The following is a 54,257-nucleotide window of genomic DNA, read 5'->3' as shown; positions in this document are numbered from 1 at the left end:
CAGCCTAGCCAAGGCGGGACGGGTAAGGAAGGATCACCGTGCGGCTTGAGGTCAGCGCTGGGCAGAGTTAGTTGGGCTGCTGTGACATTTAGCTATATATAATTTCAAAATCGTGCATAGCTGTGGCGTTCAGCTCTGTTAAATGAAATGCTTTACTCTAAATCCAGCCCGGAATCAAGGAGGAACTGAGGGATGTCTCCAACGGGCATTGTCCAGGCATCAGGCTTTATGCTTTTTGTTGGACCATAGCTTGCTTTTGTAAAGGAACGTATTTGCACCTGAATCAAGGAGGAACTGAGGGATGTCCTCCAACGGGCATTGTCCAGGCATCAGACTTTATGCTTTTTGTTGGACCATAGCTTGCTTTTGTAAAGGACAGTTTACACACACAGTTGCACAACAGTTTAATTAGCTCCGCATAGGTGACAGTTAATAGTGGAGGCTGTGTAACTGCCTGATCCATGTAATTACACTGAAAAGCAAGTACCCCAAAAAGGGAAAAGGATGGAGGAAAGAGAGAGAGAGAGAAGGTAATTCTGAGGAAGTGACCTGGTATGCCAGGCCACTTCTTTTAAGTGCTTGCAAGGAGTTGTAAACTTATTATTTTTGTTATGTTAAAAGTAACAACCCCACCCACTCTAACCCAACCACCACCAACAAAACCCTCCCCAAAGCCTTGTTAATTAACTTATAATATGTAATTTTAGTAGTCCGGAAAGATCATTTTGTGCTGTAAATTAAAAACAAATGTAAAAAAAGTCATCTGTTAGGCAGATAGTAAGTGCTGTTGTATTGCAATTCTGTCCTAATTAGAGATCTTCTTTTCTTTTAGCTCTTTTTTTAATGGTTTAAACTGTGTAAGTAGTAAAATATTCTGCAGTGCTTGTCAGCTGACAATAGTTAGGAAGCCAACAGGAAAGCTATTGTTAGTTTTAATCTGTTTAATAGTAGACCATTGTTTTTTCTGTTGCTAAACAGGAGACATTTAGTCTCTCCCCTGACATCTCCCTGGAGCAGTAAGTTCATTTAATATAATATTAAACCTAACAAAGCTTAAGTTTTTTTTAGAGACACTGCTGCCCTTCTGCTGACTTGGGTAGTATGTGTTGTTTTAAGTCTTCTCTTTCCCCCACCTCCCCCACTGGCATTAGAGTAGTTCCTGGAGCCTGTGACAGAAACTGGACTTGAATGTACGCATGCAATTTGTTTGGTTAGTAGCAATGCCTCTCCAGAACTGTAGGTGTCCTCACATAACTCATCAGACTATAAATAAATAGGAATTTTAAACTCATCAGTGTTTTCATCTAGTACTGGGTGATCAGCGTATTCTTTACTCATTTAATGTACCCTCTACCTTTGCTAAGGATCCTAGTAAACAACCATTTTCTGCAGCAGGCCTAGGAAGTCACCAGGTCTTATCTGTTTTTGAGAGGGCATGGGTGGAAAGACTGGAAACACAGCAGGGACTATCCCCCTGACCACTCTGGTATAATAAGTTTGATCTATTTCTAAAGCAGCAATGAAAATACAGCACAGAGAAAAGAGGTGGTCTTTTAGGATATACAGGCCTTTAAATGTTCATTGCTGGACCTGATTATTGTTCTGCATCTCTTGTTACTTACAGAGACATGGGAGAGTGTACCATCCTTTATCTTGCTGTGATGTTACAGAAAGGAAAATGAGACGGCAAATTTAGTCTTCTCGTGCACCAGCCAACGCTAAAGTGTTTGGTCCATAACACACCTGCCCACCACCCAGTTTATTTCAGAGCAGTTCCCCATTCAAGGCCCTGAACTTCCATATCTTAAATGCGTACATACCTACTAATGCTATTATCTCTGCTTTTCAAGTGAGAAATGCAGAATTTAGGGCTGGCTGGATAGAACAAGAAATTGAACATCAGGTTTGAAGTGTTGCCCAAGCCATTAGGACTACCTCTAATGTAGAAAAGGTAGGAGGAAATGTGCGATGTGTTTGGAGGGGTGCTGGACCAGCCAGCTGATAGGCAAGCTGGAAACCGAAATCATATTAGATATGAGGCGCTGTGCCATGTCTGCCTTACGCATTGCGGTTTTTAGTAATAGTGGTGGTTAAGGGTGCCTGCTCAATAAAATCTGATTAAAGGAGCTCAGCTGTGATGATCTGTGATCTATTATGTCATCAAAGGAATTTTAGAAAGAATTGTTGGTGTGCTAGTGCTTGAGTAATAGTCTCTATTGAGGTCCTTCCTCAGTCCTCCAAATACCTTTACCTTTACGTTTTCTTTCAGAGAACCCTATTATAATAAACGGGTTGTACTGTGACATAAAGCTGTTTGCAGAACCAGGACTTTGGGTAAAATTACCCCTCCAGCAGAAGAAAGTGTTGGAAGTTCTTAATAAGTTGTGTGGGATGCTAACCTTTATTTAATTTAAAGTATTTTTGCAGATAAAGCAAAAGCAGCCCACTCATTTGAAATAATTTTGATAGAGACATTATTGATACTATGATAGCTTCCTGTGAAGGTAGGGATGGTGTTATGGTGTCAGCTCAAGAAGATGTAATACAGTATACTTCTGTGTGCACAAAAAAGGCAGGCCAGCTTCAGATAATCTTGATGGCCAGAATAGAAGTGTTTAATACTTCAGAGGCTAGGAGTGATGAAATGCATTTGAATAAGGTCTCCGGGGAGACCTTATAGTCCCTTCCAGTATTTAAAGGAGGCCTACAGATAAGGTGGAGAGGGACTCTATCAGGGAGTGGAGTGATAGGATGAGGGGTAATGGTTTTAAACTGAAAGAGGGGAGATTTAGATTAGATATTAGGAAGAAATTCTTTACTCTGAAGGTGGTGAGCCCCTGGCGCAGGTTGCCCCGAGAAGCTGTGGCTGCCCCATCCCTGGAGGTGTTCAAGGCCGGGTTGGATGGGGCTTTTTGCAACCTGGGCTGGGGGGAGGTGTCCCTGCCCAGGGCAGGGGGGTTGGAACTAGATGATCTTTAAGGTCCCTTCCAACTCTAACCATTCTATGATTAGAAAGTGTTCACAGTTGTTGAAGGAGATGGCTTCCTATTACCTAACTTGTTATAGGCAGCGAGACTCACTGGCTTTCTTTTGTTTCTGTTAGTTCCTTTTAAGGTGTAAGCCTTAATAGTGTATACTATTAACAGCAAACCAAAGGGTCTTAGCATTTTGGTGGGAAAATAACTCTGAGGGCCGGGAAGATTTCAGAAGCAGCAAAGAGAATGATGTCTGAGTTGCACAATAGATATGAGCATGTTTACAAGTCTGGGTTCCTGCTTCCCTGCTGAAGTCAGTGCAGTTGTTGTTTGTTTTTGTTTGGGAAAAACTCTGGACTAGGCTGCACCAGAGGTTACTCCATGTTGTCTTTCCAGCTGGACTAATGCTGTTTACTACAAGGATTTCCTAAGAGGTGGTATTTAGAAGTGCAGTGCCCTTCGTAGAACTGGCAAAGAGCAAAAACTGGGAACAAACTTTTTATCTTGATTTCACGTAGGTCCTGTGTGATAAGTATTCTTTAGTAGTTTGGTTCAAACTGGAGGGACCGTTTGAACAAAACCATGTTTGTGACACGTTTCTGTCTTGGTATTGAGGCCTAAGTCCATAAATCCCTTGCTCCTATGGCTCTGAAAAGCAACCTTAGATACCAAAGCTTGCTTAAGCCACCTGTAAAAGAGTTGGAAGCATACTTTAGGAAGGTTGGTGACATCAAGCTGCTTTGAATTGAAGGCATAGTGACATCTGTCTCCATAGGCATAGGTTGATTGTCTCAAGTGCAGCTGAGAGGTGTTTGATGCCTCTCACCTGAAGTATATGTGTCTGCTATACTGTCCGTGGTCCAGGGCAGCTAGAGTTGATGATGAGATTAACTGTCTTCCAGCCCTCTACCTAGCTTAGGTTCTCATGTGCATCATGTGATTCACTAACATTATATCAGCTCAAGGAACACTGTGTAAGGGCCTATAGGAATATCTATACCTGATGATAACATTATTAGCTAGAAATTTATTGAATGCTTAAATCAAAATTAAGACATTAGAAACAGTCTGTATTGGTTTGGTACTCAGTTTCCTATGGCATCTGAGAATGCAGCAGCTTGTTCCGCTTACAGTCTTGATGATGCAGTAACAAAATATCAAAGAGATAACCTGCTTTGCTGTTAATGCCATGCATGTTGTGCTAGAGCATGGGATGCATTTTAGAAAAACAGAATTAAATTCCTATTGCAAATGTAATCTCTTAAAACTTGTTGCACCTGCTGTGAATATACTGCTCACTTTGGGATTTCCTTATCTGCCTTCATGGGCGTGATGCTATGTCAGCAACCAGGAAAGCAGATAATACTGTGCACTGTTAGCGCCGTGGTTCCCTGGCTGTCCCACTGAATTCGGAGTCTTGCAGCTATGTTCGGGGAGCTCTACAGGCTTCTAAATCCATCAGAGAGGCTCAGTGAGTAGTACCAAATGATTTCCTAAGGTGCATTTTGACGTTTAAAGCCGTATGTGGTGCTATCCATGAAGTGTGAATGCTTGTCAACCTGGTTCATAAAGTGGCCCTTTAAGTATACTTGCTAGGCTATTTGCACTAATACTTCTCTTGAAGTGTTTCACTTGACTCCTGTCTGTCAAAAAAATCACTGTTAAATGATGAGAGTAGTTGCTGTCCTTTGAGGAGGAAGAGGTAATTTCAAATGCTCACACAGCAAAATGTGTCGGGCTGTGTTAGAAGTTACGGTTCCTCTAACCAAGCAGCTCATCATCTTTGTTCGTGATCCTGGTAAAGTCAGTGGTACTCTACTGAAAGATCATTAAAGGTCTGGATGCTTTTTGTTTGTTTGTTTTTGTTTTGCAGAGCTTCCTTTAACATTCAGCATTGTGGTGTTATTAAGAATATTGCCCATTGATTAAATTTAGGATGGATGAAGTAAGCCCTACTCTTTAATTAAGATTCGTGGCATCTATATCAATTGTGCTAGTGGGTGCTGAGAGTTTATTTCAAATGCAAGTCATTGGTATGTTGGGGGTGGACTTTGTAATGATAGAAAGCTGGTTGAAAAAGAAAAATTGGAACTGGATTTTGAGATTTACATCCTTGGCATGTTTTTTAAACAGTGTTTTCTTTTTACGGAAGTAAATAATTTTTCTGCAGCTCGTAATGTATACTACAGTATGTATCTCCATAATCACAAAGTATGTTTCATGTTCTTAGACCAAGAGTTCCCTTAGCTCCTTTGTTTGGACATCACAAAGCAGAGAACTGTATTTCACTGCTCCAATGCCGATACATGCCTGGCCCATCATGTAACTAGACGAGGCATTCAAGGCCTGAAGAACAAATACTGGTTTTCTGGCAGTAAGTGAGAGGCCAAAGCTGATGAATTGTTGGGTGTCTCGCTTTGAAGAGATTTTTGTATCTGTGATACATGCAGAGCCCAGCTGGGAACCTCTTGTTATGTGCTTGCCGTGGGACCTGTTGAGGATACTCTTCCATAGTGTTTTGTTTCTGGGGAGGTTTCTATCTGTTGACTAAGGACAGATTAGACATTGTTTTGGGATTTTTGCAAGAGGCTAGTGCAGTAAACACTGCTTTACATCTCTGGAACTGTAGTTCTACACTGATGTATAACACACACACACACCCCTGACTCAAACCAGTGTGAGAGCTGTTTTGCCTTGATTGCAGCATAAGATTTTCCCAAATGAAATTTATCTGGCTCTATATCCATAGTCTGAATCTTTCAGGGTTTATAGCTGTTTATGTAGCTGAGGAAGGCTGGTTGTTTTTCCTTTCTTCCCAGTTGTAGGCATTTGGAACACCCTAGGAATACAAAGTGTTTCTTTTATGCACAGTGTGTTATTTTTCAGCCATCTTTCCAGGGAATAGAGCAACACCAGGGTGTGATGGATAGAATTCCCACGTGGAGAAAAATCAGCCCATCTGAAAAAGCTGCCCAATACATCAAAGTCCTTACTTGAACTATCTGCTTTGTATTTATATTTGGGATATAATGTATGCACCCTGTTGACATTCTGAGAATTGCTCTGTTAGATAATGTTAGATAATGGGTTTTTTTTGCTAAATGTCACACTGGCAACATAAACTCTGAGCTGTTAAAACTGATGATGCAGATATTAACTCATTGTGTTGAATATCAGAGGATTACATATGCACTACCAGAAGTACTTAAATATTAAAGGCTGAATAAATTAACTGGGTTATCAAACTAAAAGGATGAAAGGCAAGGAGTGGGCTAGGAAGGCAAGAAGGGAATATGCCAGAGAGGCTAAAAAATTGTATGGCAAGATGTCACTCTAGACTGAGCAGCTGGTAGTTCAGAAACAGCAAATGGAGTTTCAGTGTTCTGAATTTATGAATTGTTACTGTGAAATATTGTTTTAATATTCATAAATGTGAAATAAATGAGGGCTGAAGATGGAGTTCGCAGAAGTGAAGCGTTGGTAGATAAATGAATTGGGAATTAAGGCAATCAAATTCTCTTCATCGAGTTCCCACAGACTTACAATTTCTCTTGAGTATGTTGATTAGTCAGATGTTAATGATACATACTTTTGCTTGTATTGAATATAAATAGTAGGAAAGATGGCAGTGGGGATCTGCAAGAGGGATCCTCAAAACCCTTCCTGCTCCGAGTTGTGCAAGCTGTGGGAACAGGAAAGGTTTTGCTGAAGAAGCTATTTCTGACCTCTCTTTTTTACTCAAGATCTAATTTCAGAGAAATGTGAGCAATGTGAGATGCATCTGACAAAACAGAGAAGGATAAACTGAAGCGATGTTCTCCAGAGTAGTATTGACACAACAGGAGGCTTGTGTCCAAGCCCTGGTTCAGTACACAAAATAATCAGGGGCCTGATAAGGTCTCTGTGAACACTGTCATTTTTGAGCCAAATGACACAACTTCAGCAGCTGTGTACCTAGTTCCATGAACACCTCTGTGACTTTTTTCAACAGTCAAAGAATAAGTGCTTTAAAAGGGATGAAGGCAAAGCTTTTTCTTTCACATTGGATGTGTGGATTGTCCCTAGTTTAGGTTTTTCCCCTTTCAGCAGGGAAGAGGAAGAAGCAAGAACTTAAAGGAGAAACTCATTGAAGCATGCTGCTAAATCATATTGCCAGTTGCAACACAATTTCTCCTGTTGGATGCGTTTGTATCTGAAAAGCACTGTTTTGGGGATCATGTACTTGGACAGAATCTTCTAGAACATGAAAGCTAGTGAGGAAGTTTTATTCCCCGGCCATGTGGTCTGAGGTGTCCTTTTGAACCTTATCAAGAACCTTAATTTTTGTGGTTGCAGGGTGGCCAGGCTGTTAGTGCAAGTGCAGGGGCTTCAGGGTTTTGGCAAAGAATAGCTACTGTTTGATGCAAGACATACTGTTTCAGCAAGCAAAATAAGCTGTACTAAATAAAACATTTATAAACTACTACGTATCTACAGCTTGGATTTTTCTGCCATTCTTTGATTACCGTTTTCCTTGTGTTTTAAAAAAGATTCTTCTAGTAAAATAATTCATATATAGATGGGGCTTTAGAAAATATGCACTAATACGTTATTAATGTCCTTTTATTTTGTGGATCTCTGTTTCCAAATTAGCGCATGTTAACATCTTATGAATCTAGCAAGCAATGCTTTTTTTTAATGTGCAAGACAAAGGATAGGATTATTTTTTTATTATTATTATTCAACTCCCTTTCATGGAAAACTACTTAAACTACAGTTTCACACTAACATCAAAGAGAGTTAAGTTGTTGACTCAAGGTGTTTTCTAAAGAAAGTTGCAAACACAGGTTTTTGAAGGAGTTACGTGCTTTGACACTTATGTAAACAAAGAAAATATTTCCTAGTCAATAGGTTCAGTTGTAGTAAATCCTAAATCCTGATGTGTTTGATTCATAAAATATCGATATAGGTGCCTTTTAGCCAACATCAACATTATGTTTAATTGTGAAGTTTGACAGAAGGGACATGCAATTACCAAAGAGGAACAGCAGCAGAGAGAGAAATGGTTTGACCAGTTACTTTCCAGATTACTGATTAAAATGAAAATTAAGATTCTTACACCATATATTCTTGGCCCAGTGTGCTTTTTCTGAGGCTCATTCTGACTACATTAAGATTGCTATATGCCTCTTGAAGGACCATTGATTTCTTCCTTCTATATATATAGTTATGTGTGCATATATACATACACATATAGACACACATATATGTGTGGGTGTATAGTATTTTATTTTTGTCATTCTGTTATCAAAGTGTGGGAATTCTGTTCTTTAGTAGCCTTTCTGTCCAGTTATTCTATTTTCCCACCCTCCCTCTCATCCTTGCAGCTTCCTTCCCCCCCACCTCCAAAAAAGTAGTTGATATCCGTTGTTTTTAAGAGGTCCTAACGTAGTGTAGTTTTGATATTTGCTACTTCTGTAGACAGCTGTTTTAATCGTAATTACTGAAGTGGTGAAGAATTATATTGCTGTGTTTTCAGGCTATAGTGTCCTAATCCCCAGTGGCTTGTTCTCATCTGCCAGCTTCCTGCTTCCCATAAGAAAAATCCATCCAAGGGTATGTCTGTTTTAGGACAACAACCTCTGAAATGTGGATGCCTCTGAAGTTTTTACAGGCAGAATTCCAAGTCCTGGCAGAACATGGGACAAGCAGATGGTCAGTCAGGGATTTTTGTTGTTAGTGCTGGGTATCATCATTGCGTTCACCAATCTCATCACTACACATGATTATTATCACTGTTTCTCAACCTTCTCTCCCCTCCCCCAGGGCCTGGGAACTCCCCTTCTTTTGCCTAATGCCAAAACTGCCCTGCTTCCTAGTAATTTGTACGCAATGTGGAGCAACTGGAGACAAGTCTTCAGATTTTATCTATATGCCATGCTGTGATTTGACACATCTGTGCAGCTATGTTTTCTTGACTCTGTCTTCTATTTAAATTGTATTTTACAGATGCGGAGGAACAGTTGGTGCCATCTTTACATGTCCCTTAGAGGTAATAAAGACTAGGCTCCAATCTTCAAAGCTAGCCTTCCGGGCTGTCTACTACCCACAAGTCCAGCTGGGGACCATCAGTGGCGAAGGAATGGTCAGGCCAACATCTGTATCACCTGGGCTCTTTAGTGTTCTCAAGTGAGTACTGCTCCTCCTGTCATTCAGTGTCACTTGACACTAGTGGTCTGAGTTTCAGTTCCTCTGTGTAAACATGGAATTCAGATTTTGGTCCAGACTTGCATTGGAAGCATTCGTGTCAGTTGTGCTTCTGCCTCCAGCAGTAGAAAGATAAATTATTCTTTTAAAAACACATACATATTCAAGACTCCTGAGCATTCCTTTGAACTTCCACAGAAATTTGTTTCCACCACTTAGAAACTTTCCAAAGTGAATTGATTTGAATAAGTGTCTGGAGTTGTTATTGTTAAATTGTCTCCTCACATTTAGGCTTATTGTTAGTTATAACTTCCTAGGGATCAATACACAGGACATACTGTAAACTCTTGATGTGCCTTAGCTTGTGGGAACTATCACAGAAAATATTCTGGAGGAAAGGGACTTTTCTCTTTTTTAACACTGAGAAATGTTATCTTTGTCTTTTATTGGGAATAATCATGTTTACTGTCTCCTTTGAGCATTGGAACAGGTAATCCTTACTAGCTGGGGCAAATTCTTGGCAAATGATTGAAGGACTGAATAAGCCATATATGCTGTCTTTTTCTTTTTCCTTGAGCCATTCCCAGTTTGCTTTGGGTAGCTAGTAGAGATACTTGTTGATGTTGCTGCCCATGCTACTTACATGTTTAATGGAGGGAAGTTTTAATTCCTCTCTTGAAGCGCTCTCTCTTTGGAGCATCATATAAAAATGGGAGCCTGTAGCCTTTCCTTCACCTTAATGGACCGGCATTGTGACAGGGTTTCTGATTCTCTGCAGTTAGTGATGTGTGTCAGCCCCTGATCTGTCTTTGAAGCTGGCCCTGCTTTGAGCACAAATTTGAACGAGATGACCTCCAGAATTCTGTGTTCCCCTATATTTTAAGCTATGCTTGTCTGCACTCTTGTGTGGATGATCTGTAACTGAAATTTGCGGGAGTGGGGGAAGGACACTTCTTGCAAAAGCACTCTCACTAAAATATAATGTCTAAATGGGGTCTTGGAAGCTTTTATCTTTTCCTCAGCTGTAGCTGACTTAATGAGCTCTCCTCTGTTTGCTATTAGATGTTGTCTTTGCCCATTATTATTGTGCATCAATCCTATTTACACCTGTATGACTTATGATCTCTGTTAAAAGCCTTCTGTGTGGTTCAGAATGCAGCAGTTGATGCTCCAGCTGTTCCCTTTTCAGACGTGTATTCATAAAGAAGAGGAATTGTGAAATCATCTAGCTTACAACTGCTCAATAGTTTTACCAGCAAGTCTGAAGTCCAAATCTCTACTACTGCATTTCATATCAAAGCACCATAAACTTATGGTTCAGACCTCATGCAAATGGCTTGAGTTTATTTGGATCATTGGGCACCCCAGGGTGATGTAGAGAGGTCCTGTTTAGATCAGGTGGCAGAAATGCCAAAGACAAGACTGGCTAGGAAAGCAGGTTGAATGGTTTCATGTGAGGCCGGCAGGCTTGGCAGGGGAGAAGCTGCGGTTGTGTAACAGCACAGTGCTAATTCAGATTCTCTGCAGAACCGTCTGGCTAGAGTCATTCCAGGACAGGAGTTTCTCTGTTGTAAACAGTGCTTCTTTCCCCTGCCAAACACTTCTTTGTCTATTCAGAAGTGAGTCTAGAGCAATTCGTGACTGAAAAATGTAAGTTAGTGCCAGTTGCCTTTGATTTTTCATCTCTTTTTCCCTTGCTATCTCTTCACCTTGCAGCATGGGACTTCAGGCAGCTCTAACTAAAGGAAGTGAAAACTTCAAGGCACGAAGCATTTAATTCATCCTCTTGGCCATCTTTTTCTGGGGTTGTCTTTTTTTTTTTTTTTTTTTAGGGAGAGAGGAAATGCTTTAAAATTGGTTCAGCCTTTTAATGTCTTTATTAAGCTCATTAAATTTGGTAACTATGATCTTGATTTCATTTCACTTCAGGAATTGCTCAGCTGCATGTATCACCGAGTTTTCGACCTGCTTGCTTCAGAGGATTGAGAAATGAGAGCAGAATATTGATGCTGTCATTCTCCTGCAGGCAGCATCTATGAAGAACAGATAATGCTATTGATTATGATCTTTCTGATAAAATACAAATGTCTGAAGAAAGAAGTGAAGTTAGGTCTCTTGCTTTTACTTTTCCTTCCCTTTCTCAATCTTGGTCATGCATGCATTGCTAAACTGGATGACTTGGGCTTTCTGGTTTGGGAAAGTTGTATGGCTAAAGAAGTGGCCATTAGAGCCCTACATATAAAATTGATCTGTAAGATTTAAAGGTGTTGGGTATGAAAGCACCTTAACTGCTGTAAATAGAAAGTAAGTAGGTACTCAGGAGGGCAGGTTAAGCCTGCTGCTGAATAGAAAGCACTCCAGAAGGACATGCTGTTTTTGTCTAATCCATTTAAGATTCTGATGAGTCACCCCAGCTGGAATCTGCAGTCGTGACTGTTAAGTGACAAAGAACAAGTAGTTGGTGGATCTGTCTCCTTGGAGACACTCAGCCCTGGAGTTTACACAGAAAGTTTAACTCTGCGGCAGAAAAAGTGTTTCAGAAGCTCCTGTATCATCTTCTGTGTAATGAACTTCGGTTTGACATCCATGGGGAACATTCTCAACAGTGCTAATGACCTAGAAAGCAAGTTCTGAAAACTGGCAGTTCCAACGGGTGCACGTGAACTACCCATGGAGCCTGGTGTTATCTGGTTTTTCTTGCATGGTTTTCACATGGTGAGTTCAGTTAAAAGGGCTGCTATCTAGCAGATTGTGCACTGAAATCCCAGTGATTACTGGACCATACCTGGCTTTCACTGGTAAAGACTTGGCTGTTTACTAAGTGTTTGGCTGTTGTTTAGTCCTTGTAAATATGTCTGCTGTTAGTAGTCTTTTTTCAAAGAGGCACTTCAGCAAGGTATCGTACAGAACTTGGCAGCTGCTGGGGAAGCTGTCCAAACAGTTGATCTTCAGAGAGGTCCTAGCCCTGCGTGCCTTCTAAGGCGTGAGGGAAGATGGGTGGAAATGGCTTTGGAAGCTGGTGTCGTGGTTTGTAGCAATTGCAGAACTGCAGGAAAGCATCATTTAGTGATCTTCCTGCTTTAGACCTGATCATGAAGTCCAGTCCTGACAGTGATTCACAGCAGTACCTCTGTAGCTGGGGTTTACTTGGGAAAGATGGTGTGAACTCTTTTGAATGCCCTCAAAACCAGATATCCCTGAACTACCTGGGGAGGCACAGCTTGTGGTATGGTTGCCACATTCAACTTTCACTCTGGGGAACAAATGCATGACTAGGTAATTGTGAAAGGGAAAAGGATTTCTTTTCTTTTTGTCTCTGTACAGGAAGCAAGCTCCTGAATTGCTTAGATACAGAGAATGCCAAAAATATTCTTTGTTCATCAGTCAACTATCATTGGATTCTCCATGAAACTTTAATTCAATTCTTGACGGCTCTCAAAGAATGGAAATTATAACCTTGTGCCATATGACACACATTTGCTTGTAGTGTACTGAAGTTTTATGGCACAGTGGGTTTTATTCAGTAATGTATAATTCTGCTGATTTTCAAGTATATTATGTAGCTTAAAAGCTAATAGCTTCATAATTAATACTTACTGCTTTTGTACAGTTCTTCTGACTGACTGCCTGACAGAACAAGAAGCATAACTTTTAACCCAAATACTATCTTTTTTTTTTTTTTTTTCCCTGTTTGTTTTTATTTTAAGGTCAATTCTGGAAAAAGAAGGACCAAGGTCACTCTTCCGAGGGCTGGGTCCAAACTTGGTTGGAGTTGCACCATCAAGGTAAATAGTTAAACTGTTGCTAAAAGGCACGTTTAAGGTAACAACCCAAATGTTGCAGTGCATTCATGATTCAAAAGAACAGGACATGAAGTTATCCCATCTGTAAACTGAGACTTCTGCATGTATACTGCATAGTATGCATACCAAGGAATAATTCTGAATATCAGTTTTACACTTGTATAACACTGGAAGGTGCAGATTAAACAAGGCACTTAAATTCCAGGTCATTGCAAGAGCTACTTATCATGTGCTTGAGAAAACAAGTGAAAGTAGTACAGAAAATCTATAGGATTAATATTTGCATTTTTCTAATATGATCTGCTACTTCCCTGCAAATACATAAAAGTGCTTGCCAAACACTGAGTTAGGAGCTAGATGCCAGGGGAGAGGAGTACCTATCTATCTGGTCCTTGATTGCCTAAATTATTCTCAAATGAAAAACTGCACCTGAGGGAGAAAGACTTGCATTGCTGCCATGTCACCCCGAAGGCGGATGTCCCTTTTTTTTTTTTTTTTTAAACAGCAACAACAAAAGTAGCTACAAAGTTTGTTTGTATTTGGAAGTCTTACAGGCACCTAAATGGTTTCCATGTGTACCTATGACTGTCCCAGTTTTGGCAGGGCTGAAGATCATTGTGCCTAGCAAATGTTAAAACTTGTTAGCAATCGGGAAATTGGCAGATGTTCTGTGCCTGAAATTGAACCAGTTAAAAAGGAACTTGTAGAGTGGCGTACTCCCTTTCTGGCCTCTTGCCTAGTAGGTAGGATGTTCCCCCTGGAAGTGGGGAATCCTATTTCTGTCGAGGTAATCTTTGCAGCACGGATCTGAATCCAGGTCCGCCTGCTTTTTCATGCAACTCGCTCATGCTGTCTTTTGTGTTCCTTCATATCGTGTGAGATTGGAATAAGGTATTTTATGGAAATTCTCAAATTATAGCCACCAAAATCCACCCTTTTCTAGCAGTTCACTTCAGGGAGCTGTGATCTGTCTGAACCAAGTACATTCAGCTTTTTACTCATCATATTGACTGTTGCAGATCATGTGAGCTTCCTGTGTTCCTGTCCATTATGTAGGGATTTGAGGTGTGTAAAACTTCTTCATTTCAGTGCAGAGTTAAGTGTCTAAAGCATGAAGTGCTGCTAACACAGTTATGGTGCTGAAAAAAATTATGGAAAACATAGGCTCTGGGTGGGAAAGTGACATTCCCAAGTTTACAAAGCGTGTCTAATGCCAGAGCTGGTATAGGTATTCAATCTAAATTGCTTTGTCTGCAAGACTGTGTTGCCTCCCATCTCAGACTTGGTGTGTAAGTAAAACATTTCTACCCTTGGGGGTGTCAATTCAGATAGTGACACTGTAGTGTAAGGATGAAAAAAAACCCCACCCAATCCTGTGTCCTTGTAGATGGAAGCAGTCATGTGGAGGCCTCTTTGGAGAGAAAGTCTTGTTTTTTGGGGTGTGTGGGAATAGTAATGTATCTAATTTGAAGTTGTGTGTATTACATTGCTTTTCTTCTCTCTTCTCTCTTCTCCCCGCTCCCCTCCTCCCCCTACAGAGCTGTCTATTTTGCATGCTACTCCAAAGCCAAAGAACAATTTAATGGCATTTTTGTGCCCAACAGCAACATTGTGCACGTCTGTTCTGCAGGTTCTGCAGGTACATATTTGTAATTCATCTTTCGTGTGGTCTGCAGCAATACCCCCTTGTCCAGCCCCTTGCCAATAGAGGCAATACATGCATTGGTATCTGTGTGGTTCTGAGGTGCACCTTCATTCTTTAAAGTATTTATTCCAAGCTGTTGTTGCTACAAGACTTCTATCCTTCTCAATAGTTAGGAAACAAATAGAATGAATCATAAGGTGGGGACTGGACTTTCAGTCTGTCTGTACAGGACCTAGGCTGACAGCTCTGGATAATTGTGCTATATGAATGAGTGCAGAGGCCAGTATGTGGTGCATTCTGAAAACGTACACTTAGTTTGAGGTTGTGTATGGCAGAAAGCATTAGAACCTATTGCAAGGTATAGGAAGATACTCTTTCTAAGAAATATATCTAGCTGTGATCTCCATAAAAGGGTGAGATCAGGAGAAGTGACTTCAGTTCATGAAACAATACTGTTGTTAAAAGGCACTCCTAATGAGCCAAAGTTCAGAGACTATTTAAAAATAAAATCTGTGAGGCTGGAAACATCCTGTTCTCTCAGAAACAAACAGACAAGAGTTCTTAGCAAGCTTGCTTTGGAGACTGTTAAGGAACACTCTCTCTGAAGAGCTAAAGTTGATATTTCATAGTGTTACTAAAAAAGTGAATCTGCTCTTCTGTAGCATCTGGCTTAAACAGCCAAGTATCGGTGCAATCCAAAGAGTTTATAATAAAGATATTGCATATGTTTATGTAACTTAGTTATAGCAAACCTTGAGTACCTTTTTGAAAAGTCATTCTCAAGGGAAGTAGAGAAGAGGAATGTAGGACTTTGCAGAAAAGCCTGATAGAGAGACACATCTATGTATGGTTTGTATGTATTGGTCAGCTGGCAGTTGCCTGCTTTGTAACTCGTGCAAGCCTGTGGCTCCTGATTTCTGAGCCTTGCTGGATGTGAACACTGCCTGAAGTAATAAGGCAGCTTGACTAAAGGCATGCTGGTGGAGCTGGAAGTCCCCTTGCTTTGCCCTTAGCACAGATTTGTGCTAACATATCCAATAGATGATGCAGTGATGCTCTTTTGCCTCAGCACTTCTATAGGTCTAATAGTGCCTTTGTGAAGGAGTTAGAGCAGTGTTATTTCTCTTGTGTGTGAACAGACTTGACACTTCTGTGATTTGTCCACATTCATTATTGAGGGAGATCTTAATAAATTGCTGAAGCAGATGAAACTGGTATAGACACATTTGGGTTTCTTTTTAATTAAGATTTTTCAATACGAACATTTGAAACTATGTACCAAGTATTGCAGCTACAGAACACTGAAGAGTGCCGTGAGCTGATGCCTTTGTCTCTAAAGGGCAGTGACCCTTTCAGTGTTACTGGTAGTATTTTAAAATTGCCTTTTGGGGGAAGCCAAAGGCAGACTTCACACAGTTTGATCCCAGGAGTGTGCTAGCCCCTAACTTACCTTGTCTACAGAGGAACTGTTTTCCTGTTTAACATTTTGAAATATTTCTAGATTGTTGTTTACTAACTTGGGATGAACTGTTTTCCAACTGTAATGCTATGGTAATGTCTCTGAATTTAAGAAAAGAAAAAAAAAAACAAACAAAAAAAAAAAAACATTAGTAGACACCAGCAAACTTTTGATATTGTTTTAGCCAAGTGTTTTAAGATGTTGTACTTTTCCTACCGGGATGGGTAAAATAGTTTGTTCCTGTAGGAAAAATACTGCAGAAGAGCTCCATTAGTTCAAGCATCGGTAACCAGAGTGATCATTAAAAATAATCTTTCCCAAACTAACCCCTTAATTACGGGTGGATTCTGTTAATGAGATGGCTCAATGGCACCACCTAGAGCCTTGGGGAAAACAAGACTAATACATGTGTGTTTTCCCCACAGGTTTCCTTTTATCTGTCATTCTAGAACACAGTCAGTAAGTAAGATATCTTGTCTTCAGCAGTCTTTAGGAACATGAAGTACATATTAAAATAGGTGCAAAAAGGAAGAATCCTTTAAGAAATGCCAAGGCCATTGGCTGCCGCCTCCTGAAGTTTACTATGAGATGGTTCTCTGGCAAGAGAGAGATTGTAAGTTAGGCACCTGCATGTCCTTTGAATCCTCTAGATAGAGCTGGTAACTAGAACTGTCTCACTGCACAGGGTATGAAGTTCATGTTTGCCATAGCAATAGACCAGTCTGGATTCAGCTATATATTTGTTGTTTTTTTTTTTTCAGCCTTTATCACAAATTCCCTGATGAATCCTATATGGATGGTGAAAACCAGAATGCAGCTGGAACGGAAGTAAGTAACTGATTGCAGGAGATTGGATGCCTCTGGGTGGCTAAAGGAGCCTCTGGAAAACTGAGCTTTCATGTTTTTACTCATGGCTCTTTGGATTTTGATAGATCTTGCCCAGTTGCTTCCCTGATTCTCAATTACACTTTTAAAGCCATGGTGCTTCTGCCTGGTCTGACTAAAGGTTAAGGTTCTGTGTGTCCTACTTCAGTATGATGCACAGCTACTGTTGAGAAGGATGTAGAAGTTGCCTTTGAGTGCTGAGTTCAGTTTCTGGTTCACTGTAAATCTTAAGTTGGGCATAGTGTTAATTTTCTCTCAGATTCCTGCTTACAGGATCTTCTGTGCTTCAGGGGTTGATGTTGAGGATAAATATATTAAGGACTGAAATGCTTTCATACAACAGTAAGAGAGGCTATGGAAAGGTCAGAAGAGTCCGTGTGGGAGGCTGAGCATGAGATTGCAGTCTGTGTCCTGTTCGGCAACATCACCTGTACTGATGCTAGATCACACAGAGGTGTGTGTTACTGCCACGAACCCCGGTCACTGACACACAGCTAGGTAGCTGTACACAGAAGGGGTGAGGTTTTTAAATTGTAATGAAGCCACATTAGTTTAGTTTCATAAAACATTCTAGAGGCAATAAGAATCTGCTGCAGTGGTTTAATGTTCTTTTGGTTCCTTCAGCACTGCACTACTGTTAACCATACCTCCTGAAGACAGAGAGGGAATTTGACACTAATATCTTGTAGTTGAGTGATTCACAGTCACTGGTGGATATCGAAGCAATGAGGGACTCTGCTAGCAATGTGACTGCTTAGAATGGAAATTCTTTCCTGTAGGGACACATAAGGTCAGATAAGAAGGATCCTTTAAGGCACCACAACCTATAAATAATTTATAAGACTTAATTTCAGCACTTCACAAGGTGGCACCTTTGAACTGAGTGCTGCATTTTAAAATGAAGGATCATTTCTCACATAGCAGGCCTCTGTCTCTTGGCCTGCTGAAGGTGGCTTTAAATGGAATTACTAGTTTAACACAAAGCAGTGTCTCTTCAGTGTTTGTTGTCTTTAAAGCATTGGTGTGAACTGTGACAGACTGCATAAAACTTGAGCTGAAAGAATTATCATGAGCATGTATTAGTGAATTAGCAAAGCCAAGTGTACGTTCCTAGCATGATAGTACTGCTTTCGTAGATTTTTGTGGAGTAAAACTTATCAGAGAATCATTTCTGTAGTTATAAAAACTATTGAAAGCTATGAGTTTTTTTTAAATACTAATTCTTTTCCTGGGCTCATTATATGCTCTGTTCTGTTTGTTTTTTTAGAGTCAGGGGTTCAAAACCAATGAATGCTTTGCAGTGTGCTAGATATGTTTACCAGACAGAAGGTATCCGCGGCTTTTATAGGGGCCTGACTGCCTCCTATGCTGGGATTTCTGAGACCATTATCTGCTTTGCTATTTATGAAAGTTTAAAAAAGCACTTAAAGGAAGTCCAACTGCCTCCTTCTCCTCCTAATGGGACCGAAAGGAACTCCACAAACTTCTTTGGACTGATGTTTGCTGCTGCTGTTTCCAAGGGCTGTGCCTCTTGTATTGCTTATCCACATGGTATGTTAACTTTTCCATTTATGATCGCAGTAGAACAGCTGTTGCCTGTAATCCAAGACAAATGATGGGGCTTAGGGCAGTAAAATTCTTAGTCGTTTGAATGGCCGAATGCATGTTACTGTGGTGTGTGCATATGCATTGGCATTTTCAGTACTGGTCCCACTGTACCTCACTAGCCGCAGTTCATGATTGGGACTTCCTACTTTGAAAACAACTCAAAAAAATGTCAAAAAGAAATGGAATGCCTAATATTTCTGTTCTCACTAGTCGCCTCATCTAGCTGAGTACCCACAGCCTCTGGGATTCTGTGATCAAGTGGTGGGAAACACTTTTGGGCTGAGCCGTGTTATTTGTTTTGGATAGACGTGAATGTTATCGTGGTTATATAGAAAGAGTAATATTGATTATGTAAGCATCAGTGAAGCATTTAGTTCTGTAGTAGCTTGAATGAGCAAATAATTCATTTATTCCACATGAAAGGGAACTCATCTTTAACTTTGTTTCTTGCCTGAAGGGCAATGTGTACAGGATTCCATGGCAGAAAGTACTGGTTCGTGATTGGTAAAGGAAGGTTTTCACGTCCCTGGGTTTTGCATACTCTTTCCTGGTAACGGCAGGTTTCTCAATGGGCAAGTTTGTCTTGTTAACTTTGGGCTCTGTTTTACTTTTCTGCAGAGGTCATACGGACACGTCTGCGAGAAGAAGGCACTAAATACAAGACTTTCATTCAGACAGCACGTCTGATAGCGCGTGAAGAAGGCTATCTCGCCTTCTATAGAGGACTCTTTGCCCAACTCATCCGGCAGATACCAAACACAGCCATTGTGTTGTCCACCTATGAGTTAATTGTGTATTTGTTAGAAGACCATGCAAAGTAGCAGAACCAAGACTCCTGTTACAGACTGTAGACCAATTTCTTCGTTGAACAAATAGTCCTTTAAGAGACCGATGCAGGTGGCAGTGCTGGTGGAAAAACTACAAGTCTGTGACCACCTGCTGGATATTTCCTTTTGGATTCATGCTTTCTGAAAGGTCTTGAGTCATTAATGTTAATAGTTAATTATAACTTTTTTTAACTTAATGATAATTAAACTGCTACTAAATTAAATTACACTATTTAATTTAAGTATATGTTTGTTCTTTTCCTTAAACACAGCCATATGTGGTCAAGGAATGTACCTCATACTATCAAGTGATCTCTTGGACTGGTGTTCATTAAAACTGTATTAAAACAGCAGAAGAACTGGTTTGGAAATTTGAAACTGTCTTATTACCACTGGAGTCTTGTCACTTTTTAGCACTTTAATAACCAAATGCCCAAATAACTTTGAGAGTTCTTCTGGTTTATTCAAGATGTATCATTCATTGCTGTGTGAACATCCTGGAGTGTTCAAGTAGGACAATCTTGTACTATATTTCTCTGTTTTGATGGTATGAAATACGTACCCCAGAATCTCTTAGAAAAGCGTAAGGACAGTCAGTGACTGTAGCCTGGCTGCCCTGCAGAAATTCCATGCAGTAACTTGGTCACGTATCCTGACCTCGGCCTTTTACTGCTATGGGGGCTTTTTTGTGTTATGTTTTCCTTATGCTTCAATGCTAGGGGCCTGGAGAGTAGGAGAGAGGACAAGATAGATCCCAAACGCTATAGACTATAAATCTACAAATGCAGTTCTGGATTCTGCTTTACAATATGATACTTGGGAATATGTCCCTCTTGGATCTGATGTCCTTGTAGAGCAGTGCTTCTGAGGGGAATGAGATACTGTGTTATCTCATGAACACATCACTGGAGTTAATACCAGAAAAATCCACAGCCTATGTAAATAGCTTCTTTATGTCATTACTTGATTTCTTATTGAAGAAAATAAGGATTCACCATCTTAGTGCAGCCTGTTGAACAGTTCTCATGTTTCATATAGATACGATATCTGCCTTCCCCTTCAAAGACACAGTATCAAAGGGGTCTTCTTCAACATTAGTCATGATACAGTTCTTACAGTTATAAATCAAATATATACTTGAGCTTAGTCCTTTCATAAACATTGGAATATGCTTTTAATTTTAGTAGTCTCTTTACCACTTGTATTGCAGCAGTACCTTGCAATTAAAGTATTGTATATGAATAATTACTGATAGTGCAGGATACAGTATTTTAGAACTTAAATGGGTAGATTTGTGTTTTGTTTTGGCCATACTATGCTCTCTTATTCATTAGTGTCATTTGCTTTGACAGCTGAGACAAACACTACAGCATTTGAGCCCAGCTTCCATCTTCCCTGCTGTTGAACTGAACAATGAGCTTCTCATGATTTGAGCAGGTGTTGTGTTCTTGAGCATAAACAAGTGTTTATGGACATCTCTGACTTCAAGGACCATATACAGCAGAGGTTTGGACTTGGAAGGATCATGCAAAGCGTTAAGAAACAGCCTAGTAGTGAGTAGGGCTGACTTTTATAAGATAAAGTTTACAGGCTAGTATTTTGTTGCAGAAGTATAATGGGTTGATAACTAGATTCAGACCTTCACGTCTGTTCTCATTAGAAGCTAGCCGATGACTGGTACTTGAGGTCATATTTGACATCAGTGTGATGAAGGAGCATAGTGCAAATAGGGTAGAATGTGTGTATACCTCATTATGAGGCAAAACTGCAAAAATAGCTGATTTCTATTATGTCCTACTGAAAAGAACATATCACATTACCTCTAAGCTAAAATAGGAAACAGTTGAGTAACTAAAAACTGGCATGGCTTTTTTTTTTTTTTTTGGAGAGGATAAGCAGGCAAAAGCTTTAGTCTCTTTTTAGGAGTCAAAACTGTCATGCAGGGCTGTTTCTATTTTTGAGAACTAGGACAGTTGTGCTGCTACTTTGAAACATTTTCTGAGATTTGCTTTCTTAAATTAGTATTCCTCTGTACTTAAAGTATACTAGCTCACTTTTAAAGTGTTAGTCAAATGTAGACTGCTGATAGCTTTTGAGAATGAGGGGAGGGAACTCAAACCCTTTTGAGGTGTTTGGGACTTAGTAAGAGAGAAAGCAAGAAAAAGAGAACAATTTTTTGTTCTGCCTAAGTCTGGAAAATCAGGAACTCTGCTGGATTTTTGATTTTGAATTAGTCTTAATTTTATAGAGGGTTAATAAGCTATATTGGGAGCTAATAGAATTTCCGGATTAGTATAATTTACTCCTCTTTCTTTCCTCTACTAGAATTTTTAAAATTCACTAACCCTTGATTCCTTAACCCTGCAAAGAGTTACCGTTTTTAGGTAACTAAGCAATCCTATTGATGTCACTTGAGTATGGAGTAAGCCTATCACCAGAGGGAAGAATTTGAAGTAGTTTTTTTCCAAAGGGACACCTGAATTCAAAAATAACCAACTTTTCTCTGGTTGTGAAGGAAGAATCACTGTTCATTCCACTTCAGCTTCCACAGAAAGTCGATTTCATGGAAGGTAGGTAAATTTGTTACTGGTTAGAATTTCCTGGGCAATTTCCCTCTAAGTTTAGGCTTCATTACTAGACCCTCTGTAGCTTAATTATCAGTAAGATGATGAAACTACGGTCTTATCTGAAGTGACCACAAAGTTTCCATTAACTTTACCAGCACCCAGTCTGTCCCCATTCATAAATTAACAGTTGAATTGAAATTACACACATTCTGTTGCTACAACAGTATGAGCTACACATGTTGGTTAATTTAGCTTTGGAAAGATTTCTTAGGCATTCGAAGATGGAGACGTTAATCTTCTCAAGTCCTTACACTAGAAGACTTACTGCCTCCCTTTTGGTATCCATGGTGGCCATATCCCTCAATTATCTGTGTTTACTGATGGTTGTGATACATGCTTGTACTGTACTTGTGTCCCTCACCATAATTTATAGCTGTTTTGCACAAGTTCCTCATTAGCTCCTTAAAGGAGGAAACTTGGTAAACAATGCATCTATGGCTGGACTGATACTACAGATACAGTTGATAGGAAGGGAGGGACTTCTGTAGAAAAAATAGACAAGATCTGGAGTACAGTCCTAGAGGACTTGCAGAAGGGCTTGATGTGCCAAATGACTGGGTTGTTCTTCCTTTCCCTATTATTTAGTCTCATAAAACAATCCCTAAATAATTGAGCTAAACAATGGAAGACAGATGGAAAAATTATGTCCCCCTCCCATTTATCAAGAAGAAGTAGTCACTTTTATTCCATAGAATTAATTTCCATGGCAGAAATAGAAATGGAACAGTTAAGACCCCAACCACAGTTAAGACAAGCTTAAAAGTACAGCTTACTTCCAGTACAAATATTTGTCTGTGAAGAGCTTTTCCATTTGTGGCTCTTTAAAAACATAACGTTGACACAACTTGGTTCTCCTGAACTTTAAGCAGTTCTGTCCATTGTGCTGAGAGGTGTTTTGGTTTTAACCAGGAAAACGGCTATGCAATTTGAAGCAGTCTCTTATTTTGGGGAGGTCTTACCTCTTACCTTCATGTAAAAGTAGGGCACAACTATCAAACCACCAACTGCTTCCAGTTCTAAGAACAGTTAAATCCCACCCACGGGTGCTGAGAGGGGAGAGCACAAACGGGTGTCACTTTGCTTTCTAGGGGAGAGCTTCTGAACGAGTCTGACTTGGGAACTTCTCCCATCAGGGACCTGAGGGTTTGCTGCAAAACTGTATTGTTTATCAGTCTATCCAGAGAGAGGGACAGTCTAGAGCAGCACGCTTCAACTTCTGGCTGGCAGGTAACAACCTCCCCACAACGCTCCGTGCTTTGATTCCTGCTCCATTTGCTGTACTGTCCCTTGGCGAAGGCGAGATGTTACCTGCAGCTTACTGGGTGAGGTTGACCCAGGGCCACAAAAGGGCGATAATCTGTGCTGTAGAAGCAGTGGGGAACTGGAGGCATCTTCCGTTCTCCCCAGACAACTAGGAGGGGTGGTTGGAAAGTACAACCTGGTCGAGAACCTATTGGAATTGTCTCTTCCTCTGCCCCTTTTGTTCCCATAATTATCTCCTTTTTCCTCAAAAACGTGCATTAAATTTGTCAGTTTTCCCCCTTGTTTCCAGTTTCACTTGTGCAAGGGGCCCTCGGGGGGGGGCAAAAATCCCCTTAGATGGGAGTTTTAAAAATCCTTCCCCAGGCTTGGGCCTGCCGCAGCCACCCTTCACCGGGGCTTCTCGGGTGGCTCCGCTTTCGTAACACAGCCGGCCTCGCCTCTAAATTTAGGCAAAGAAAGGGGAAAAAAAAAAAAAATTAAAAAAATCTGGTTGAACTCGGCGCCAGGCCAGGCACGACGGGCCTTCCCCCCCCCCCGGAAGGGCAGGGAGCCCGGCGGGCCGCCCCCGCCGCCACGATCTCGGCCTTTGCGGCGCTGACTCATGGCTCCGCCGCGCACGACTCCGGCCTTTCACGCCGCGCTCCCCGCGCCGTGACTCACCCCGCCCGCCCCCGCCGCGGCGGAGGGGCGGAGCGGCGGGCAGCGGAGCGGGGAACGGGGAGGGGGGGGAGAACGGAGGGGGGGGGACGGGGACGGCATCACCGCGTACAAAGCGCCGCCGCCGAGGTCACAGCGACGGCCCGTGTGTGTGGGGGAGCGGCATGGAGGGAGCCGGGGCGCTGCTGGCCCGCTGCCCCGCCGGCGGGCTGGGCGTCACCGTCTGCGCTGCTGCCGCCGCCGCTGCCGGGCTGCTGCTCTACCGCATGGCGCGGAGGTGAGGGCCGGGGAGGTTGGCGGCGGGGAAGGGCCGGCCGCATGCCGGCCGCGGCGGGGAGGGCTCCGCGGCGGGCTCGCCCTCCTGAGGGAACGGCCTGGGCGGGCTGTGGAGAGAGCGGGGAGGGCGGCGGCGGGTGAGCTCCCGGCTACGGGGCGGTATGGGTGAGGCGAGTGTTAAGGTAAGGATCCCCCCCCACCCCTTCCCCATCGAATTTCTTCGCCTCTTTGTGTGAGGCGAAGATCGCGGCGGAGCTGTGCGGAGGGAGTGCGGAAGGTTCTCCCTTCCCGCCGCCGGTATTGTCAGTAGCGCTGTGGGAGAGGGCGCGGGGTTTTCCCTGCTGGCCTCCGAGCGGTTTGGGGCAGGGAAGGGGCAGGTTCTGCTGCTGATGTCGGCAGATTTGGAGGTGGAACGGCGGGAGAGCGCCGCAGGAATCGCCGCGCCGTTAGGGGCAGTGGGAAAGCTTGGGGGGATGGCACAGAAGTCAAAGTTACTCGTTAGCGACCAGAATTCTTTGTTTCTTAATTGCACGGGACGTTTCTGACCTTATAACGCATTTAGGCAGTTGAAAACAAGGTTTGAAAAGCACCAAGAGGAAAGTCAGGGTACAGATTTCATAAAGCTTACTTTGACAGATTTTAATCTAGCATAGCTTGAAAGGAACGTAGGAATATGTGGAATAAGAGGCGCTTTAGACTGTAAAACAGAACAGACTTGAACAGTCTGCTCGTCTGTGGGTTCTTCTGCTGGAGAAAAAGGCAGTCCCGAGGGCCCGTTGTGTTAAGGTTCACTTCAAGTTCACGCTTTGAAATAGAAGCGCAATTCTGCATCCACAACAAAATGCTCAAGGTTTGCTCTAAAGCACTTGCTGTTTATATAACCGTATAAATGGTCTGTGGTGTGTTAGTCCATATACAAGACTTGGCATTTCTATGGCATGTTTAGGGCAGCTAAGCAATACTGGTGGCCTAAAGCAATCCCCGGTGAAGCAGATTTGACCCAGTTGAGGTTAACATGTCTCTTGAGGGAAGAGATTGGATTTGTTTTGCTCAGGTTCATCAAGAGGTCTCTGGAATGGAAAGCATTTCTTCCCAAGTCCTTGAAAACTGCTGGTGGGCTCTAAATATCTTCAGGAGGTGACCTTGATAATTCTTTGGGGCTACATATTTGCGTTTCTCAACACTATGCTGTAATTACCTCATTTCTTATTTTGCCTTAGTTAAATGAATCTTCCAAAGTCATCAGGGAGGACAGATTTATAAGGGACTGATCCAAACACAGACGTGATACTGCCTTTGCCTTTGGTATTAATGTTGTGATACAGCGCTGCTTTGTTCCGTTTTCAGCATGAGTGCACTTACATATCTAGCAAGATGCCTTTACCACCCCCTATAGAAAGGGAAATAAAATATAACAGAACAACCTAGTGGAAAGTAGTTCTGGAATAACTGTCAATATATGGAGTTAAACTGCTGTAACTGTGCCAGCATGTAAGAATGTGCTTTTTGTATCGGAGAGAAAAAAAAAATTGATGTCCACAGAAATTCCTTAAATCTTACAAGTTTGGACCAGATAGGACAACTGGTATTTTGTGGTCTTTCTTTGAGATCACAGCTTGGCTACTTGTTTGTTACATATTGTTGGAAGTCAGGTTGCTGCATTCAGGCCAGCAGCTGTAGCCACGTTTCTTTCGTCTTCTGCGTCCCTCCTGGTTGTTAGCTGCTGACTTGTTGTCAGTACCGGTATCGACTACCCCATGAGGATCTCTTTCTTCAGGTTCTTTTGTTCCGGTTAGCGATGGCAGAGGCTGCTCCTTCTACAAGTCAAGATAAGCCATTGCTCACTCTAAAAGAGGCCGGTAGGAACTCAGGAACTGCCACACAGCTGGTTCATTTAGTTGAGAAGCCTGTCACAGGTACCAAGATGGCAAAGAGGCACCTTTTCTGGAGGATACTGTCCTGATGGCAGGTGTTCTCCAGAGTATTAAAAGTTGCTGCCTCCCTAATGCTGCCATTTGATAGAAGACAGCCTTTGAGGGGGACAGCACAGGAGGTGGTTGTGACTGTGGGTCTGTGTCCCTGCCTAGGTCCACTGGTCACCTTTTTCCCTGGTAAGAGGACACTGAGTCTGGCTCTTGGGAGAGGATAGGCTGCATTATAACCTATGATACTGTACTAGAACTATGGTCTTGTGACTAAATCTTCATCCCTGTCTACAACTACTCTTTCTGAGGAAATGCATGTATGATGTAGTTGGCCTGCTGGAATCTAGACAGCTGTGATGCGTTTTTCTTACATTGAAAAATGGGGTTTAGCATTGGGTCTGCACTGGCAGACCCCTTTATTGACAGGTGATGGACATCGGCACAACTTTGGAATTATGGCGGCTCAGTGAGCTGCCACCCAGGAGCTTCCCTGACTGTGAGCGGAATGCGTTATCGTGTTCAATGAGCCCCTCTTAACTCAGTCACACTGACCACGCTGTGCCATGGGCTTTCTCTATACTTCGGGGCTTTGGCAGCTTGGTTATGTCAAATTGCCATCAGATGTTCTGATCAAAACTGATCTGTGCAAAAGAGCTCCTCTGCCTAGTGTGTTTTTTCTTCAGATTTGCTGGCATAGCGGTTTGTATAATTGCTTTGTAATCCTATTGTGCCAGAATGAAGAGTGTTGCTTTAAATACTTTTAATGGAGAATTGTTTTTTCTTTTAATCCTTTGCAGAGGGTGGGGATAACACAGTGAAGAACTGCACATCCACATGTGGCCTCTTTTAAGAATATGGAAAAAGAATCATCTTCATCTTCTGACCTAGCAGTAAAGGAGGGGGGGAATAGATGTAAATAAAAATATTTAGAAATCCAGCTTCTTATTGTCAGGTAATTTGGCCTGCACTTTTCAAGGAGACTGTTGTTCTGGCAATCCGTTAAAAACGTGGACTTAAACATGACCTTAAATTTATATATAAATGGGGAACAGTGGGGAGTGTTGGGAGTTGAAAGGAACATAAGTTCCTTCTTACATTACATGAGAGACACAAACTAGTTGCTAAACAGTGTTTGTCCATGGGTATTCCTGCAGTCTGATTTTTGCAAGCAGTATGTGCAGGACAAAAAACTTGTTAGCAAAATAAAGGAGTCCAATAGCCTCTTACAAAGGAACGTTTTGTCACATAGTCTGAGCAGTAGCAGACATTTAGGTGTTGATCTCATAACTGAGTTTACTCTAGGTATGTCTCCCCAGTGTTGCCTTAAGCACAGATCTCCTACCTGCAAAACAGTGTGTCCAAACCTGGGAATTTTTTCTAGCTTGTTTGGGTGTGCCAGCTACATAGTGAGTTAGCACAGCAAGTCAGCAGTTAATGGAATCTCTCTGTGCAGTAAGTAATTCAATCACTTCTTGCTGCTCAGGTTTTATTTTGCAGGGTGCTTCTTCGTCCAGTGAAGCTAATACAGTGTTAGGTTATAAACTCCTTAGAGATGGTTTGCCTAGTGTTTTGCAAGGGAGTGAGCACATGGTAAATGCTTATATGAGCGTTTGCATTGTCTGTCTTCTCATAACAGAACGTCTGACTTCAGAAGCAGTGTGTGCTCTAGCTTATTACATTCAGCTGTTACCTGAATTCAGTGAAGGTATATACAGTTCCAAAGTTACTAAAACTGTCTCTGAGAGCCTTTCCAAATGCAGTACTTGTTTTTTGTTTTTAAAGTCCTGACCAATTACGGGAAAATTAGCATCCTACCTACATGTTCTTGCCTCAGATGACCTTATTTTTTTCTTCTTCTTTTTCATTCAGCAGGTTGGGAACTTCTGGGTTTTTTTGCACCTATTTCTATGGCAACAGATTATAGGTTCACAAAAGGAAGGATTATTGCTTTTTATCCTAAATAATCCAGGATTTAGCAATTTCTTTTGCATACATTGTGAGAATGAAGGGCTGTTATTTAACCCTTGGTATCACTTCCTCAGCCTCAAGAGTGAGAAATGGAATCCTGTTTGGAAAAGATGGAAAGGTCTTGAGTATTTGGTCTGTGATATTAGCAAGTTCTCAAATAGCCTTTGGTATTGGTTCTTTTTTTTGCTTTATAGCAAATTATAGCTAATGTTTTGGCCTGCGTTTTCCACTTCTGTGTCATCCTTTAAATTAGTGCTTCTACCTACTCTGTCATATCATGGAAGTTGAGAGACTGGTGATAGGTAGATTCTGAAGTGTGGTGTGTCATATTTCCATGGGTGCCAGAGGATGGTGCCACAGCAGCATGAAGGTGGGATTGTAACACTTTCTACAGCACCTGGGACCTGTGCAATAACCTGCATGAGAGGGTGGAGTTTAGGTTGTGCTTGCTATCAAAGTCTGTGCTAAAGGTGCAGTGGGATTTGTATTTTGGTGGTTAACATGCTGAAGCCTATGCATTATATTTTCATAGCTCTTACACCTACGATAGTGAGATGAAACTAGCACCAGCAGGTGTTGCTGTCCATCCTTCATATAGGTGTTTTGATATGTGGTTTGCTTGGCTTTTGGGCAGTGCTAGCTCATGGATAACTTGGACTAGCGACCTAGATTTGTGTCTGGATTAAACTTTTTTTTTTATGCCTGTCAGTTTCAATGGTGGTATTTTTAACTTGGATCACTTACTGTTTTGAGCCCCCTTGGCACTGAAGAAAGTTGAGCAGTGAATATTCATTTTGAGAAGGGTGTGGGTGTATGCATCTATTTTGAGATGAGAATCTGTCACCCTAGTAGCTCCAGCCATTTTCTTTCAGCATCTGGCAGGGAGTCCTCTGCGCGCTCTGGCTTTTTAGGCTTCTTTCTAGTGCTTCATTTCAAGCTTATCCTCATTAGTACTTAAACAGGAGGCCCAAGCATCACTTGAGGGTTTGATATTTTATGAACCAAGTTTCAAGACATGGTCTATGGAAATGAGAGTGGGGAAGAATTGTAGGATTCCTGCTACAAAGGTGATGGCTGAGAAAGAAGCCAGCTTAATTAAGGGGAGAACCACCTGCCTGTTTAGTTGCAGGGTGCCAGACAACATTTCTGCAGCGTTCAGAAGATCAACTGGTGAGCACTTTGGCTGCTGTGACTTGCTTTCCAGGCCCTCCGTGAGCCTCCTTGCTCAGCTGCTTTCGCTGCTGCTTTAGAAGCTGTTCAGCAGGAGACACGCTGATTGCTTGGTGGAGTTCGGCACCAAACAGGGCTGGTGGCAGCTGGGTCCATCTGTCTGCGTAGCTGCCATAGTGAGTCCCTGCCTGGGCTTTGCCTGAACAGCTGCCCTCCCTTGGAGGTGTGTCTGGGACTGGTTCTGATGAACCCAGGCAGCTGGGCTGTGTTGCCACGACCTGCCAGGAAGCTTCCTCATGGGTATTGTGCCGAATTTCAAGACAAATGCAGACTTTAGCAGGCAGGCTTAAGGGCCAGGCCACTGACGTTTTTTGCTCAAACGTCTGTCACAACCTGTTGCAATGGGGCCATGTCACAGCTGTTTCTCTTGTAGTGACTATTGTTTTAACAGGATTGTTTTAAAAAACAACAGGCTCATGGATCCAGGTCATTAGTCTTTGTCTCTTCAGTTTCAGTGCATAAAAAGTGGGGAAGACATATTGATTCCTCAGTTCCTTCTTATGTATCCTGAAGCTGTGAAGAAACAGCTATTTACTGTGCCTGAAACTTGTGATAATTTGATATGCCGTTGTCTTTTAAAGTTTTTATAAAAAGCAGGGTACACAAAAGTATGCATTTCCTAGGTTCTGAGTACCACCATATGCGGTTCTGGTGGATTGTAACTTCTGTTTCCCAGAATCTAGTGTATTAAGCAGCTACTCTACCGCACCCTTTGCATATATTGACACTGCTGATTATGGAGAGGACTTGTATGCCCAAATATACCTCTGAAAAACAGCAGAGTCGGTTATTCACAAGGTTTATATTAAAGTTCTGGCATGTTCATGGTACTAGCACAAAGAGATACAGGCATCAGGCAGAATTTATTTCTACTTTAATAGTCCATATTTTCATTGCTAAAATGGCTATTCTGAGTCATATCATTAAACACACTGAATGGGAAGATTGATTGTTTTTCCAGCCTCTCTTGGATTTCCCTGTTTGAAAGCCATTGCTTTCCTCTGCATCAGCTGAATTCAGTGTTCAGGCCTGACAAGTTTCCTTTCCTAACAGGAAGAAGCCCACACATGTGACAGTGAACTGCTGGTTCTGCAATCAGGACACGGTAGTGCCATATGGGAATCGCAACTGCTGGGATTGCCCCAACTGTGAGCAGTACAACGGGTTCCAAGAGGTACTGTGAGAAATTTGCTTGAAGGGTGGCTGGGAAGGTGCATGCCCTGTGGAACAGTGCTTGCAGGAAAGCCCTGCTCCTCATTTCACATGATACAGGCGCAGTGCAGATTAATATCCAGCGGTTTGACAGCTGGCAGCTCGTGCTGAGCACCTGTGAACTCGGCAGCTGATCACTTGATCAAATTTGAGAAAGAATCCATGTGTACTGGGATGTGCTGACATAAAATGATGGAGACAAATTTTCCTCTTTTGTGTCAAATGGCAAAAAGGGCCTTGACATAATATCTCTTAAGAATCTTTTTTAATATATGGAACAATTCTTCTCTGGATTTGTATTTTGGAACAGCTGAATTGCTTTATTTAGGGTATTAAGTAACAAAGTCAGTCTTAAGCCAAAATCCACCACCACCAAGTGCTTGCAATAGGTGTAGAGAACAGTGGATGGGGGAGAAGATTTGAAGCATTTTGTCTTTTTTTTACTTATTTCTTTTGTTACATAGGTGAATGCATGGAGTGCAGAGCTCCTGGCAGAGCTTAAGAAGTCTTGTTATCAACCAGAGCTTTGATTTTATGATCTCAAGTTTGCTTTCCCTCCTGCCTCCCTTTTGTTTCCTGTCAGAATGGAGACTACAACAAGCCCATCCCTGCGCAGTACATGGAACACCTTAACCATGTTGTGTCAGGTGCTACGACCTTCTGTGATCCCACCAAACCGCAACAGTGGGTGAGCAGCCAAATTCTGCTTTGCAAGAAATGCAACAATCATCAAACCATGAAGATCAAACAGCTGGCTTCATTCTCACCAAGGGAGGAGGTATGCAGTCATTAGGGACTGGCATTACAGGAGAATGTTTGTCCAAAGCATTCCCATGCATGTATTTGCTATTTCTTCTCTGGTTAATTTGCTCTATAATAATGTATTTTGTCTGGCTTTGCAAATGGTACTGTGCTGCAGCCTAGTAAGCTGGAAAGATAGGAATTTTTCAGTGTCCTATGGAACGATGCTCAAGTAGTCTTCAGAAGCACTATGTGGCGCTCTAGTGCAGAGGAAGTTACTGATTAGTGTTGCAAATTTACCTACTCCAAAGCCAGAATAAAATTACCCATTCTAGATGGACACTGGAAGTTGAAGCTTGAGCCCAAAACCAAACATGCACATTGTTGAGATCAGCTTACAACTCTAGTACTTACCGTTGACCCAGCTGAGCTTACAGGATCTGGTAGGCACAACAGCCCACTAGTCACCTTGAAGACTTAATAGATTTTGATTTTTCCTGAGGCCTTGGCTGTGCTGCTCTGCTTTTACTAGTGGAGTGGGAGAGGAATCCTGTGCAGCCACATCATCCCCCTGGTTAGGCATTTGTGCCTAGGACTGCAAAGGGATTTTACAGCAGGTTCTTGGCCTTCCCATTACTTAATATGCATGGAAGATAGGATGGTGGGGGTTCTCCTTCACAGTTTTATGGCTCCCCAAAGTTCCACACATAGAATTTAGTGCTTTCAACCTTAGCTTTCAACCATAATCAAGCCTTGAGGTTGTAGGACTGCACTATAGTGGGATGCGTTCGTCTTCTGAGTTGCCTAATCCAGTCTGCTTTGTGTAATTGTAATGAGTTTAATCAGGATGACTCCCAGGGAACAGATTTAAATTTGACCATGCTTAATGAGAACATCTTTGGCTGATTCTCTTTTCTCAGCTTTATTTCTAGTCCCTGCCTCTTGCCAGGCCTGTCCACTTGCTCAAGTAATGCCAGCCTTTGGCCCCCTTTTAGGCATTCAGTGAACTGCAGTGTCTGTGCCAGCTAAGAAATATGGGACTTATTCAGCCTGGTTAGGTATGCGTGTCAGTGACAGCAGTGGCCTCTCTCAGCATTGCTGGCCTGTCCAGTAAGGGGTGACCCTGCTGCTACTAGTCTCTCCCATGTGATTCCTTCTCGATTCCGGCAGATGGAGCCTATGAAGCTGCTGCAGCAAGCCCTCAGGCAGCTACAATGCATCTTCCTGCTTCCCTCCCCCAGAGAAGCTGTGTGCTTTCAGCTGTGTGCTTTTGGTACAAGGATCTTGGTAGAGACGGAGTGGAGATGGAAGAGCCTTTGTGATAAGTGATGTGTCCACTGTAGTGACGCTGAAAAATGCACCTTTGGCCCTACTTACTGCCTGTTTTTACAAATGCTATTAATGATTTTTGGAGCTCATCTCACCAGGGCCTTCGAACAGTGACAGCATCAAGGCTGGGGCTGAGTTTTGGAAGGAGCTTGTCTCTTTCTTCAGCACAGTGGTGTGAAGTAACAGCAGGCCTTTTGTGTCCCCTCATTTGAGGAGAAGAGCAGCAATTCTCGTTTTTTGTCTCCTGTGTTGAGTTCATAAGGTCTCAACAAAGACAGCAAAATCGGGCCACAGAAATTCAACTTCCTGAAATTGGGTCACAGCAGTCTTCTCCAAGGGCTGTTTTGTCACTTCTGGGGCATGGAGGCTGGGTCAGCTCTATGCAAAGTTGGTTATATGGCTAACCTCTAGCTTGGTCACTGTTGAGGCCTGGTTTCAGGGGGCTGTTCCTCTGGAGGCTGGAAGCATGCCTTGCTCGCATGTCAGTAGCAAGCATAACTGGTGAGGGACCTGCAATTCTCACCTATTTTTCCTCTCCTCTCAACCAGGGCAAATACGATGAGGAGATTGAGGTGTATAAGCACCACCTGGAGCAGACCTACAAGTTGTGCCGTCCATGCCAGGCTGCTGTGGAGTATTACATAAAACATCAGAATCGGCAGCTCCGGGCGCTGCTGCTCAGCCACCATTTCAAACGCCGTGAGACAGACAAGGCCTATACTCAGGTACATGGGGAGAGAACATGAGGGAATTTAGGGGAAAGTGCAGAGAATTAGGTACCTCTACACCTGGGTTTGCTGCTGGGAAAGGAAGGCAGCGGCCTTGGGGCTCTCTAACTGGGAGTCTGGATGCATGGCAGAAGTTTAGAGGAGCATAGGGTAGTTGCTACAGATGTTCTTGATGTTAGTTTGAGGTTTTCCTCTTGCTAGTGTCTTTTAGTGCAATTGCCAGAAGATAAGTCTAATGTAGTAACAAGAACAGAGCGGAAGGAAAATAGTGGGACAGGCAGAAAAGGGGAGATACGGTTTTTGTACGGTGAGGAAACTCATAAATGAGTACAGTGCAGGAAACTACTGAATTTGGGGGGGGGGGGGGGGAGGGGGGAGGAGAAGAATGATGGGAAGTGATTTATGACCTCTTTGTCTCACTGCCCTGCCTGACCTTGGCTTCTGCTCATAGCTCTGCTGTTGGTCTTTGCTAGTCTACAGCATCCCATGTGGTGTCAGCCCAGCACTGAGCCATAAAAGGACTTGAGCAGTAAACAATAGTCTGGAAGTAGTTCATAAAGCACCATTTCAAAACCTTACTACGGTTCATTCAGCTTCTGACAAGGTGTTTCTTCCTTCCTCTGCAGAATTTATGTTCATCCTCCTCTTCTGCTTCCATAACCACACCAGCTCAGGTGATATTTCTGCGGTTCTTGGCCTTCATCAGCTGTGCATTCCTGGTTCTGATGGCCTTGTATGGGTCAGGCGACCCTTTCTCACTCAGTACAGCAGTCCCTGCTCCTGTCTCCTCTGGTACAGCGTCCATTCAGAACAGGACTGGCACAAGCTTACGTGCAGACTTGGAAAATGATACTTCTGTGACTGTGTCAGGCTGGCGGGAGCTGCTCCGCCTGCTCCCAGAACAGATGGTGGAGAACCTGAGTGCCGCATGGGCTTACGGGAAGAATCACCAGATGGCAGTTGCTGTCCTTGGGCTGTTCACCTGCCTGTTGGCCATGTTCTTAGCTGGGCGGATCAGGTGGGTGTGCTCTTTTCTTCTGTTTCACTTAAAGGAAAACTGTGTAATATTGGAGGTCTTTTGCCCTATCTTAAATCAGTGGGCCAGGGAGTAGACATTTGCCAGAATGGCAAACATAGTACTGGGTGGCACAGGTCTCCTTGTTGTTCTTTGGGTTACCAGCTGGCTGGCTGGAGCCAGCAGAGCTTGGTATGGGTCTGTACCTTGGTTCATTCAATTTAAGCTTGAGTTACTGTGAATGAAAAGGCTCTGTAATCTGGTAGACAATGGAACTCATCAATTCAGGTACTTACCACAGCGGCAAGGGCTGCAGATATTAACTGTAGTAAGATACAGTACATAACCTGCTCAGTCTGTGTACCCTCCCCACCTTTTCCCCACCTCCCCTCTCCTTCTTCAGGACAAAGGGGCTTCATTGGTGTTTAAACTCTTACCTTGTGTTTTGTTGGATTTCTTTTTGGCACTGCAGGCTCCGGAGAATTGATGCGTTTGCTTCAGTCTTGTGGTTCGTAGTGATGAGTCTGCATTTAGCTGAGAGGTACCTGAAGATGGAAACACCCAACTGGCTAGACACAGCCAAATTTGGCACCACGTCCTTGTGCTGCTTGGTGGGCTTCACCGCAGCAGTGGCCACGCGGAAATCAACGGGCCATCGGAGATACCGGCCCCGAAGGTCAGAGCCAGAGCAGTGACGCTGGGGGAAGGAGGAAAAAAAGCCTTGCGAACTCTTTGCGACTGGTGCTTCTCTCTCCTCTTTTTATTTTCCCTTCCTTTTTTTTTTTTAATTAGATAAGCAGTGAAGATTTCTTCTTCCTTTATATTATCTTTTTCCTTTTTTTTTCCCATCCTTGCTTCCCACTGTGCTAGCTGCTTGGAGCATTTCCACTGCTGGTGCTAGCCAAGGAAGCTACTTCTGCTGCCTCCATTGTCCTTTCCTCCTGAATCCTACGTCAGCAGTGCAAATATCCAACTTCCCCAAAGCCTATTCTTCCAGCAGCTGCTTCACAAACTGCTCCATAAATGCAGCCGCCTCCTCCCCATTCTGCTCCTCCAGCCAAAGAGGTTCTGGCTTCATCCTTAGCCAGTCACAGAGGAATCCTCTGCCTTGATCCTCCATGGGGCCCAGGCCACCTTCAGTTTTCTAATGGTGCTGGTCATTTTAATTTCGAACTGATGGGAACTTGCCTCTGGATTCCAAGTCCTCGTCATGTGTGCTATAGAAACACTGCATGGTGTACAGGCATGCGACGAGGGGACATACGTAGTCCATAACCTGGTTCTTCTTGCCTTCCACTGTGTAGCATCACTTAACTGCATGCTCTCTCGCTCTGCCATTCTCCTATGACTCCTGTTTTAAATGGAGAGGTGTCCTTAAGTGCTTTTGACTGGAACTTCAATAATTTATTTAAAAAGGTGCTTTAAAAGGTTATGTAGCTCAGGTTGTCTTAATTTGAATATCTGAAAGTATTCAGCTGTTTTAGGCTAAATTTTCAAATCTACCAGTGGCTGTTGCTTTCTATGCTGGTTTTCTTCGGGTTTTTTACCACCCCCATCCCCCCTGGAGGAGCATCTGTGTAAAAGCACAACTGGATAAAGATGCTTATGTTCCTCCACTCCTGTAGCCTTAGAAAGAGAAGAAATATGGGACTACCAACCACATGCTCTGGTATGTGGGCAGCTTTCATTGTACATCACTACTTATTCAGTCGCTGTTTTTCCTTCTCGTTGATAACACAGCTTAGGAGGATGTGCTATAGGAGGGGGTGGGAGCCTCTGCTGTGGGACCGTGTGGCAATAGAGATTTTTCTTGTTGCTTGGAGAGGTTCTTTTTTGAAGTCTGGCATTAGTGCTAATGCTGCTGAAGGAAGGGGTCTGGAAATTGTGACTTTGAGTTGAGTGCCTCGCAGTCCTCTGCTGAAAGCTGGGATGGCTGGATGTTGCTGTGTGGGGAGAAAGGAGCTTTCAGCTGCTTGGGTTTTGTAGGATTAACTTGCTGGGGCCTTTTAGGATTAGTGGTCTGATTATCCTGCACTGTTTTTTGCAAGACGCTCCACTGAGTTTCTCATCCGGATTTTGGTCTTTCAAGAGGAAATAGCATTGTTACAGAAGATCTGCTATTTTTTTTGTTCAGAATAGCGCAATGGAACTTGCCACGCTAATAGCCTGATATAAGTTAATTGGATGTCTTGATCTTCCTATGTATAAACTCTAAAATAATCAGAATGGAGCTCTCACTATGAATCATCTGCAGCTCCTGCTGAAAGATTCAGACACTACTGGATGCTGCAGATGCTGGTGAAATTATAGAAGCTTTTTTTAAAGGAAACAAAGGATATTTCATAGCTTTTCATAGTTCTTGTTCTTCAAACCCATATTTCTTGCAAAAGCAGAAAGGTAGCACTAACAACTGCTCTGTGATTGTTAATGATAAGCCAAGCTGAGTGTGCCGTGGGAAGGTATAACTCCTGGCTGAAGGACCATGTGCCTGTAACTTAACAACTGGCATGGGAAGGGACACTCAAACCTGCTTCCCGTGTGTGCTCTCCTTTGGAACTTTTCTCCAGTGCCTTCAGATAACTGCAATATCCACCTCCAAGCAAACAGAGCACCTTTCTCCATTCTGGTGCTTGTGAATGATGCTGCTCTGAGGGTTATTTACTTATTTGTCCACAAGAGGAATCCAGCATCTGCAAAGTCTGTTTCCACTCTTCTGTGTTCCCATCATTTATCAATTCTGACCCGAAAGGTTTGTCTTCCAGCTCACAGTCCCAGGTTGTTTCTTGTTCCAGTCTCAGACTTTCAAAATGCTAAATAATAACCATTATGTCCCATTTTCCACTGGGACACTTTATTGAATTTAGAGAATTGTTCCAAAGTAAATACTGCAAGAAGCTATGTGACTTCATCAAAACAGGAAAAAAAGCCAGCATAAGTGTGCAGGTTCCTTGGTGCTGGGTTAGACTTTCACAGTCACTCTGGCACATCTTTCCTACTCTCTGTTAGGAGTTTTAGTAGGAAAATCCCAGTCTCTCTTCTGTACCTGTCAGCCTGTTGCAGCAGGGAGTGATGTTAAGACATATGGTGGTAAGCTGGTGAAAGGACAGGGAGCAGCAGGGAAAAAAAACAAACGGGGGAACCAAAACCAGTGCCAGCGCTGCCATTCTCTAAACAAGCTGCACAGAAGACCTAGGAAAACTTGAGCTGTTATGACCATTCAGTGAAATAAGATATCTGGCTGCTTTTTTTTTTCCTTCTTCCCGCTTCAGTACTTTCAAGTTTTCCCCATAAAGGTAAATGTAGAAGATTGATGTTTCTGTTTAGCTGTGATTTGTCTTCTGGACTTACCTATGGAAGTTGGATTGAAAGCTCCTGTTAGCTTCTAGTGCATGAACTTGCAACTGCCTGGTGTAGCAGTGAGCAGTTCCTCTTGCTGCTCTGCTGTCGAGTATGTCCAAGTGATGGGAGGAATCTCATGTTTAGAAGGATACATTGAGACTGTTAGAAGGAGGAGGGGTGTGAGCAGCTGACAAACTGTTAAAATGTGTGGGGATGGGTCATGGTAATATGCCTGATTTCTAATTGAAATATCCTTTCTTTTTTAATAAGAATAAAATTAATCTGTCCAAAATTTCTTGCCTAGTAGCAGGGAAACTCTAAGTGGCAGCCTCTAAAGATGCTTGTCAGCCTCTTCAGATGTTTTGCTTTCAGGAGCTGAAAGTCAAGGCTGTATTAAGTTTCACTTTATCCTATTTCGTGTGCCCTCCTATCTCTTCTGAGCAGCTGTTTTCTCCCCTTCTTTTTAGCAGCGCTTTTTTTTTTTTTTACTTGCAATTTGAACACGCCCTATCTTTGAGCCCCCTGGGGTCTGGTGCCTTTTATGATATTTTGCTGTTAAGTGTTACATTGTTTTCCTGTGCCTGATCTTTCCTTTTATTCTCTTTTTCCTGTGCAGTACTGTGATGGGATGGGGAGGATGAACACTAGATAGCTGGAACAGGCAGTTGGTAGAACTGTGGGAAGGAGTGGGGTTTACACTGTGAAGCCTGAATAATACTGTTAAGAAATATTTTAGCTCTGTTTGCACAGCAAGTGCAAATCTATACTGAAAGAGTTTAAAATCTTTTCATCTGGGAGATATGTTAACTGCAATTGACATGCAAGCAAGAAATCCAGTTGTCTTCACTTCGTGCAGATTAATACATCTGAAGTCTATTTGGAAGTTGCACTAATATGGTATGTCGGAACATCAGAAAGCTGCTTTGTTTTATGGCCAACCTGTACAACCAAAGCCCTGGTCTCTGTGGTGCTTTGTCCACAACTTATAATTGAAGAACTTATGAAGGACTCATAATTGGAAAAATTTCAAAGTCAAAACAAAATAAGAAAACATATAGAAGTGTGGCTCAGTTTTAATGCCAAATAAGCTTTTGTCTTTGCTCAGGTGTCAGCTTATTTTCCTGCTCCTTGGTTGCCTCAGCATGTCTGTGCTGCTGCTTCTAAAAACAAAAAACCTCAGAGCCTCAAAAACAAACTTGCAGCAATTCAAATTTTTGTCTTTTAGAGACTGATGCTGACAGTCTCCTCTGTGCTTTTCTCACTTGCTTTTGATGATGGTGGAGGATGATTGATCTATTGCAGGAGAGGGATAAAAGGAGGAGAAAGGTGTCTTTTTCAGAGGTGTTTTGATTTATAAACTCCTAGCATTCAGTCTGTACCAGTTGTGTCTCCTTAGACAATTAGGCCTGAAGAATATTAGTTATCAGTGTTTTACTGTTGACTGTTTCCTGGGAAAAAAAATAGTTAAACCACCACTGCCTTTACTGAGACTGTTCCTGCAGTACCTGATTTAAATGCCAAGTAGAGTATTCTATACACTATACCACGCTGTAGGTTCTGTAAGGAAGGTGCTTTGCCAACTTTGCATTTTTTACTTGAGGTTCAGTTAGGAAATAGCTCAGCAGTTAGATGTGTCATCTCACTCTGCCTAGTTGCTTCCCCCACAGTGAGTCCAGCAGAAGGAATTGTACGCTTCCAGCTCAGGTATTTTGGTGCTCGTCTAACATCTGAGCACAGTGCTACCATCTTCGTGAAGCTGAGGTGCTATTTTGTATGACACATGGGTGTATGTTTCCTTCTGCTGAGGGGGATAATAGCTAACGAAGGGCTGGTAACTTACTACCACGGCTGACACAAAAATCATCCAGAACCACTTGATCGGTGCATTGAGCTTCTTGTTTTCACGTAGCCGGACTCTTATTTCAGGCCACGGAGGAACACGTGGTAAACTGGTCTCCAGAGAGTTCTTCCAGCCGTGAGGCCAGAACATGCAAACATCTTCAACAGTATTAGAGGATTTTAGCCCAAAAGCCTCTAATTTCAGGTGCTCCTTTTTTACACTGGCCACATGCTGGTGTCTGGACCAGAGGATGGCACTACAGAACGGACCTGAGGTGGTGAGGGATTGTTAGTGTGTTTGTGTCACTTGAAATCAAATCTGCTCCAGCCCAAAGTGGCTGACTGTGGCTCTCACAGCGGCTGTGGCTGATCTGCCAACTCGAAAGCATCTTGTACCTTGCCCAGTAGAGTTGGGTCTATAAATGGGACGATGTGGGTTCATTAAGTGCCTTTCCCTGAATGAGATATTTGACAACACTATGTTGCTCTGCTTCAGTAGAACTGATGCAACTGCAGCTTGGGACAGCAGGGCCTGTATGTCTGCCAGGCCAGTGCTTTTCTTCTTCATTTGCCATCAGTGAGTGTGGCTGGGAATAAGAGGGTACTTGGGCTGTGCTCTTAAATTTCTGAGCAACTCTGCAGACTATGGAGGGGTTCAGGAAGAACCCAGAGCTAGCAACCAACTAAGCGTCTCTGCTGCTGCTACTTCTGGTCTTCCTGAAGCCCTCACTGACATCAGTGCATGCTAACTGAAGCCTTTGTGGCCCTTTACAATTCTAAATATGCTATATTTATATCCCATTCATTCCTATTAACTCCTACTTCGCTACATCTGTGCTTTGCATGCCCTAGTGAACTGAGCTTGGGTGTGTGAAAGGGTGAGGACAAGAGGGGAATATTAAAACGGTATAGTGGTGTTTTATTTTGGCTTTATGAATATTTTTCAAGTATGCTGAAATTATGTGAAGCTAATAATCATGCTTAGATACTATAGAAAGTATGTATTGATGTATTGTGGAAAAATTATTTATACTCTTATAAAAAGTAATATAATTAATAGCCAGATGATTGCTTCAGACTGACTCCACTCGTGAGAGCAGGGAGCTGTGGTATATGGCTTTGCTTTGGTTTTTATAGAGATGCTGTTGAACTTGTGTGCTGTTACATATAACCTGCCAGTTCATCCCAGGTGTGCCATCACCTGCAAGTACACTTGGGGCCTCTTTGAGCCAGAGCAGATGCTCTCATATGAAAGGGGCAGTACTCAGTCCTGAAGTGTACCTTGAGTCATCCCTTGTAAAGCCTCATTTGGGACCAAAGCTGTCAAGTACACCAGGCAAGGAAGAGGTCCTCTGAACATTTTTGTCATGCCAGCAAGTCTGGGTTTTTGTAGACGTGGGAGGTGCATATACACACAGCCCCTACCTTTGTGCCACCAGCTAGAAGGGAAGGCAAAGTTGATGCCAAACATTTGTCTGTGCTCTACAAAATGTTAGTGCAGGACCTGGCCAGTGGAGCATTTTCAGCTATAATTCAACCCTCCTTTTTCATCCAAAGTGGGGCAACATGCAGGAGAAAAGAATTCTTAGTCTTGGCAGCTAAAGTTTCTCGCTCTTAAGTCACATATCAAAATCTTAATATGTCTGAGACCTGTGCCCTTTTTTAGCATTATTCTCCCCTCTCCCTGTGCCTGTCTTTATTCACTTTATTGCTCTTTACTCCTGATTCTGTCAACGTGACTGGAGGCACAGGTTATGGCACTGACTGATGTGATGCAGCAGACCAGACAAGTGACTGCACATCAGCTCACAGAAATGTGCTTACATTGGGCACATACAGCAAGCTGCCTGACTGTGACTGCATGTCACCTTCTTATTTCGTGTACTGAATTACCTGATAGTAGCAGTGGGTCCATCTACAGCCCTGGAATCTGACCTGACCCACACTCCCACGTCTCTCTCTATGCCAGGGGTGATGCAGCATCTCTGGTTAAAATGTGAATTAGAAAGGCACACACGTATGGTGGTGTCTTTGGATAAGAGGGAGGTGTTGGGACAGAGGAGGGGAGGCTCTGCTGGCAGGAGGTATTTCTTCAGGACAGCGTACGGTCCCATACCATGTAATACTCTTCTTTAACCTTCTATTTATTTATTTTTAAAGTATCTGTGTAGCAGAGTTGTGCCCAACTGTCTAGTAACGCTGTGATCATTGTAAACACTAATGAAGATACACAATTTTTGATGTTCACAATACCAAGTTCTGAAATAAACGGCTTCCGGGCCCTGACTATTTCCACAAACTGTCTGACTCCAGAGCCTTTTTGTTTTGTTTTGTTTTTTTTTCTTTTTTTTTTTTAAATCCTTCTTTCTTTTTTGGTTACTTTTTCACTATTACCAGAGCCACTGTTATCACCTGAACAAATGGCTTGGAGCAATGTGGTAGTTTGAGAGCAAAGACACAGCTGCAGTGCTCCATTCCAGGGCTGTGATGTGGCTGCTTCCTGCTTTGAGGTCCTCTTGATCTCCTCACCTTTTTTCATCTGTTTCTGAAAGAAGTTTTAGTTCAGCTGACCATTCTCGGGCATGAAGCACATTCCCATGACAGCACCCCTGCTTTTTAGCAGCATCTAGCCCTCTTGACGTGACAGTGGCAAACACTAAAGAGAAGAGCATATAGAAAAGGAACAGGATTTTGCACATTGCAGGAATTTACTTTGTTCAGAGCAGATCAATTTTTAAGCCATTCTTTGATCAGCACTCAATCCTATGGCATGAATATGCTATGCATAAAATTCTTCAGCCCTTCTTTGCTAACCAGAAAAAATTCCTTTTCTGGATGGTGCAGGACAAATGATTCCTCAGCTGCCCGGAGGATCTGACTGCACTAACTTAGTGAGGTTGAGAAGTGGGGCTGTAGAGCCGCAGAGCCCGTGGAAGTCCGATTCAAAAAAGTTATAATCCCAGGGAAGGGATTGTGGTTATGAGTGATAAATGATGATAATATATTCCAGCCCGTTAAGTGAAAAACTGCCAAAAGTCAATAAGCCAGATAAGCTGCTTTCCACTGCATCAAGGAGCTGTGTAAAGCTGGATCCTTTAGCCCAAAGATACAAAAGGTGCAAAGTTAGGAGAACAAAGTGATATTGTTAACAGGCGGTGCTCTGATTTGGCCCTTCACAGACATGGCACAGTGAGTGGTAGGTATCGCTCTTTCTGATATGATTCATATCGTAGTCCTGAGCTGCACTTTTAATTTCCTTTCCCATTCGTTTTCTCTTACAAAGCTGAGATGGACATGTACATCTCCTATTTACATCTGTATGTGTGGTGGGGCAAATGTGTATATGTATGTGCACTAAAGGACTCTGCACGTTTGCGAAGCATGACACCCTTCCCAGGTCCTCTGGAACCTGAAGAGGTTGGGCAGTTTCTGCTGCAAGACTGATGAGTTCCTTGCCACTGTTAAAGGCATGTCCTGCTTGCAAGCACCAGGAAGCTGGTTGGCTCAGATGTTGTTCAGCCTGATTAAGCTGGTCGGGATTGTTGATGTCTGCCTCGTACTAGCAGATAAGTAGTTTTATAAGATATTTTAAATTGTAATCTTAACTCTAGACCGCTTCTTCTGAATGTGCTAGCACTGCATAATATTGCTGCATCACCTCTTTAATCTCCAAGAGAGAACGGCATGTGCATAAATCACTTCACAGCACAAGATTGAGATACGTATATTCCTTCACACTCTGATTTACTACTGGCTTTCCTCTGACAAAAGAAAAGCCACGTTGCTGTTCTCATCTCTCTCTGTTTTCATCAGAAGTGAGATTAAACCTCCAAATGTTGCAGCTTGATTATATGCTGCAAAGTCTGATATCTCCATTTAAAAATATACACACTTCATACTTTGTTAGTACTTTGTCATGACTTATTTGATAAGAGTATTACCTGTTTCTAACTAAACAGAAATCTTACAGGAGATCCTTGAGAGATCTTGTTCCTATGCTGGACTTTCTTTCATGTATTTTATTCAGTTGTTAAAAATAATACAAAATTCCTATACTTAAAACATTGCAACCTTCTTACAATGCTCATTTTGGTGGTATGAGGACACAAGTGAGACTCCAAAGCTGACTCCTCATTTCTGATGCAACTAAACTGTACACATAAACTAAGATCAGTATGTGATTGCAAGGAGGAATAGAAAGGAGGTAAAAATAGGAGTAAATTTTTGACAGATTGTTCAGCTTAGGTTGATTTTTAAATTTTAAACCGCTGCAAAGATAGGTGATGAAATGGGGGAAGCAGAAATTAATTGCATAGTTTATTTGCATATAGTAATGAGTGTGAAATACTGTGGCAGTGCTATCTGCAAAACTGTTTCAAATACTAAATTCTCTTCTACAGTTACTGTACTAGTGGAATAGAAGTCAGCTTATGTCTGTATTACTTAAAAATGAAGCTAACTGGTACAGGTGCCCTTAGTATGTTCTGTCTGTTATCTCTCCTCATGTGTTCTCAAGGTGGACACGCTGTTCTACAGCTCCCCTCTTTCACTTGGAAAGAACCCACTGCAAACAACTCAAAGACCTAGAAACACAATTGCCATTATTATGGCCACTTTAAATTTTTTCCAGGCACTGTAACAGATTGTTTTTTACACACTAGAAGCAAGACGCTTCCTGGAGTGCATGCACAGTTCCCTCTGAATGGCTATGCTAGTACGTATTTGTGGCTAATTATGATATGCAGAGAAGGGAAAATATAATGGTTTAGGCCTCAATTTAGGATTGGAAAACCCAGGTTTGTGTCTCTTTTCTGTCTCTGTGACCCTCAACAGGTCACTTAGTTTCTTTTTCCTTCTGTCTGTAAAATGAGGGTAGGGAGTCTTCATTACCTCACAGAAATACAATAAAGGCAAATTTATTAAAGAGGTTTGAATGTTACTTTTAAAACAGAGCTCTTGTGGCTAAATCTTTATCTAGGTACCCATAAAAATACTTTTCTCTATACAGGCATCAGAGGTAAGGTGTTGATTCTGGTTTCTAAAGACAAAAAGACTAGTAGATTACTAGTTTCCCACAGTCATGACATTTCTAACCATGTTGTTTGCATGTGCACATGACAACCATAAGATGTCCTCTGTTGTTGGTCACATGAGTATCTGGGCTTTGTAAAGCATTCTGGTGGCCTCTGGGTAATTTTCTCACCTGGGGAGAGAACCAAGGTACTATGCACCTGAGTTCCTAAACTGTTCCTCCATTTTTTTCCACCCTGTATTGTGAGACAGGTTGGTGCATTATGATTTCAGTAAAGTTGAGCAGTGCTTCCTTCCCCAGTTTCAAAGTTGTAGGAACATTCTTGTAAACACTTAAGCATTCTGCAACTTGCACTCCTGCACTGAAAAATAAGTACAAACCTGGTAACAAAGCAAGTGTTCATGCAAGAACGAAAACTGAGAGAGGGAATTACTGGAATGTACTTGTTGCTAAATGTCTGTTGTGTGTGTCATTTGCAGGTACCTTTCTGGGGATTCAATTACTGTCTTTCCCAGCAGCACTGGGACTGGCTTCCCTTCCTCTGCTACGTCTCTCTTTGTCCCAACACCACCCAGTATTCTCCAGCTGACAAACCAACAACTCTTCAGATCTCCACGCAGAACTTCTTCTTCCTCTCTTCCTGGTCGTCTCAACAGGGCACTCTCTCTGGGTACCATCCCCTCCTTGGCCAGAGCAGGTAAGTGTGCGTGGAACTTTCTGGCACAATGGAAATGACAAGAGTGGTACAATGCTTCAGAAGGAAATGGGCTGTGAGGTACCCACACTATAGTCCTCAGTAACCCATAGGGATTACTGCTCCTGTGGCACAGAGGAGTATCCAGCATTGGTAATTTGGGTTTGGGCATTAAGAAATTACACAGCACACCATTGCCATCTTGGTGAAACAAGAAGTCTCACTGAGTGCTTGCCTGCTGTGGGTTTACTGAGATCCAGAGGCTTCTCCAGGCATTTGTGGCAGCATGGCACAAGCTACAAGGCTATATGTGTGGGAGAACGACAAAAGGAGCAGTTAGACACGGGAATGGAGAAGAGCAGCTTTTGGAAGCGATTGGGAGCATTAGGATAACTGTTCTAGCAAGAGCTCCCTTCCTTTTACCTGCATTGTCTAGTTTGCTTTTCTTTTCTTGCTACAGCTGAAGGGAGCAGAGCTGACTCTTCCCTCAGTCTGGATTTGACATGCATTAGCACAACTATTGAAGCTGCTTTAGAGACCCCGTTTCCTCTTGTTTTTAAGGGCCCTGTGCAATCTGGGGAAGATTTACAGGCCGACGGAAAGATTCTCTCCTAGTAACTCAAGCCCTTAGTTTTGCTGTGCTCAAAACTAACAGATGGGAAATAGCGTCCAAATGCTATTCTGCATCCAAAGAAAGCTAAGCTTTCCCATGTCACTAACTGATTAGCAGAAGTCAGAGACCAAAATGTGGCAGTTTCTAGGATAACACCGCAACAGAAAGAGCAGTCTTGTGGGGATTTTTTAGTTCATTCGATGTCAGCGGTTTTGCCAGATCCACTAAAAACCAGAGAAAGACCAGCCATGCAAACCTTTCAGCAGTGCAGAGGTTTTCGGCACAGCCTTCACCTTTCTAGTTACCTACTGCCAGTGGAAGGGCAGTGCAAACGCACGGGATGGCTGGGATTCCCCCTGGGTGCTAGACCACTCTTGTGAGCTCTGTGCTTGCTTTTGCTAAGATGCAAAGCCAGACAGACTGGAGAGAGCATGCTGTCGGGGCTGAATGTTTTCTGCAAACAGCAAGGTTTTCAACTTCCAAAGCTGTTTGCCTATAATCATGTAAATCAAGTGCCTAAGAAAATTAATTGATTTAGGCTTTGAGGTTTCATTTGTAGTGCTTCTTTTTTGTGACTTCAGTACTCTACATTGTTTTGGGTTTTTTTTCCTGCCTCATTATTATGGCTGCTGTGCCTGACAGCTAGATGGGAATTCATCTCACCCCAATATCTACACTTAAGGCTATTTTCATGAGAAAAGGATACAACCATATCTTCACCTTCTTCCTTTTGAAGTAGAGGCAAGCCAGGCTGTGATACAGTCACAGGATTGGTTTTGGAGCTTGCTGGACTGTTCTGCTGCAGCTGGGAAAAGCGGGTTATTCTGATGCTGGCATATAGCCTACCCAGGAAAACAGGGACATTTTTCCTGCCTGCATTTACCACTCACCCCCTCCTGAGACTGATGACAAGATGATGCAGTTACATTTCATTACATTACATGCAGCTGAGCCAGCTGGGTTCAAACTGTTTCCTTTTTGCTTTTTAGATTCTGGCTACTTGTTCAGCGGAAGTCGACCAGCCTCACAGTCATCTCAGTCCAAGGAATCTCCTACATCAGGTAACGCACCTTCCTGCGCAGCTGTCTTTGCAGGATTTGCAGTGAGTGGGTTGAAACACATGATCCAAGTTTAATTCTTTCCTCCCTGCTCACATACCAGTGAAAATGTCAGTTTTGCTGCTAGAAATGCTGCAGAATTTGTTCCAACTAAGAGTGGAATTGCATTAAAATAAGGTGCTGCATGTGTTGGAAGTCCTTGTCCATGGGAGAGCTCACAGTGAAATCAGTGAGACAAAGCAAGGATCCTTTCCCTGCTCTACGGCTGAGCTGAGATTTGATAGGAGACTTTAAACTGTTCCTAGGGCAGCTCTTTTGACTCACTTTCCTTCCCCAGCCCAAGGAACTGCTAATTTGGCTACCCTGTCTGCTCTGCCCTTTTTGCTTCTGTGTCTTCCAGTGACCTGTCTGTTGCCCTCCTGACCCCAAATGGATCCTTTGGCTGTTGGTGCTGTTTAAATGTTTGCTGCTGGAATGCAGTCACAGCCTGGGCTAATGCCATTGTGCAAACCTCCTTGCATCTTGATAACACTTTCCCAGCAGCCTTTAAAGGGCATGCCAGAATGGTTAATGTACCTGCAAAACAGCATGTGTAAGGCAGGCTCTCCTGAACGGACACAACGGATCAGAGAGAAAGCTCACTTGGCTCCTGATAAATGCTTCTCTAGTCTAAGTCATTCCTGAGTGTACCAAAGCACATGTGGAGTTTCTCCATGTTTTGCAGTGTAGGAACTGGAATGAATAAAGAATTTTAGTACAAGATATGTTTGACATTTGCAACTCCCGTTACCTTTTCTCATAGAATTATTAAAGAAAACTGTGCCTATTGTATTTGGATTATAATCTCATCATTTTCTCTTTGGGGATGTTTCCATTGCAGAGCACTTCTCCCTGCTGTCAGGCAGCTGTGCTCCCTCCCGCATCCCCTCTCCAGCACCGTCGGTGGCTGGCTCTGTGACTTCCAGCTCAGGTTCCTTGCGATACCGCCGGCCGCTCATCAGCCCTGCCCGCCTGAACCTGAAAGGACAGAAGCTGCTGCTTTTCCCTTCACAGAATGAGGCTCTGCTCACCCCAACTAGCTCAGAAGAACACACCCACTCAGACAGCAACATCTTTGCCACCGAGCTGTCCTCCTTTCCAAAGAAGAACCTCAGCGAGCGGGGAATGCATGGTATGCTGGCAGCCTGCTGCACTCCTGGAAATGCATTTGTAAGAAGGAGTTGGCTTGCAAGCAAAGCCCTGTATCATCTGGGCCACACAATAGATGGGAAACCTTCTGGAAAACCCCAGGTGGTGATGCCTGTTAGGCTACCAAAGCTCCCTTAAGAATCCACTGGCCTGGAGAGCCTCTTGTCTTCCAAAACAGATGTCCTTTTCTCACTTAGCAGTGCCCCAGGGGTACTACTGCCACTGCTTTCACCCTTGTTTGGATAACAAATTTAACCACGGACGTGGTGATGCTGATGTGGACAGTGTATGAGACAAACACGCAGGCAACTTCTGCTGCACAGCAGTGAAATTTGCCTTTTGTTTCCAGCTCCTGTCCTCAATCCTTTCATGATTTTACCACACAACCGTTTATTACTCATGTCTAGCTTTAGTCTGGTAACTTCTCCTGCTTTTGGCTTCCACTGGTGCTTTCTGAATGTTCGTATCTTTTTCTCCTTGCAGATATGAGATCTGCTATGGAAGGAGGAAGTATTTGCAGTGATAATTCCATCAAAAAGGAGGATCGCTCATCACACTCATCTACCTGTGTGGTAGACACAACTACCAAAGGGGAAGATTTGGCAGGCTGGAGAGGTAGGTGCCAGTCACGTGAGTGCTCCATGTACGTGTGACCATGTCTGTGAGCGTAACAGATCTTTCCTGTGCTGTCGTAGTGATCTGATCTTGAGATCAAATAAATAAGTAGTAGCAAAATGGATCTTCTGCCTGCTATTTTAGGACCTTAATAAGGCTATTCCTGTTCTTTGGACTGTCTGAAGAATATTGAGAGTGCTAAACTGAGACAGAAGGAAGGGGGTGGGGATGCGGCTGTTGAGAAGAGCGATGAGATGAAAACAGAACCAAAGAGAGCAATGGAATCTTTCCTGAGAGGAAAAGTGCTTCAGCAGTTTTTGCTTATGGTGAAAACGCTGGGCAAGGAGAGAAAGAGCACAACATATGTTCACTGTTATTTATCTCATCAATTCTTTAATATCTCTTTCTACTGTTCCCTTTTTTTCTTTGTGTTGTCCTCTTCTACTAAGGTCATTTTGGTAACTCTACTCTCCGAGGTCTGCTCGCCGTGAGTCTGACTCTCAATGCGATCTTCACATCAGCCTATGTCTACCGGAGCCTGCGCTGATTTGTGCCAACACTTCCTTTCTTTCTGGTTCCACCTGCTTCTGACAAGACAAAAAGAATTCAACCACGGCATCATGTCTAATGGCCGTGCCACTGGTGCATGCTGTTTCTTAAAAAACTACTGTATGCTCAACTGTCATGACAAGGAACCCTGGTAGCTGCTGCCATCACTTCCAGGTAGAACATATCACAGGATTGTCCCTGGAGGTGGCAGGCAGAATTCCCAGAAAGCTCCAGTTCACAGCAAGAGGCCAGTCACATGGCCCATGCACTTTCTTTCAAAGGAACTGACCTGAGACACAAGTCTGAAGATGTGTAAGCTACATTTTTAGGAACCTATCCCCCACTCTTTCTGACATATTAACCTCATGCTGATGGTGCTGGTAAAATGAGGAGAATTAGAACAAATGAGGTGGAGAAAAGGGATGGCTTAGTAGCTGGTGCTGGGCTTTGGCTACTGTGACAGCATTCCCAGCCTCTTTGCCTAGTGGTTCTTCTCTCTTCCCTTTGGCACTCTCCTCTAAATTATCAGTGAATTTTCTTTAGTTGCCTTAAGCTTGCCTAAGCACATGGGTGACCTTGCCTGCTCTGTCATATTCTTGCATTTTATATGTCCATGTGCTTCCACCTGGGCTGTGCCCTGAGGCCGCTTTCACCAGTTGCCGTTCTGGTCATGCTGGTTCTCAGAAACTACTGTCTGTACATACCTCCAGCTAGCTCTGTTGCTGTAGGTATGCACAAACCCCAGATAGACATCCTTTTGTGGTTTGCGTTAGAAAGTGGAAGCCTGTGCTTTGCTTTACCCAGGAGGCACTAATCCTGTTACAATTAATTCTGTAATAAAAAAGGATCCCTATGTGATTTGCAACATAGTCAAAGGGCTTCAGCTCCCAACACTGACTGCTTGTGTTTTCACTGAAGCAGCGAGTGGCATAGCTTGTTCTTGCTGTAAATCGCACAAATCTATTCTATTAGAAGATAAGAGAGGAGCTGTCTGATTGTATACATCTATCCAGAAACTTCAATCTGATATTGGGATTTGCTAAGTAACCATCTAAGACATTACTTAGTTAAATGCCAAGGTGCTCTCAGTGAGAAATGCCAAACCTGCTTCTGGACAATTCAGCCTTCTGGATAGATTCTTTTCTAATCCAGGAAGTAGCCTTAGATTTTCAAAAGCAGCTTGTAATTTGGGCACTTCTGCTTTTGGGTGAGTCTTCAGCATTGCTTAGAATTCAGGGGCCATTTAGAGGATAGTGCTGAATACTGAAAATCATTTAATACAGCTTAGGGGAAAAAAAAATCCTGATCTTTATGTTTTGATTCTTAAATCCCAAGCACGCAGAGAAGATTTACCAACGTGTCAAGGATACCTGGTGAAAAGAGAGCCAACAGACATTAGCTATGTATTTCCTTAAGCAGGAGTGACTCTAAGAGTTTTTCTGTTGTCTCTTCCTTTGGGCTCCTTCACCTCAAAGTTCTTCTCTCTTTCTTCTCCCTCACCCCATTGTCCTGTGTTTGCATCTTGAATTACAGTGTTGTGCTTACTGTGTCTTTTCTTCTTTTTCAGTTCTGCTGCTGTTCCCTCTATTTTACTCTTGCATGTGCACAGAAACAAAGCGTATCTCTGCTGATAATTCCCTGCTCTGAACCTGAAATTCACACCTCAGAGTGATGATCACCCTTCTTTTACTTCATTTTTTTTTCTTGCATGTTTTAATTGAGTTCCTACCACAGCCTCGCTTTAGTACATCATGTGGGTGATAGCCAGACTCTAATCAGCATGCTATATGACAGATTAAATGGGGCTTTACTGCTGGTGATTCAAGCACTGAAAAATTAAGTCTGTCTCTTCCATTTCTTCCTGCACTGTTTTAGCAGCCCGCTTCCAGCCGCTGCTCCCCATCCTCCTTTGTTAGTGAGGTCTGCTCATCACCTGCCCCACATCGTACAGGCAGAGGACAGACCTCTGCCCACACGTGCTGATCTAAGAAACTGGAGGTATCATTCCTGACTGCATCTTTCAGCCTCTTTAGGGTGTTGGCAGTGGGCTGCACAGCCAGCACCTGCTGTACAAAGCCCTGGGTCCAGGATAGAGACCTGCAGCAGAAAGGTTGATGATTAATTCTTTTGCAACTTGCATGAATTGTTACTTGTAGCCAAACCTGATCCATAACCTTGCTGTTAAGAGATTTCTGTCCCTTTTATAGACTTCTGCAGGCTCACATGACCATGTGTATAGGCAAGATGCCTAGCAGACCAACCTAGAAGCTTCTATTTACACCTCTGCTGTTTGCGTTTGATGATGTCCTGGTGCAGGGTGTGACATCTCATTCATGGATCCTTGTCCGGACTTCCAGCATACCCAGGGGCCTCCTATGCAGAGACAAGCTTGCCAGAGTATGTTGTGGGTTTGCTTGTCTTTATATGCCAACAGATGCGCACTGTGATTTCATGTATGCAAACTTTTCACTTTCACCTCCCAGTCTGCGCTGAGTTTTACCATCGTGCTCACCTGGAGTGCAAGCTGGTCTCTGTCTCTACTAGATTGCAATACAAATTCTCTCCTCCTTTCCAGCAACCAAGAAGCTGCAGCCTCTCAACACACCTCTTCTTGGCCGTTTTCCAGAACAGGAACGCTTTAACCTGTCACTGCACTTCTAAATCTGCTCACTGAAACTGTTCTTGGAAGGGTGTTTGGTGACCTTGTCCAAAGCAATATAAAGACTTTGGATTTTATTGCTGAAGAGGGAAGATAACCAACTTTTTCATTCTGGTGCTAGAACACTCTCCAGTGGTGCTTTCACGGTTGTGAAGCCTTTGCTTGAATAGTACACGCGCGTATACGTGTGTATGTGTGTGTGTGCGCGTGTGCATGCATATGTATAAAAATACTTGGAGGGTTTCTTCATTTCAAAAGATCTGAGCCCATGTTTGTCTTTATCTTGTTGGCCTTAATCTAGCTCTTAGATACTGTGTCTATCTTGCTGCTGTTTTCTATATGAAGCTGGTTTGGAGGAAACAAAAGATTATCTGGTCCCCCTGTAAAAATCTTTGTGACTGATGATGTTGATCTTCCTACAGTGTTGTTCAGGGGTGAGATTTTATTTTTCTAATATTTTTACTACTGTAAAAGCTGTTGGGGTGTATGGAATGGAAAAGATCTTTAGAAAATGGCTGATAAAGATTTGAGCATTACTTAATAATACCAACAATTAATTACAGGTGGCATATAAATGAGTTCCATTTCCATACCTTTTCCATTACCTACCTTCCCTTGAAAAACGCCCAGGTACTTTTTCTTTGGATATGGGCTTGTTAGGCATGTTCTGAGACCTCGCAGAGACTTTTGATGATTTTGTTGTTCTGAATTAGGAACAATTTGGATTCTAGAGTCTGATTCCAGTTCCACAGTCTGGGTGGTTTGGCAGATGTGACAAATATTATGCACATATCTATTTGATGGGATAGAGAGAACTGGTAGAACGAGTTGCTGATTTCTGAAGGTCTTCATACCTTTTTACATAAAATCTTAGACATGAACTTGGTCATGGGCAGTGTGGGGAAAAAAAATCATTGCTGGCATATGTAGGCCAGATTGACTGAATTTTAGGCTGTCTGCTCAAGCAACAAATTTGGCCTGTGAATGTTTTATTCCCATTCCCTCTTTGTGGGTGATGGGAACATCTGTAAAACACTGCTGAACTGACTGGGTTCCTTAAAACAGGGCAGCTGGAATCAAGGGCTTGTGTTGCTTGTGGATGCTGCTATATTTTTTTCTTCCAAGCACCATTCCTGGAAATAACTATGGTCTTAACCTCTCTCACAGACATTTGTTAGAAGGCTAGAATGGGCCGATTTGGTCAATACCTTTTTTTTTTTTTTTTAAAATACACATTGCATCCAGAAATTATCAACACTCTGTCCTGTGGTGGGAGTAAGGGACAGAGTACTTTTGGATGGAGTGGGTATCTAGAGAGGGTGAGGAGGACAATTTTGAGTCCTAAACCATATTTCCTGTGAAAGAAATACTGTATGTCATGTGTGTATACTTGTTTGGGGAGCTCTAACGCTGTACAGTTTAGTTAAATGCGCTCCAAGGGAGGAGAAGCTGTTCCTCAGAGGTTTTTAGTTCATGCTTTGTGTTTAAAGAGGAATATTTTTCTTTAAAAAATAAAAATGGACAAGTTTTCACCTTAGTGTGATTCTATTTCTTGGGGAGCTGAATATTTTTGGGGGAGAGGGAGATGGTGTTTGTGCTTGTGTGTGTGTCTGGTCAAATTAACTTTGATCTCTTCACTCTTTTAAAGCTGACTAAGACCTAAGAGAAAGCACAAAGCATTGTGAGCTTCCCCAAAGCAAGGAGAAGCTCTTGACCAGGATTTGGAAATGGAAGGGGAAACACATTGTTATGCTTTGAAGGTTTTCCATCAATTAAAAGGGAAGTAATCTCCTGCCATTAATTGATGTTCTGAACTTCTCCCCAGATGGAGCTGTGCTCCCATAGGGACCTTGCTGTCTTGAAGTCCTGTAGGACAGGGACTGTCATTTACGTACCTGTTTCCAGAGAACCCCGACCTCAGCTGGTGACTGTAGGGTGGCATGGTAACACTAGGACTATTTCATTTTGTCTGGATTTTCGGTACTTTGGAAGGCGGGGAGGAGGGGTGTAAGGGAAGTACTGAATGCAGGTGCCTTGGTCCTGATCCAGTCATCTTCCAAACATGCATATGTCAGCAAGAAGGCCAAGAGGATTATTTAGATGGGTAAGGACTAGGCACATGGAATGCATGTTCAGTGAAGCTCCAGAATTCGTCCCCAGATATGCCGAGTCACAGAGTGTCAGAGTGGTCCAGTTATATGCACGCCCTATGAGTTCTGTTTATTTGGCACTTAAACGGTTTTTTGCTTCTGTGAGATGGGGGCTGAGAGTCTTTCCGAGATTTTGCTTTTATGTGTTATTTTATGGCCTTT

General features: G+C 42.8%; 2 protein-coding genes and 1 long non-coding RNA gene across 3 annotated transcripts; all 3 read left to right on the top strand.

The window, feature by feature from the left end:
- Positions 1-4,911: 4,911 nt before the first annotated feature.
- SLC25A33 (solute carrier family 25 member 33) lies at positions 4,912-19,759 on the top strand (the record flags this gene model as incomplete). The annotated part of the gene is made up of 8 exons (XM_082493506.1): positions 4,912-4,920; positions 5,306-5,349; positions 8,964-9,143; positions 12,869-12,946; positions 14,503-14,603; positions 16,830-16,896; positions 18,221-18,504; positions 19,180-19,759. The coding sequence occupies 8 exons, from the start codon at positions 4,912-4,914 to the stop codon at positions 19,380-19,382; spliced, it is 966 nt and encodes a 321-aa protein (XP_082349632.1). The 3' UTR covers positions 19,383-19,759.
- Positions 19,760-24,021: 4,262 nt separating this feature from the next.
- On the top strand, positions 24,022-49,284 carry TMEM201 (transmembrane protein 201; the record flags this gene model as incomplete). The annotated part of the gene is made up of 11 exons (XM_082493505.1): positions 24,022-24,212; positions 30,388-30,508; positions 31,130-31,324; positions 33,165-33,341; positions 33,971-34,362; positions 34,832-35,035; positions 45,049-45,266; positions 46,866-46,937; positions 47,815-48,105; positions 48,606-48,737; positions 49,187-49,284. Exons 1-11 carry the CDS (start codon positions 24,100-24,102, stop codon positions 49,282-49,284), a joined length of 2,013 nt encoding a protein of 670 aa, XP_082349631.1. The 5' UTR covers positions 24,022-24,099.
- Positions 49,285-49,428: 144 nt separating this feature from the next.
- Positions 49,429-53,475, top strand: LOC309679943. The gene is made up of 2 exons (XR_014269860.1): positions 49,429-49,598; positions 51,862-53,475. It is a non-coding gene; the product is annotated as an uncharacterized lncRNA (long non-coding RNA).
- The last annotated feature ends 782 nt before the right edge of the window (positions 53,476-54,257 follow it).

This window comes from Vanellus vanellus, assembly GCF_965231255.1.
Source record: "Vanellus vanellus genome assembly, chromosome: 20".
NCBI classification, from domain to species: domain Eukaryota; kingdom Metazoa; phylum Chordata; class Aves; order Charadriiformes; family Charadriidae; genus Vanellus; species Vanellus vanellus.
This window is presented reverse-complemented; position numbering and strand designations above follow the sequence as displayed.